At 39.4% G+C, this 57,905-nt stretch overlaps 3 protein-coding genes and 2 long non-coding RNA genes across 9 annotated transcripts; 2 read left to right on the top strand and 3 right to left on the bottom strand.

The window, feature by feature from the left end:
- Positions 1-22,090: 22,090 nt before the first annotated feature.
- On the bottom strand, positions 22,091-31,864 carry LOC112169553 (probable DNA helicase MCM9). Of its 5 annotated transcripts, XM_024306592.2 has the most exons (20): positions 31,676-31,864; positions 31,490-31,592; positions 31,276-31,375; positions 31,028-31,166; positions 30,609-30,675; positions 30,042-30,213; positions 28,900-28,999; positions 28,355-28,452; positions 28,134-28,199; positions 27,713-27,805; positions 27,291-27,407; positions 26,889-26,961; positions 24,950-25,016; positions 24,012-24,093; positions 23,711-23,832; positions 23,549-23,616; positions 22,897-23,006; positions 22,752-22,799; positions 22,522-22,674; positions 22,091-22,356 (listed from the first exon to the last, which is right to left on the bottom strand). In XM_024306592.2, the coding sequence occupies exons 1-20, from the start codon at positions 31,804-31,806 to the stop codon at positions 22,298-22,300; spliced, it is 1,968 nt and encodes a 655-aa protein (XP_024162360.1). In that variant the 5' UTR covers positions 31,807-31,864; the 3' UTR covers positions 22,091-22,297. The 5 variants fall into 5 exon arrangements, with proteins under 5 accessions (XP_024162360.1, XP_024162361.1, XP_024162363.1 ...); XM_024306593.2 differs by lacking the exon at positions 27,713-27,805; XM_024306595.2 differs by lacking the exon at positions 22,091-22,356 and having other exon boundaries at positions 22,533-22,674; positions 22,901-23,006.
- Positions 31,865-32,918: 1,054 nt separating this feature from the next.
- On the bottom strand, positions 32,919-34,390 carry LOC121049983. The gene is made up of 2 exons (XM_040508491.1): positions 34,166-34,390; positions 32,919-33,558 (listed from the first exon to the last, which is right to left on the bottom strand). The coding sequence occupies exons 1-2, from the start codon at positions 34,255-34,257 to the stop codon at positions 32,919-32,921; spliced, it is 732 nt and encodes a 243-aa protein (XP_040364425.1). The 5' UTR covers positions 34,258-34,390.
- A 10,087-nt stretch (positions 34,391-44,477) lies between these two features.
- Positions 44,478-47,325, top strand: LOC112172933. Its single transcript, XR_002925407.2, has 5 exons — positions 44,478-44,737; positions 44,948-44,984; positions 45,974-46,028; positions 46,137-46,880; positions 46,989-47,325. It is a non-coding gene; the product is annotated as an uncharacterized LOC112172933 (long non-coding RNA).
- On the bottom strand, positions 45,526-46,997 carry LOC121050078. Its single transcript, XR_005801681.1, has 2 exons — positions 46,840-46,997; positions 45,526-46,762 (listed from the first exon to the last, which is right to left on the bottom strand). It is a non-coding gene; the product is annotated as an uncharacterized LOC121050078 (long non-coding RNA).
- Positions 47,326-48,057: 732 nt separating the features above from the next.
- LOC112172932 (protein DETOXIFICATION 46, chloroplastic) lies at positions 48,058-53,660 on the top strand. The gene is made up of 14 exons (XM_024310443.2): positions 48,058-48,736; positions 48,837-48,931; positions 49,574-49,682; positions 49,844-49,899; positions 50,016-50,071; positions 50,619-50,757; positions 50,902-51,039; positions 51,125-51,193; positions 51,283-51,393; positions 51,620-51,748; positions 52,040-52,117; positions 52,704-52,775; positions 52,868-52,930; positions 53,252-53,660. Exons 1-14 carry the CDS (start codon positions 48,325-48,327, stop codon positions 53,351-53,353), a joined length of 1,629 nt encoding a protein of 542 aa, XP_024166211.1. The 5' UTR covers positions 48,058-48,324; the 3' UTR covers positions 53,354-53,660.
- Positions 53,661-57,905: the final 4,245 nt, after the last annotated feature.

Raw genomic sequence — 57,905 nt, 5'->3', positions numbered from 1 at the left:
CAAGGAACGACTTCGTTTTGCCAAGTTTCTGGATAGTTCTTGATTCCTACGTGTTCTATGACATCACATATTCTACGTGTTCTATGACATCACATATTCTAGATTGATCAACAACCTTTTGGAAAAACTCCAAGAAAATCGCCGGAAAAGATCTCCCAAAAAGCTTCGTGAAAAGCTGACAGTTTCTGCCTTATCGGGAAGCCTAGTTTGTGCTTGGTTTCCTACTGCCTTGTTGATGATTCTTCCCATTTATTTAACTTTAGTTGAAGTATAACATCATGTATTCAAGGATCGCAGGCCCTTTATGCAAAGGTGCATCTGGAAGAATGCAAGAATTGCTCCTCAATACCGTTCCCAGAAAGCTGATTCTAAAACTGCAGTTTTCTGCTTTGCAGCAACTGTTTTGCACACCTCTTTCCGTGGACTTCCCTTGATATTTCTGGCCAAATGGTTGATCAAAATTGGTCCTCTGCATCAGTACTTCATGATCCATGGCTTAGTTTCTCCCTTTAAGCTCTTATTTCTCTTGAACTACTTCACGAACTACCTAAAAAGAAAACAAAGTTAAAACTGATTTTTACAAGGAATTAACTAAGAAAAGTGTAAGGGATTTCACACTATATTTGTCGCATTTATGCTCCTATCAATGCCTTCGTGGCAACCCCGAGCTTTATGCTCACGCCTTCACGGCACCCCGAGCTTCCGCTCACGCCTTCACGGCACCCCGAGCTTCAGCTCACGCCTTCGCGGCACCCCCGAGCTTTACGCTCACTCCTTCACGGCACCCCGAGCTTCCGCTCATGCCTTCGCGGTACCCCCGATCTTTCTGCTCATGCCTTCGCGGCACCCCCGAGCTTCCTGCTCAAGAGCTTTCCCTCACGGCTTCACAGTACCCCCTGAGCTTCCGCTCACGCCTTCGCGACACCCCTGAACTTTCCGCTCACCCTTCGCGGCACCCCCCCCAGCTTCCGCTCACGCCTTCGCAGCACCCCCTAGCTTTCCGCTCAAGCATTCGCGGCACCCCTGAGCTTCCGCTCACCCCTTCGCTGTACCCCCAAGCTTTCCGCTCATGCCTTCCTGGAAACCCTTGAGCTTCCCACTCATGCCTTCTAGACAACCCTCAAGCTTCCCGCTCGTGCCTTCCTGGCAACCCTCGAGCTTCCCGCTCCTGCCTTCCCGGCAACCCCGAGTTTTCCGCTCACGCTTTCTCGGCACCCCCGAGCTTTCACTTTCTTGCCTTTCGGCATTCCCAAGCTTATGTCTCCTCAACACACTACACGTTAATGGAACATTGAATTTTTCTACCATTTTTCTTTTACCGATTGCGACAGATTGAATTCTTTTCGCGTTCTATTAATACGAGAGAAAAACCAAACAAACACAACAGTACATGCGTTCATTATTCATGACTTACGAATGTAGACCTTCGCGGCACTCGTGCAACTTACATCTCACGAGCGTAACCCCGTCAAACTCGACCTCGTTTGTTTCCTTACGCCTGTCAACATTTATCATATGCAATCCATATGCTCACACAAACATATGCGCCCTCGAGTCTGTACGACATAACCGATCATACTCGGCATCATTTACATGTATACATCAACATATATCACGCACCTGATACATTCGTATGTGCCACGCATATCAGTGCAACTCACATTTGTTGCCCAATGCAACGAGCATTCTGCATATGCGTGTTTTTGTCTTTGTTGTGCAGGTTAATGAGTCCGTTCTTGCTTACGGAGTTCAGGGACTTGTAGGGACTCCGTGCCGCCCGGTTACTTATGCTTGCTCACTTCATGATTATAACTCCCTAACCAAGAAGCTCCTCTTACTTGGGGACTTCGAGGACTTGTAGATACCTCTACTAGCAAGACTATTTGCTATATCACCAAGCATAAGTAACACCCTCTTTGAGACACCCACAAGCCATGGTGGGGCCCAACCGAGACATGCATCTTATAGCCCTATGTTCAAGCTACGCCATGGTATCCGGAAGAGGCAAATACGTCACCGGGAAGCCACCTTCCCGGCCTTGCCAACATGCCCTCACAACTAGGCTTTTCTATACTAGAATAGTGGGTTCTTGTCCCACATCTAAGAAAATGTAAAGGAGATGGCTTCCTTCACCTATAAAAGGAATGCTTCCTCCCACAACTTAATCCACTCCATTACACACTTTGTAATCCCAAGCACACATACTACAATATTCAAGTGGACATAGCGGGAAACGAACCACTATACTTCTCGTGTGTGCCTCTCTCTCTCTCTCTCTAAGGCTAACTAGAGACCCCCGCAGACTCTAACGTTAACACGAGACAAAATTCATACTATATCATTTCCGTCAGGAGTTTTCCAAAATTTTCATTCATTTCCGCAAAATTCTTAATTTCCAAAATATCTACACATAAATAGCATAAATAAAAAATTCACACCGAAATTTTGTATGTCACCGAAAATAAGTTTTAATTCATAAAAAAAAATATTGCCTTTTGATTTCATCTGGAATCAAGGTAGAATACTCCCAAAAACATCAATATCAAAATTCTTTTTATTTGGGAGTAGTATTGTATGTTACTAAATGGAAACAATCCAACATGCTAGATCGAACCACATCGTAATAGAGCTTATTATTAGTACTTTATAGTGATTTTTTATATTGCTAGTTAGGGACTTTGGGTTGTCGTCTTCCCAATCGAAATTGCAAATTAAGGGACGGTAGCTGGTGTTAATTAATTATTAGGAGAAGGAGAGGGAGAAGAATACAGTCGGGGTCAGGTGTTTGAGGCGCTGATTTGGGGTTTTATATACCCTGATCAGGTGTGGTTGATTGTATGATAGTATACTAAGTCTGCCCCCAATCCGCCAATATCAAATGAGAAGTAGACACTTGTCATTGACAGGGCTTTTTGGTTTTTTGCAACTGTCTTTTTTTTTTTGGGGGTGGGAGGGGGGGGGGCGCAACCCAATGTACAAGAACATTAGACCCAGAACATGACTTTTCTTGTTCATTTAACACAAGGCCTGATTCAAGAGATGTAATAGGCAATTACCATATCCTTTGTAGTAAATGCCATTGATTTAGTTTTTCTTCACATAGGCTCATCCAAAATGAGTATGATGTCTAGGTAGGTTTTGAGATAAGTGGTACTTAAGCGAGGTTTGCTCCACCGACATCTCTCTACTCACCTAGTCATATTTATTTTGGAGTTACCAAAAGAAGTCAAACGACTACCTTTGTTTTGCATTAGCTAGCATTTGGATTAGGTTCTCTTAATGGTTAAGAGACAATAATGTACACCATTTGCTTATGAATAAAATTTCTAGTTCTTTTCATTATGACTCCATTTTGATTCTAAGCATATTACTTTGTGACTACGATGGCTGGGCCATCGGTATTAATTCAAGGACATGGAATATCCCAAGTTCCCCTTGCCAAATGGCACCTTGATTACTGTCACATAAACTCTCTACGCTCCTGGGCAAATCGCACCTATGGATAGCCAACAGATTTTATGCGAAAACACATGTAGAGAACGGAAATGAGTTCATTTGCAATACCTCTATTGCGAACAAAGGCGCATCTTAGAGAAGTTTATGTGTCTCTCTAGTGGACTCTATGTCACTATTTGAGCTATTAAATCCAATAAAGTCATGAGAGAAGATCTCTCGGATTTAGACACATATTGGCTTTGTCACGACAGGATAGGTCATCCTAGTCATGATATGATGATCCGTCTACTAAAGACTTCACATGGACGTCCTTTCTTTCGAGCGAAACAAAGCATGAATCAAAAGTTGATTCTTGGACTCAGTGTGACCGCCGCCGCTGTCCACCACCAGCTTAGGGCTTGCATAGTCTCTATCCATGAAGTCATGGATGGTGTCCATCATGGTGATGGCGCCCCAGGTGATGTTGCAATCACCAAGTTTGCTTCAAAGAGCGTTTCAGACACTCAAACCCAACCAAAATCCTCATTGGTTGCTTCTAAAGCTTCTCGCTCGTTTCACAAAACCTGTTCCTTAGGGAAGTTAGGACTGAGACCATCCTATGCAAAGGATATAACAATACTCATTCTGTTCTTACATAGAATATGTGGGGATTCTGTAGACTGATTCAACCAACTTGCGGACGTTTAAATATTTCATGATGTTGGTTGACATGCAAACACATTGGTCACGTGTTGAGCCATTGTCCACCTGTAAATGTTGCATATACTACACTCCTAGCACATATCATATGACAACCGGCTCACTCCCCGGATCATCCTATTCCGCCAATTGAACTTGACAATGCTAGAGAGTTTACATCAAAGACTTTCCATGGTTATTGCATATCACTGGAACTGATGTTGGACATCATATTCCCATGCACACACTCAAATGGTCTGGGGGAAACGACTACGATGGTGGCCCAGATATTGGTAATGTGCACCAATCTCCTTATATTCCTTTGGGGTGATGCAATATCACATGCAGCTATGCTAATTCGTCTACGACCTACCGCCGCTCAATATATCTCTGCGTTACAGTTAGTGACTGGGTACAAGTATTTTGTGCTTACGCACATTTGAGTGAGCCATTTATGTGACAATTGCGTCGCCACAGCACACTATGATAGGTCCTTACATACGAATGGGCCACTTAGTTGGATTTGAGACTTCAACAATCGTTCTCCACTTAATGCCCTTGCAAGGCGATCTCCTTACCTCTAGATTTGTAGGTTGTCACTTTGATGAGACAGTCTTCCAGTTGTTAGGGGGAGATAAGAACACGAATGTTCAGCAGGAACGACATGAATTGTGATGGCCTATCCCCACTATGTCTCATCTCGATCCCCGTTAAAGTGACAAGATCACACAAATATGCTGCAAACATGCCTGCAAGGATGGACGTCCCTAGGAGAAGATGTAGCGCCACCCTACATGGAGGTAGGCATAGCGCCAACTCCAAAGAGAGTGGCACTCTGGCGTTATAGGCCATAGCCCCAGCTAGGATGCGTGGGAGGCTCGTGGATTTGAAGGATACTTTGGCACATTCCAATCCTTTGATCATCAAGACTCAAAATCCGTCTCATAAGAATCTTCTGAATTATGGTTATTATGGTTATCGTTGGGGGACACCTCAACGTCAGAACCTATTCCTGAGAATATAGAACTCTATGAAAATTACACTAGTCTACATCAGACGTGGGATAAAAACTCTATCATAATTGATGATGTAGTTGCATTTCGTTGCACATGAGTTTGTTGTGTCTGATGATATCGAACCACACTCCGTTAATGAATGAATGCCAACATAGAGAAATTTGGTCTAAATGGAAAGATGCTATCTAGGTTAAGTTGGATTCTCTAACGAAGATGAAGGTTTTCGAGCCAGTGATGCCAACACATCCTAACATAAAATTACCTATTGACTAATGGGTCTTCGTTAGAAAGCGTGATGAGAAAAAGAGATGGTAATCTCGCCTTATGGCTCAAGGCTTCTCACAAAACGCCCTGGAATCGACTACGATGAGACATATTCTCTCGTAATGGATGTCATTACACTCCACTACCCTGTCAGTTTGGTAGTTTCCGAATAACTGATAATGCAGCTTACGAATGTGGTCACTACGTACCTCTATGGGGATCTAAATAAGGAATATACATGAAGGTTCATGGTGGACTTCATTTATCCAAGTCAAGAGGCTCTAGATCACGGATCGTGTTTGCAATAAGGTTGAAACGCTCACTAAAGTGACTACTTGTGTGATGCCCCGGAAATTCGTAATTATTTTCCGAGGAATTTCCGGAATCTAATTTATGGTTGTTGGACAGTTTCGTGGCTCGTGGATAGAGCAGAAGTGTTTCGGGCGAATAATTAATTGAAGAATATGGTTTTAGGGGGTTGCCAAAGGTTGACTTTTTATTCGTTGGGATTCTCCGAAAACTTCCTTCACGAAAGTTGTAGAGCGCGTCGATACGAGTTCGTGGACATGTGGAACGTGAGAATCGGAGTTTGTATGAGAAAGTTATGGCCATTGGAAGGAATTTCCATTTTGGTATAAATAGAAGTTTCCCGAAGGAGAAACTTACTATTTTCATTTGTTTCCTTTTCCGGAAATCCGTTCTCTCTCTCTTCTCTCTCGTTCGCACCTTCAGAATCGAAATAATCCGGCTGACCCGACCCGGACCCGGTCGATCCGACCCGACTTTTCCGGCGAACTGCGGCGGTCTCCGGCGACGAAACTTTCCAGATAGGATCGTCTCCTCCGTCTGGTCGTCCCTCTGGTGTCTTCTAGCACCGATTCTCCTCCACGGCGGCGCTGCAAGGCGGTGCAGGTTGGTGTTTTCGGACCCGGTCGGAAATCCTTATTCCGACGTCGGCAAGGCTTCGAGTTTCCTTGGTTGGGCTCAGAGCAGCCTCGCCGATCGATCCTTGGTGGTTGTTTGGATCGATTCACGTGAAACTTCGATCAACTCAGTTGGGATCACTGTTCACGGCTTGTGAGGTAGTTTTCGATCCCTTAGGCTTGTTTTCTGACTTCGATCCAGTTATGAGAATTCACAAGCATGCTTAGATGAAGCTTTTTGATGTTGGGAGTTTTGTGAAATAATGTGTTTTTGGCCGGCGGCGGTGCACCACCGTCTGTGGTGGCGTTCCGGCGGTGTTCCGGCCACTTAAGGAACTGTTTCTGTTATTATATATGTTCTACTCGTTGATGCGAGCGTTTCGATATATAATATGCAAGTTTTGGAGTTCGAATGGATTTGTTATGATTTTTGCCGTTTCATATCGGTGAATTTATTCGATCCGTGAGGATTCGAGCGTTCGATCGACTTGTGGTTTGGTCACATCGATCGTGGACGTATTCCGGAGACTTTGGGAGGTCTCGGATGTGGTTTTGCCTCGATTGGCGCCACTTTGGGGATTTTAGTTCAAAACAAGGGTTTCGGACTTAAATCATTTGTGAATCGTTACTAATTTGAGATCATTGGTGATTAGGTGCTTCTAAAGGTGGATTGGACGAGTTGTTGGTGATAGTGTTAGTTCGGTTCTGTATTGAAGACGCAGCGGGATTCTGAGGTGAGTAATCTCACGAAGTTCATATCACGAACGGGTTCACCATACTGTTTTGAAAGTTATTTAGTTAACTGCAAACTATAGATGGTATTAGTGACATTTATGAGTAGGTGACTATGTGTGTACATATATATATTATGGGATGTATATATATACATACGTATTCATGTATTAGTTGTGGATTTGTGAAACAATATGCATGAACGATGCTTTTTATTGTTTTGGGTTGTGGCTTTTGGAAAACAATTGGTGGGAAATGGTATTTCTATTGTTTTGAAAAGTGTTTGAGGATTTGAGAGTCACAGGTTGTGATTTCTCCTTTTGAATTGATTTAACGTTTTGATCTGACGACCGGTGGTCTGAGGATTTGAGAGTCACAAGTTGTGATTTCTCCTTTTGGGTTGATTTAACGTTTTGATCTGAGGGTCAGGTTGACCTAAGGATCCGGGGTTGCAGGTTGCATCCTCAGGCAGCATATATCGTAAGGTTGAACCTTGGCCGAGGTGACAGGTTACGATATATTCAGTTAGAGCTCTAGTCTGTCTGCCATCGTACTTTAGGGATCTAAGTAGGTTACTTAAGACTCCTGGGTACATGTTTTGTCCAGGTTGGACCGATTTGATGTTTTGTCCAGGTTGGACCGATTTGATGTTTTGTCCAGGTTGGACCGATTTGATGTTTTGTCCAGGTTGGACCGATTTGATGTTTTGTCCAGGTTGGACCGATTTGTTGTTTTGTCCAGGTTGGACCGATTTGTTGTTTTATCCAGGTTGGATCGATTTATCATATTCTACTTGTTAGGTTAACAATGGGTATGATTTATTTGTGTTGATGCTTTGTCCAGGTTGGACCTATTTGCTGTTTTGTCCAGGTTGGACCTAATTGCTGTTTTGTCCAGGTTGGACCCAATTATTGTTTTATCCAGGTTGGATCGATTTATCATATTTGAATTGTTAGGTTAACGATTTATATGATTTTGTCACGGTGTGACTTTCGTTGTTTCTTTTGGGAAAAGAGTATTGTTTTTGGAAGCATGGTATGTTTTCCTTATTCGCGAGTTGAAAGGTTTTCCTCGTTTTTGGCGTGAGTTGTGCATGTGTGATTTGAGTTACTCATACGGGCTTGCAAAAGCTTACCGGGTTTGTTGTGTGGCAACCCGGTGCACCATTCCAACGGTGTAGGGGTTAATCCTGCAGGTTAGGATAATCGCGCTGAAGCTGAGGTAGCGCCTTTGCAGCTTTACGGTAGGAAGCCAATTTTGTGACTTTACCGTTATAAGGACTTCCGTTGTATAGTTACTCTGAGTAGCCTTTACGTTTTATTTTGTTGTTGACAATTTAATTCGTAAGCTTGTGTAATATATAACTCTTTGGAGCGAGTGTATATTAACTTTGGGGGTTCAGGGCATCAATATGTGTGTAAGTTAAGGGAAAAAGATTTCAGGTATTTCGTATTGATGACTGGACGTTCACGCATATATAATTATGGGGTTATATATATCGATTTTCATGTGTGTAAAATCAGGGGCGTGACAACTTGATTGGGAAGGGATATGCCCACGCGTTTCCATAACAAGTTTCAGATTCTATCGCTGTTCATATTGGACATGATCTTCATTGGAAGCCCTTAAAGAGTTAAGGGAAATCGTTGAACACTTGAAATCTGAGTTTGAGATGAAGGATTTTGGGAGAACACGATTATGTCTCGGTTTGGAACTTGAGAACTGTGTTGATAAATGTTTCGGCATTTTGACAAGGTCAAGCCTTCAAGCACCGTCTGTAGTCTTGATCCTGAAAATGATCATTTTCGTCTGAAAGATGATGACAAAGACGTGCTAGTGGTAGAACTAGAGGCAGAAGTCCCTTACTTGAGTACAACAGGCGTATCATTGTACTTAACTTAATGCACAAGACCGGACATCTCATTTGCCCTGAACTTGTTAGCTAGATATAACTCTGCGCCAACACGACGCCATTGGATTAGTGTAAAAGAATTCTTTCGGTACTTGAGATGTACGATTGATATGGGCTTGTTCTATCTCTACAGAGAGATGATGGATTTGGACCCATCACACACCAGGAACGCCGCCAACACTGGCCTGCGTCCACTATCCCTATCCCAAAACGACATGTGTTTTGAAAGGTTTTGCTGATGTTTGGTATCTCTCTGACCCACACAAAGTTCATTCCCAAATTGGTTAAGTGTTCACCATGGGTAAGACCGCAATATCTTGAAGGTTTACAGAATAGACCCTAGTCGCTATATCTTCAAACAATGCAGAGATTATTGCTTTTAACGAAGTGGTTCTTGAATATATATGGATTGGATCCACAGTTATGCATGTTCAAACAATTGTGGTTTGAAGTCTACCACAGATGAGACTACGAGCATATAGGATAATGTTGTTTGTTTTGAACAAATGAAGCAAGGCTACATCAAAAGAGACAACACCAAGTATAATCAGTAACAACAGACTCTCCTTAAGATCAAAGTGAACCAGGTTCAATTTGAGGACAGTGCGGCAGGCTTGCTGTAACGTCCCGTATCTCAATTACCCGTTTACTAGTCATTTGGACGGTAAACGACCCTTATTTTCACTTTTACTATCGTTTCAGTACGTTTAGTGGCCCTAAAAGTCGACTTTTTGTTCGGGTCAAAATTTGAGAAAATTTCCTTCATGAAAGTTGTAGAAGACGTTAAACCGAGCGCATGCATATGTGATACGTAAAAATCGGAGTTCGTGTGCGAAAGTTATGAGTGATTTAAGAAAGTTACTGTTCATGGTAAGAAAATTATATATATAAGGAAAATTACTGTGGTAGGTTTCCAAAACCGGAAACCCACCTTTCTCTCTCCTCTCCCCCGATTTTCCCCTATTTCTTCTTCGGGAAATCCTTCTTCCCTTCGATTGGCTGCCGTCCGGCCATCACCCGGCAGAAAGCCGGCCACCACAGGGTTGCCTCCTCCCCCTGGTCACGCTGGTGCCCTTAGTTTTCGACGACTTGGCCGGAAAAGCTCGATTTCACGCTGGGAAGGTAACGGTTGCAGTTTTGGGGTTTTGCCGATTTCCGGCCATTCCGGCCACCTCCGGCCACCATATTCACATCGAAGGTTCGGTTTTTGCAGGAGATTATTTTGCCTAAGGTCTTGCTTCTCAATTTGCAGTGTAGAGGTCGAATCGATCGAACCCGATTCTAGGGTTCTTGAGCTTTTCTGGAAAATTTTCACCGGCTTGATTCGACCACTTCGAGGTAAAATTGGGTTGTGTTGTAGTTGAGAGAATCGATCAGTGTGTTGAGTAGGTGCTACTGTCAAAATATGGTGGCCATCGGAGGTAGTGGCCGCCGGCGCGTGGGGCCCACGCGCTGCCACTGTGGCGGCGCGTGGAGGCGTGTGTGGACAGTGTTTTAATTTCAGTTTTAGCCCTTTAAATTGTATAATTGTTGTAGAGGTTAATTATGTGATTTTGGTTAAGTTTGGGAGAAGTTTGACATGGATTATGAATTTCCGAAGTTTGGGAGTTTCGGTTGTTGAATTGTGGGAATCCGACCTTCGGATTTCCCTTGTTCCGATATGGAATACATTAATCGACGGATGGATATTAATGGTGAAGTTTGGTAAGGATTGGTGAAGTTTGATTGGGTGTGGAAGAGGATTGGAGAAGTTGAGGTTATGGGTTTTGAGATTAATTATTGATTATCGTAAATAGTTATCAAATTGTTGTTTACGGATTATAATTGTGTACAGGACGTGATACCGACCTATCGCTCGACGAGGATCCTTACGCTTGGATACCACGTTAGCCGTATATCGTGAGTGGACTTTTATTTTTAAAGATTGATGCATGCATATATATTTATTTGCTTCCGAGTTGATTATTTTATTTATCCATTTGCCTTCTTGAGCATACGGTTATTTTCGGAAACGGTTTTGGTTAATTAATTTACTTAGAGATTTTATGGCGTGCGGGGTCACGTCATTGGATTACGCTTATCCTCTTTTATTTATTTATTTCCGATGTGATTTCCGGATTTATACTATTTATACTTTATTTATAATCGGTGAATTGTGATTTTAATGATATTTTGAGGAAGTTAATCCTTATACTTATTTATATCCTATTTAATTTTGTTGATGAGATTATCTTGGCGTGTGGGACATGTCATGGGAAATTCTTTTACGAGTTGGGGAAGTTTTATGGATTTATGAGGTTTTCGGATTTTCTTTTGCCATACTTTGGGTGACTTATCATTGCTAGCATTGATCTTCCGCCTTCGTGGCGAGGTGATGGGATCACCGAAGCCCTTTGCCTTTGTGGCGCTGGTTACTGTCTCTGTGACAGTAATTCTGAAGCCCAGTATCCTATCGCTACACTTAGTGGCGTAAGGGTATATTACGGGAGTAATGGGAGTACTTTAGCCTGGGAGGCTATCACCCGAGTCTGGGAGGCTCACTCATATGGCTATCGCCTTCCCCTACTCACTTTACTACTTAGCTAGCGGGGCTAGCTCGATTTTTGTTTAACCAGCGGGGCTGGTCTTATTTTCCGTAAGTATCGGAGTTCCAACTTTTTCTTTTAAATCGTATGTGACTAGCGGGGCTAGTCGGTTTTCATGAGTGGAACTCCTCTTGTTTATTTGTCATTAATCATTGCATGCATCGGAAGTCTTTTAGAGAAATAAATGTGGGAAAGTATAAAATCCCTTTTATTTGAAATTGTTTATTTTTGTCCACTCACGCTAACGATTTTATGTACTTTCCCCTGGGCCCTTCGGTTTCAAATGCCCAGTTCGCAGTGTAGCTGTTCGGCTTTAGGAGTTGAGGCTTAGCACCACCGCTGTCATCTATCCCTCGTAGGTTACTTGCTAACCTACTTTGTGTATCGTTATTTCTTTTGGTTCTAGATTGCTCTGATAACCTTGAGTATTTTGTACTAATATTGTAACCTATGACTTGGTTGTAATTTGAGTTATTTGGATAATTTGGTACTCTAAATTGTGAAGTTGTGCGGTTTTGGGAGCAGGGTGGCTCCAGGAGTTTTTGGGAGGGTTGTTTAGAAGTAAAATTGAAATTCTACAGGTTTTGGGTTACCCATTTTTAAGGGAGGTTATGCCGAAATTTTTGGTAAACCTTCTTTAAAGGTGGGTCCCGCGGGGCCACTTCGGATTCCACCCTGGAATCCGGGGCGGACCCTGTCACTTGCTCACTAAGTCATTGCCTAAATTCCACTTTCGAGAAACATGTTGGTAGCATCACTTACGGAAGTTATCCAAACTCCCATGACCACAGTCATCAGTGGGAGACGCAGATATCAGGGGGAGATGTCTATTTATGGTCTCGAAACGTGAAGAGTGTGTTGTGCTCTTTTTCCCCTTCGACCGAAGTTTTTTTGTCCCACAGGGTTTTTGTTACTCGGGAAGGTTTTTAATGAGGCAACGAGAGGAGCACCACATTTGGGTGACACAAGGGGGAGTGTTCAAGTAAATCCAGAATATGTGTCTAGCCAAACTCTAGGTTACTTGACGTAGTTGTAATAGGGTTATAAGTTAGAGATATTCATAGATATCTGATTAATTGTACGATTATCTTTCCTTGTACAACTCTGATTCTATGTCTTGTAATCCTCTATATAAAGAGACCCCTATTATTAATGAAAGCATGACTCAATTCTCTCCCAATTTTGGTTTTCCTTAAACAAAAAAAATATTTTAAGTGCCATGTCTACCTAAGTCCTTTATATAACTACCAAATAGTCTAATACATTTTTTTTCTAAGCAAGTCCTTTACTTGCTTAGATCGGGCAGGGTTTTTAGCGAGACCACTTTTAGCCCCTAGGATGTAATATCCTAAAGCATTAATAATAGTTATATTTTCCGCACAAAAAAAAAACATTTCAAACGTGCAATTACTAAATATTCAGCTAAGTTTTTCTTGCATCTAATTGTTTTAAAGTAGTGCTAGATATACCTTTTCAAAAAAAAAAAAAAAAGTAGTGCTAGATACACCCAAAAAAACTCTGACCTACCTGCTCTTTGCTAGGGTTTCCTTTCTAGCCTACCAGTGTGTTGATTACGCTTACCATGGATATACTAACTTGGAATTGCATAGGGATTTGCAATCCTTTGACAACTAGGCTTTAAAGGATTTGATATCCCAAAATTTTCCTCATATCGTGTTTCTCTATGAAACCAACACTTACGGGACTTTGAAAAGCTCCATTGTGATCTTGGCTTTTCTAAGTCGAATGAGGTGCTCAGTCAGGGGCAATCTGCTGGTTTGTGCTGCTTTGAAATGAGGATGTTGGTATGATCGTTCACACCTTTTCCCAGCATCACATTGATATGGATTTATGTGACAGGCTTGGTGAATAGTGGTGGAGTTTGATATGTTTTTATGGCTATGCTCGAATAAGTGAACTTGATGATCTCAACTCATTGCCATGAGTGATTAGTGAAGACTTCAATAAGATTTTGAATAACAGTGAGAAAAGGAATGGTCCTCTGCGCCCTGAAAGGCAGATAAGAGGCTTCATGGAAGCACTAGGGTATAGTGATCTGGTGGACTTAGGGTTTCACGAATTGAAGACAACTTGGTGAACTTTTGAGATTCAGTTGCGTCTGGATAGAGCAGTTGGGTCTTTGTCATGGAGTGATATCTTTGGTTTTGCAAGAGTAAAGCATCTGCTTTCCAGTGATTATGATCATACACCTATTCGATCTGCCCCAAGTTATAGCTCGATTCCTCTCCCAAAAGACATCGGTTTCACACGTTGAAGTTTAAAGCATTCTGGCTCCTACACAAGAGTGTGAGCTTCGTATTTTGGAAAATTGGCAAACTGAATATAATGGTGTTCCAATGTATTGCCTTACAAGGAAGATAACCGAGACCAGATTAGCTTTGGAACAATTTCCCAGCTCGGCAACAGCAGATGATGGGAGCAGTGGCGGATCCAGGATCTAAGAGTCGTCTAGGCTAATTAGAAGTACAGTAAATTTTATTTTTTTGAGGTTTGAACCCAATGGGAGGCTCATCCTCACGCCTTTATTATTTTCATAAAAACTGATATTCGAAAACAATAATTCTCATAATATTTTTCCGAATCAGTCACTCCCCGAAAATCATTTCCCAACTCAATAACTCATGAATGACTATCTCAAAAATCTACTAAAAGCCCTCGGGAAGGAATTTCAATACTAATCTCGTAATCCATAAATAAATCTCGATAAACTAAATCTCAAATATTCAAAACATAATTAAATCTCAATTGGAAGAAAATAATAATAATACTGCATGCGGAATTAATTTAAAAACAAATGTCCACTCACAGTACTATTTAGGCGACCACACAAACGGTTTCCTTCGTCGAGCAGTAGCTCGGTACGTCGCCCTGTACACAATTATATTCCGTAAATAGTTATTCGACAAATTAATACGATTCCTAAAATCAATTCCTCATAAATACATCTCCACTTCTCCTTGGATGCAACCCAAATTATACCACTAATACCAATTCGTTAATTTAAAGGTTCCAAGGCAGAACCGAGAGATATCCGACGGTCGGATTCTCGTAATTCGATAATCGAAACCCTAAACTTCAAAAATTCATAATTAATTCCAAGCTTCTCCAAAATTCACCAAACTTCACATACAAGCTCTATGATAATTATAGAATTTAACTAGCCAGAAATTGAAATTAAAAAGCTACCCTAGCCACCGCTACCTCCGCCCACAGTGGCGGCGTCGCCGCCACCGCCACCATCTCCGCTGGCCACCAAAATTTGGCAGTAGCACCTTCACAACACACCCATTAATTCTATCAACTGTGACCAAGTTAGAAAATCAGCGGAAGTACCTCAACAATTAAAGAGAAGTTTGGACCCGAATCATGAATAATAACTCAGAATTTCAAACCTTCGATTCGACCTCCACACTGCAAATCGTGGCTCAAGGCTAGGGGCAACATGATCCTTGGGAAAAACCGCTCCTTCGACGCCGGTTTGGTGGCCGGAGATGGCCGGAATCTGGAAAATTTTCCAGAAAACCCGAGCTGCTACAGTGAACTTGTTGGCTTCGATTCGTCGTCTATGGTGAATGATAGGGTGCAAGGCATATATAGATAGAAACCTTGTTTCAAGACGAAGAGATGGACACCAATTTCATGGTCATAGGTGGCCGGACGAGGCGGCAGTGACGTCGGAAAGTTACGTCGGCAAGAGGAAGAAAACTAGAAATTTTCGGGGCTTTCCCGAAATGGAAAGTCCAGATTTCTATTTATAGACATGAATTCCACAAATTACAAAACTGCCACTAACTTAAAACCCTTATAACTTCTTCGTTACTACTCCGATTTTTACGTACCACATATGCACGCGCTCGGTTTAACGTCCTCTACAACTTTCATGAAGGAAATTTTCTCAAATTTTGACCCGAACAAAAAGTCAACTTTTAGGGTCCCCTAAAAGCATTGAAACAACAGTAAAAGTGAAAGTAAAAGTTGTTTACCGTCCAAATGACTAGTAAACCGGTGAATTCGGGTTCGGGACGTCACATTTCTATTTTCAGGTCCTTGGAATAAATAAGCTGAAATGAGCTCATAAATGGAAAGAGGAGCTAGCCAACGTTGGAGGGAGTAAAGACAAGGCACAAAGGGCTGCATAAATGAGCAGAAATGAAGAAAAGAAGTTTTCCTGTTTCAACCAGGAAATCCTGTCCAGAAGAGGAAACCCTGCCAAAACAAGACGTTTGAGTCAACCAAGAAGGGAAATCAGAAAAGTGAAGTGTCATGGCGTGAGAGAAGCTTCTTGAAGACCTTAGAAGATGACATGGCAAGGAGGTGACGCAAGATGGCCCAAGAACTCTCAAGAGACTTTGGAGTTTTGACAAAATGGATCAAGGCCCATGGAATTAGTTGTGATGCATAAGAGAAGAATGATATGTGTTTGCCGTGATATGCTAAGAGAGAAACAAGGAGAAGGCGTGAAAATAAAGAGGAGAATAAAAGATTATGCCAAGAGATTTTCTAGGGAGAGTTTTAAGGAAGGAAATATTCTTGGAGGAGTTAAATGTGTTGATTGCCGTGAAAAGGGAGAGAGAATGTGTGATGCCAACGTGAAAATCAGAAAATATCAAGGAGATTGACGTTAGAGACTTTCAAGGGAGATTTTTAAGGAAAGAAGATATGTGTGCACCAAGAAAAGGGTCAAAACGTGTCTAGGTGCATCCCTAAATTCCCTAAAGGAATTTTGGCCAAAATAAAAGAGAAAAATCAGAAAATCTTCATGGAATTTCGGCAACCATATATTAGGGAATTAATTTGGAGTTTTGTGATTGGCTGAACAACAAAGAAGGGCTTACTTGGCATCATACCATTGGTTGAAGTGATGTGAAAATTTCTGATTGCTTGGAGAGCCTTAGCCATCCCCTATATATACCCTCCTATTCTTGACGTTGAGAGGGTTACCCACACTTTACAATTCAGAAAATTACTCTCTCATAAACGTCTAGCCTCTCCTCCTCTCTCCATCCTCTAGTGCGTCCCACGGATTTCAAGCAAGGCCAAAGAAGAGAAGAAGGAGCCGTGAGCATTCACCATCCATCACCACCCTTGAAGCTTGCTTTCGAGATTCAAGGAACCAACAACCTCAATCATCCATCCTCATATTGTAATTCGACCTCTTCTTTGTAACCTTGTTTTGATTTTTGTTGGTTATGTTCTAGTTGACATTGATGTTTGAACAAAGTTGTTAATTCTGAAATTTATATAATTGAATAGGATTTTCGATTCCTATATTGTGATTCTTAGTTGCTTTTGTGAGATTGTTTAATTAAATTTGTTTAATCGAAATCCTTTATGTGTTAATCTTGTGTGGTTCGAAACATATAGGGTTAATATATACTTGTTGCTAGATTTAAGAACATGATTCAACTTATTGTTTTGTGAACTTGAATCAAAAGTAGTAAATGTTTTGGACAAAAACCGAATTTAATTGAAAAGGATTGCAATTAGATGGACTTTTTCATACTAAGTTATACACTCGAGTTGATAGCCTTTCTATGTGTTCTTCATGCGTCTAACATGTTATGATTGCCTAGCTTTCTAGAACTTGATTACATATTTGACATGATTAATCTTTGTGCTTTCACTTAGGTTAATTAGCATTGGAAAGTAAAATATGGGAAATTATTTGCTTTGAATATTTCACATGATCAACTTCTTTCTCAGGACTTAGATGAACAATTAGGGTTGAATCGAATTTGATTATGAATTTGGTTTTGATCTTTGTTTCATATGTTTCATTCTTGTACTTGTGTTTGTATAGTTTTATTTGTTTTAATTCTTTTAATTTTCGGAAACCAAATCTTAAAAACCCCCCTTATTTTGTAAATTTGTATATACTTTATTTTATTTTTGTAAATAATATACTTTGTTTTATTTTAACTCTTTATTTGTCTTACAATGACAGGTGTACCCTCAATCCCTGGTTGCAACGATCCCTATTTACCATATACTAACGATGACTTTTTTAGGGTTAAATTATGCGTTTGCTTTGAGCGTATCAATACTCTGATATTTCCGTCTTCCGATGAGTGAAAAATAGGCGACGACTGAGGTCTGAGGAGGAGATAGCAAGGAGATAACTCAAAGCAGTCGATGTCTCGAAGCTGTGGCTGGGGGAGAACGCGGGTTTACCTGCCTATACTTTTTTTTATTTTCTTTGGGTATGGGCTGAATAGATATATATATATATATACACACACACACACACACACACTTGGTCGTTTTTTGGGCAAAAAACTGTCTAGGCTTGAGCCCATATAGCCCACCGTTTAGATCCGCCCCTGGATGGGAGTAAGAGGAGGCTTGGAGGAATTGATGGATGTCCCTTCAATTGTGGAAATTCATGATGAGAAGAACATTCTGATGGAAACTTTGCATGCGTTATTGTCACATGAGAAGTCTTTTGGAAACAATTTTCAAAGATCACTTTTTTTTTTTTTTAATTTCTTTTTTAAAAAGAGGATCAAAGGATTTCACTCCTACCCCAATGGTGACTCAAACCCATGACTTCTTCATTAGATAGTGGGTGCTCCAACCACTGAGCTAACGCCACTTCGTCATTTTCAAAGATCACTTGGTTATAAGAAGGAGAAAGGAATTTAGCTTTCTTTCATCGGAAGACATGTAATCGTAAAATAAAGAACACGATTCATGGTCTGTTTGATTCTAAAGGATATTGGTGTGATGATGACGAGAGAATAGAAAGGTTGTGACATCTTATTTTATTAAAATGTTCACTACCGGTTCGGCCATTGATGTTGAACCTATGAAACTAACCCTAGCTGCTATATATTCAACCATGTGTGACAACTAAGATGAATTTGAAGCTTTGTGAATTGTATTTTGAAAAGGAAGTACGTACTGTTCTATTCCAGATGTATCCCACTAAATATCATGGACCAAATGGAATACCACCATTAATTTTTCAACACTATTGGTTCTAACATTACTTTGGCAGTGCAAAGCTTCTTACATACAGGAACTTAAGCAGATAAACTTCACTCATGTTTGCCTTATTCAAAAGTAAAAAAAACCTTGGGAATATGGCTGGTTTAAAACCTATTGCTTTGTGTAACGTGATTTGTAAATTATGCTCCAAGGTGACTGCAAACAAATTGAAGATATTCTACCTTATGTAATCTCTCCATTCCAGAGTGCTTTTGTTCATGGTAGAGTGATGATAACTAATCACATTTTGGTGAAAAATGAGGTAGCACATTTTGTTCATAATAAGAGAAAAGGTGAGGGTGGTTGTATGGCTTTAAAATTGAGTTTGAGTAAAAGCTAAAGCACACCATCAGATGGAATGGATCTTTTTACGAAAGGTGATAAAAAGATTTGGTTTTGCAGGGTCTTGGGTTGATGTGGTTATGCAGTGTGTAAGTTCTGTATGATATTCTTTTCCGGTTAGGGGCAAACTTAGAGGTTATGTAATGCCAACGAGAGGCTTAAGGCAAGGGGGTCTTTTGTCTCCATATCTTTTCTTAGAGCAAAAGGTTTTTTAGCTTTATTGCAATAAAAACAACGGTTGGAGTTGTTGGCTGGTATTTCAGATTGTCGTAATGCTTCTCTTGTTAATCACTAGTTATTTGTTGATGACAATATATTGTATACTCTTATTCAAGATGTTATTAAGACATTGATTGAATTGAGATTCGGTATTTACCAAAACCAAACCAACTTTTTTGGTAAATTTCCAGACCTAGCCGTCTCTGCTAGGGTTTCTCGGTGTAGGCTTCTACACTGATAAAAATTTCAAATCTCACTTCTCTACTTTAGATCTTATCTTTTTCGATGGCTGACATCCGTTTTGAGACTGAGGAGGTAGGGCTACAGATGGACTCGAGCCTCGTGGTGTTGGGGGCTGCAGGGGCGGCAGCGTTTCAGGATGGGAACTGGTGCATGGTGGGCCGCTTGTTGGCGCCGAAAGCAAGGTTGCCCGGCTTCAAGGGTACTATTTCCACGATCTGGAATATTAGATCAGGACTGACCATTCAGGACGCAGGGGAGCGTTTTGTGTTCCAATTTGAGAATGAAGGTGTGCGCAACCGGATCTTGCGTGGAGGTCCCTGGTTTTATCGGAATACTATGCTGGTGGTGGGAGAATATGATGGCCTCAGTCCTGTGGAGGAGGTGCCTCTAAATCTGGTGGAGGCCTGGGTGGCTGTGAAGGGGCTTCCTTTTGCTCTGAGGAACAAGACGGCGCTGGCCATTGTGGGTGCCTCTTTGGGGATGATGGTTCGAGTGGATCAAAATGCTTTGAAGAGGAAGGAAGAAGAACAGCGCATCAAGGTGGTGTTTGATGTTCGGCGTCGGATCCGAGTTTGGAAGGTGTTTGAGTTCTCACCGGTGGTGAAACCGGAGTTAACTTTTATCTTCGAGAAGGTTAAGGGTTTTTGTCGGGACTGTGGGCATTTTGTTCATGAGGCCACTGGTTGTGACAAGCTCTTAATCCGAGAGAAGGAGGAAATCCAAGCTGGGCCGTCGGCAAGAGCCATGGCTGGGTTATCGTTGACCTCGGGGCTAGAGACTGGTTTTTTCTTGAAGGACAAGTCTCTGAGTTTGAGCAACGTCGATCTGGAAGTTGGGTCGGGGTCTGTTGGACAAGGTGCCGTGGTGGTAGCTGGTGAGAAGGGTGACCACGTAATGTCGAAATCTGTCGAGTTCATGCCTTCCATGTTGTCTGGAATACCTAGGGTTTTGGAACCAGTGATTCACACCATGGGGAACTTGAAGCTGAGGGTTCCAATGCTAGTTGCTACGCAGGAGATCGCCTCGAAGTCCGCTACTTTGATCCCTAGGTTATCTGCGACAGGTACCGAGGGTTCAAGAATGGAGTTTTCCTCCATGCAGTTGGTCCCGACAGGGAGAAAGAGAAAGGCTGCATTGTCTGTGGATCGCCTTAGGAAGAAGTACTTAACTTTCCCAGAGTCGAAGCTGGAGGTTGGGGAGAGTGTCTCTTTGATTGTCCAACACAAGAATGGCAAGCTTCTGGGCTCACCAAAGAAGAAGAAAGGTGGACGTCCTAAGGGAAGCAAAAATAAGATTAAGAATGCAGATGAACAAGAAGTGAAGAAGCTACGTAAGTATAAGCGTAGAGGAAAAATTTTGAATTTTGATTCCTCAAGTGAAGCGTTGGCTCCTGCCGCTGTGGAGGAGCTGGGGACCATGCAGATAAGGGAAGAGGAGGTTGTGAAGGAGCTCCCTGTTATGGAGGGAGGGATGGAGGGTGACGTGTCACCTTCTAGGACTAGTTTAGTTTAATTTTGTTATGGGTCGCAAAAACCAGAGCCTTAGTTGAAACCATTTTATGTCTGCTTCGAGGTTTCTAGGTTTTTGTAAGAATAAAGGTGCGTGGACTTCCTAAAAGGTGAGTGTACTCGGGATTTGTTGGGGTTTTATTTTTCTAGAATAGGATTTCAGGAGGTTCTAAGGAACGATTCTTTCTGTCGACCCCGTAGGGGTGTTTTGTTTTTGTACTGCTTGTTGAATATTAATGAAATGGCTGACCTATTACCGAGCAAAAAAAAAGATGTTATTAAGACATATGGTAGAGCTTCTGTGCAGTTTGTGAATTTTCATATAAGGGAAATTTTTACAAACAATACAAGAAGTTTTCGCCACTGACAATTAAGCTTTTTACAATTCAGAAATAACAAATTAGTACCTAGACTAATAAACCCGGCACACTTTTCGTATATATCGTCATTAGCCCAGTTAACTTTATGCCATTATTCATTTTTAGGGGGTAGTTTGGTATTTTCATACTTCCTCTCTCTCTCTCTCACTAATGCTCGCCGGATTTCATTTTCCGGCGAAGTCTTTCTAGTTTGGACCAGTCTAAATGCAGTCATCAGCCTCGGATCGACGTTGGTGGATAACAGAAGCGCCTGGGGAGCTGAGGCGGGCCAAGGTGGTGAAGACTAGGAGGAAGAAGAGGATCACTATGCCGAAGAAGGCCGCCGAGACCAAGTCCAAGAGGCGCCATTACCTAGGGATTCGCTTCGATGCTGGCAGGTTCAGGTGACCCATTTCAGATTTCAGTTCCGATCAAATTGTCATGAAGGGTTGCAAATTGGAGGGGATTTGGTTCCTAGGTCATGGAAAAGATTGGATTTTGAGGTGTAGATGGGGGAAATTGGGTGGGTTTATGGGTTGGAGGTGAAGAAGCTCTTAGCTATTGTCATTTCCATCGCCATCTCTCTCTAATTTTTGGAAAATGAATGAGACAGAACTGATCGTGTGTAGAGAGAAGAGAAGCGACAAGTTTACGGTGTTTACCTTTGAAAAGATGCCAGGTGGCATGCCAACAAATAGAGTCGGTAATGATAGGATCCATAATTGGGTTGGGTTTGTTAGTTCATGTACTAATTTGCTATTTGTGAAATTCAAGGAAGCTTAATTATCAATGACGAAAACTTCATGTGCTGTTTCTGAATTTTTCCCTTCATATAATCTCAGATGCTTTTTCTAAAAATGTACTGTTACTTTGAGTTTCTGTAATGTTAGTTGTTTCTATAAAGGGTAAATCATTGTGTAATGTTTTTGAATATTAATGTATTGACAGAGAAAACTAGGATAATACAACAAAAATGAAAATATTGATTCCATACGTAGTAAACAAAGCATACAATGGTCTTCTCTACGTTAGGCTTCCCAAACATCACATCTTCAGGGGAACTCATCGAATGATCTGAGCTTTTCGAGGATCAGTTTTTCTTGCTTGGCATCTATTTGATGTGTAGTCAAGAGATCAACGTATGAATAGGATACATTTTTTGCATGACACCCAAAATACGATTTGTGTGCTTTATAAGTTTTAGCATGCAAAATAGATATGCAAGGACAGAACGTAACAAAAGACAAATATATCCACCTTCGGCTGAAAAGGATACATTCCATATCAGGGTTCTCGGTGAAATTTGAATGCAGAGCATTTCCGACACTGTCCACGATGGCTGAAGTAGTCATGGATGATTCAATACATAAAATGGCTGTAATGGCATCTAACCTAGTCACCTCATTTCTGAACATCAGTCTTGCATGTGCTGCAATATTAGACTAAACATCTTAGAAGTATTAGACATTGACTCAAGACATTCACTCCATAAATAGGACAGTGTACCTTGTGCTAGGCGTATCAAACTTTCAAGCATACGCACAGTTGTCCTCGCTGAATCACAAAAAAAAAAAAAAAAAAAAAGAGGATCAATTACATGGATTAAACAATGGTAGAAAGATTTAACAAACGAAATATTTTTAGGTGGAACCTGCATTGTCTGTTGCAGATTTTCTTTGGAGTTGATAATAGCTGGAGATAACTATCTCAGCCTCCTTCGTAAGGACTGGTTTGAAGAACCCTTTAACAAAGTGAATATATCTGCAACATTTTCCACAATATGTTGGAACTTGGACTCTCACAAACATATATATATATATATATATATATATATATATATATATATATATATATATATATATATATGTAGAATGTTGAGGGAACTCTGAGGTTCTCACATAAATGTCTATTAAAATAAATCTGTCTAACAGAGGGAACACCTCGTCTGTTATTGCCTAGAGTTATGAGGTCAATTTAGCTCAGAAAATTTTACAATAGAATGTGGAGGTTTCATGATCACTAAACTAGGAAGCTTTTAAAGTTTCAATGATCTCTAAGTCCTACAAAAACTCATTGATTGTTTTAATGTAAGGTTGTTAACTACATTCTGAGAAGTTGCCACTTGTTACATGTTGTGATTCTCAAATCTCAATAAGATAAACAAGAAGAGAGAATTTTCCTATAAACAACTCTAACAAAAAAAAAAATAATAATAATAATAATAATATAAAAAAGTAATATATATATATTTATTTATTTTTTATATAAACCTTTGCTATCTTCAAGTACAGAAAACATTTTACCTACGCAGCATAGGAAACGGCCAGATGTCTGCTAAATTTTCGTCCTGCTTGCCTTTGTCTGGTTCTCCCTGAAAATGATTCAATTAAAAACGGAAAGTCATGATTAGATAAATCTGCATGAGACGACAGCGAGCCATTTACACAATCGTATGAGCACGATACCTCAGAAAGGATGTGAGATGACACAACTCCATCCCATTCAGGATTCTTTGTATCCAAGAGTACAAGGACTATATCAAATCGGCTCAGTAAGGGACCCGAGAGTGCCGTATTAACAGACAGAGCTATAAAGCAGGTTAAAAAGACGAAATCAGGCTAAAAATGATTGTTGTCACATATACTCTTAAGTGATTCATACAATAAAAAGTTTAGTCTTCTCTACAGAGTCCAACAACTTTCACAATTAAGTAACCGAAATCCAGGTAGCAAACAACATACACTATCTTCCGAATAAAAGTATTACATTGATCAGGATCATACTGGCCCTTTGGATTTGTTGCTCCAAAAACAATCGTTTTAGTACTCAGAGTTGTCACAAGACCAGCCTAGAAGAGAGATATGAGATAGACAAGATTAACAGTCAGCTGCGAGTATACAATAGAGCATTAGACAAAATTGAATCAACAATAGTATGGGATATGGAATTCTGCAAATGGTTTTGAACAAACAGAATAGGTTTATAAACATGGATAGAAATTGAAATACAATAGCATACATAATTTAAATATCTGGAAAGTTAGAAGCACCAGGGGAATTCCAATTTCAGTAATGCATATAACAACTATCTTAGCAATTTGAAATTAACTGCATCCTAATTTCTTATCTCATTATTGTATTAATTCTCAGATGTATGTTGATAAAAGAAAAGAAAATAGGTGACACCTATACGACAAATGGAATTCATCTCCATTGACGTGCTTGTTGTAGGACATCTAAGGATACTGGGACCTGTCGTGGTTTTTAATATTTGAAAACGATGCAGAGAATTCAAGACAAACAGGTAAAAACAAGATGTAGATAGAGATAAACAAGCTCTATGTGATGTCCTGAGAATAAAATAGCGTAATTTAATCATTTGTTGCCTCAAATAGCAGCCTTTACCAATATAAGGCTAATCTTATGCTTAATCAAGAGTTCATTAACAGGTGAATAGTAAAGACCACCAGAAGGTCAAGGCCTATGGAGGTCTGCTAAGATTTAGTTTATGAAACTTACTGATTGCCTAAGAGTAACCCTATGCTCAACCCAAGTCTGCATGTCTGCATTTCTTATCTTTGGAAAAAATTTGCTGAGCACCGTCTAAGTTTAGTTTCAAATTTTGAGCTATTTAACATAATAAAGTTGCATGCAGGCATTTAGATATACTGGGAGGACCACATTCCATATAATAAAAGTTGTTACCTTGGCGACACTTATTGTCTGCTGCTCCATTGCTTCATGTATGGTTGCCCTATCGTGTTCTCTCATGCTGTCCAAGTTATATCAGCTTGATATAATACACCAAGAAGCAAGGAAAAAATTCAACGGCAACAACCAATTAAAATATATTTTATGCAATTATCTGGACCAGTGTCTTGATTTTGGCAATGAGAAGAAAAATTACAATTTCCTCTCCCTTATATTTTTCTTTCAAAATTAAACCCAGTAGCTGAAAAGAGCTTCGTACAGATGCATAGGTCCATTTCCACTCATAAGCATCAAGGGAATGAAGGAGAAAGAAATAAGGTGTCAAACGGTTGAAATTTTCTTTCCCTCCATTGAAAAGTTATCACTAGCTTCCTGAACATAGGTTGTTTTTGTTAGCTTGATATCCATTATGGTTTATTCCCTTAAAGCTCAAGCTTTTGGAGTGTTCTCTAACAAGATATTAAAACATTGCATGCAAGAGGTTCTTACTTTGAAACCTCCAATGCCGATTCCCCACTTCTTTGTTAATATGCATGCTGTAGGGGTGAGGCTGCATCAACCTGTCTCTGCCTATGTGCATTTCTTTGTTTACCTCAGGAAAGAGGGGGCTCTATGTGAGGAAGGGTTTTAGCTTGATAAAAGTTCTCGGGCCTTTCGCTAACAGAGTAAGCTTTTGGAGCTAGTGGTGTTGTCTGACATGCAGTTACTCTCATCAATACTGAGACAAAATAAAATCTAAAAGGTAACTTCTCATCGATAACCTTATATCCTGCATACTAATGAGCTTCACTCACATCCTAGTATAGTTACTTCCTGAAGTTTTTTCAAATAGACAACTACGGATAACAAGCTGTTCTGCCATCATAAAAGAGCTTCATCAACAACTAAAAACTAGACCTTTCTGTTTCAACAATACCAAAGGAACAAAAGACAGGAAACTTTTCATTCCTTGTTTCTGGCTTGACAGCTCGTGAGAGTATAGCCTCTATGAAAATTTATTGGATCGGACTAAACAACCACACAATGGATGAAACATTTCCTTGAACACACACACAATACAAACAAAACCAATTAAAAAAAAAAAAACAAATGGAGATACCTAGAAATATAGCTAGTTTCAAACCCCAGTAGAAACTACAGAATTAGAAAGTAAAAACCACTACAGCCAATTAAAAGAAAATGACAATGAAAAGGCCAATGAAAGAAAAACTCTCATATAAATTCTGATAAAGACCACTCATTCTTCTGTTAGGATTATATTTTCTTTTAGAATACGCGACTTGAATCAGAATAATTTTAGTTGCTTGTCTAATCGAATCATTATCTGAAACTAATTTAAATCAGCCAAATAAATCCTCATTCATCATGACCTCCCTCTATCATTCAGTTCTCGTAGAAACCTAAGCCACCTGAAGTATTGTAAAAAATGTCTACTGTATGATAATAATTCCAACAATAAGATCAGCTCTCTCTCTCTCTCTCTCTCTCTCTCTCTCTCTCTCTCTCTCTCTCTCTCTCTCTCTCTCTCTCTCTCTCTCTCTCTCTCTCTCTCTCTCGGGTTTGTTATTCTAAAATGGGGGGACCTATCAGAAATAACCTCTCTCTCTCTCTGTGAGACCAATGCTTAAAAGATGTGCATTTGAATATTTTTGGGAGAGGTATAGTCAAACTGTTTTAAATGAATCTTGCTGCATGCCTCTGCGACATATTCACATAGCCGTGAGATGATGTGGATAGAGATGATAATAGTGAGTTAGTGACTATGAAGTTCTAATGACAAGAATAATCATAGTATAGATAAGGTCATAGTACATACATCTGTATATCATACACAAAATTGAATGCATGAGGAAAAAAGATAGAAAGGAACTTTCTATAAAGCAAAAGGAAAAAGCTAGAACCAAATATTCTATAACGCAATTGAAGGGCATACCTATCAAACTCATCTATACAACAAAGCCCTCCATCTGCCAAAACAAGGGCTCCAGCTTCCAACATCCACTCACCTGAATTTGGCACAAACACAGTTTACTTTTAAAGAAGGGCTCCAGCAATACTTGACTATATGATATGCAGATCTATATGTTATATCCAGCATTGATGCTTCGCATCCTATAGATTTCTAAACAAGTCACAAAAGGATGAAAGACGCTTATATACATACCTAATGCAAAAGAAATAAAAATAACAATAATAATATAATTATAATTATAATAATAATTATTATTATTAAATAAATGAATCACATAGACAAAGTAATTATGGAAGAACAATCCTAATAGAACCATTTCCATAGCAGCAACTTAATGGTTCAGCTGGAAGAATAAATACCTACCACCATCCTTGACTGCAGTAACGGTTAATCCAGCACTTGTGCTTCCTAATCCAGTTGTAATAACAGATCGGTTGCTCAACTTTGCAGCAAACTTCAAGAACTGAGATTTTCCAGTGCCTGAGAGTTTCAATAGTAATGATTACATATATATAGGCGTATAGCCCAAAATTGTAATTGAAGATCTCAAAGTTGGTGATGATCCTGGAACATCTCTGTAATTAGACGGTTTCAGGGAGCTTGAGGTCCAGTTGTGTGTACATTATGAGTTATGACTGATATCTATTAAAGCTAGCGTGTATGAGATTCAGTTATTTCGTCAACCAAAGAGTAAGTTATCTGTAATGTGAAGAAAATAGGATTGAGAAGTCAATATTGAACTTACACTGACGTGTGAAAGAAATAAATCAACAATAGAAAAGAACCTGGATCACCAACCAAAAGCAAATGAGACTCTCCTCGAACCTTTGTCCCAGAAGCATCAACATGTTGCACGCCTCCAATAAGTGTTAATGCAACTAATTTGAACAAAGAAAATGTATATGTAATTTTGAAAAGGACACAATTGAAAAAAGAGGGAGCAGAAATTGAAATATATTAGGAAAAGGGAATACACAAACAGTCAGAGATACATCGGGTTAATTTTTTTGCTGTATAGTCAAAAGATTCAAAACCCATAGTACCTTTTAATTTTTTTTAGACATAATAGTCAACAACATGAGACACAATATGTATTTCACTTTAGACATATCACTACTTGTATTCTTTTTTTCCATTTCTTTAATAAAAAATTTCTTTGAATCCAAACAAAATAAATAAATAACAAAATAGAGTTGTGGGGAATACCTGCAAGCTTTACAGTAAACAGTCCAAAGATTTGTGGGCATATTCCTTGTAGGATGGCATTTCTCCCTGTTCAATTCTCAAGAGAATACAAAATGGAGTTATATCGGAAAGAATACTCAGGCTCAGAACATCATATTCCATAATTCCACAAAAGAAAAGATGATAGCTAAATTCTATACATCCTTCAATGCTACAGCCAACACAAGGACCATTATTTTCACCTTTCAAAGGTGTATCTTTGAAGTCTGACCAGAACTGCTTGAATTTTGCGATAACATCATCGGGTATATCAATTTCCGACTTCAGCTCATTAGTTCTCCTAAATATGAAATAAGAAAGGAATCAACTCTTTAAACAATCAAACGAGAACTTGTATAAAATAAGGCACAAAAAATTGCGTTTCCAAACAAGAATATGTAAATCTAAGGCAGAAAAGGAAAAAAAAAATTATTTGTTTCTGCTTCCACTTGTTTATAATTTCAAACATTGAATTACTTTCACTAGCAATACAACAGCATTTGAATTATAAGATCTGCTTAATATGATTCTCATATTAAGCAGCACAAAGCATTGTTTAATACGCTACTTGTATCGGTTTCTTTTCTATTTTTCTGCTACTTACTGATATCTTTTCAACTATACAAATACACAACTCAATATTAAGCGTTATACGCCTTGAATATAAAGAAAGATATACATACATTCCATTCAGTACTATTAAATCTGTAAATGATATAAGTTCAATAAAGACATGCATTAAACTTACCTAATGCAGTTAGCAACCAATACAGGATCAAGGTCGCATCGCACATCTTTCAAGTCTGGAGACCACTTTGCAGTTAATATCCCAGTAACGATTATGTCATCTGCATTGACATTTAGTTACAGTAATTTTGACCACCACAATGAAAAATTGGTGATATTAAGAGTTACTTATATCAGGAAAAAGAATTTGACTTATGCATCCATAACAGTACTAAGAATGATAGTTGAGAAAATACAATAAAATAATAACATACAACAGAAAAGTGCACAGCCACAATTAACATATTATCATGTTGCAAGGACTGGTAGAAGGACTCTAAACCGCCATAAAAGCAGAATTACTGATAGCAACTGGCATTAAGGTTGAAAGCACTTGGAGCAACTAACTACAATCTCAACGAGAGCTCTCGAAATTATTGACATTTTTGTTCGACTGGATCAGTTTAGTAGTTCTCACTGCGAAATACCAATCAGAGTTTCCTAGTTTTACCCAACCGATATCTATCACATGAACAGCAACTTTAATTGTGAACTGGAAGTTTAAGAACTTTTGTGCCTCTGTGTCCAACTCTCCACTATGATTAATGATAATTATTAACAACAACAAAAAACAAACAAAAAACAGATGCCTTTAAAGGGTGAGATTTTATGACATTAACATCCCAAAAAACAGAGTAAAGTAGAACTACCCTACAAATTTCCTAAGACTCGAAAGAAAATATATTGTTTAAAATAGCACTTCTTTTTTCTTGTCCTCTAGCACAATTTTGAGAATTTCCTCCAACTCATAGTTAATGATGCTGTGCTTGTATTAACTTCATATATAAGTAAAATTGAACCTTATTGTATTACTTTAATGGATCAATCAATCTATGGTAATCTCATTTGGTTTACCCTGAAAAAAATAATAATAATAAAAAAGTTTAAGCAGATGTTTCTACTATTCAAAAGTGTAATAATTACTTCTTCTTCTTTTTTGGTTACAGTAATAATTACTTCTTTGCAATTGGTAAAGCTGGCACAATTTTTGGGCTGAAATTAAGTTTCCCTCTCAAAGTAACCATCAACAAGATTCTGAAATTTAGCACCATCTGGTGATGAATTTAAGGAAAACAAAACTCTACAATTCCAGAATGTGGGTACCTCCAGCTTTAACAATATCAACAAGATCATCTTTTAGAATGACAGGAATTGAGCGCGGAATGGCTCCAACACCCAAGACATGGGTACTCTCCTGGATTTTGATTTCCTGGTAATCATGGCATGATATAGAACCTTCCAAATGCGCAAACTTTGTGCCTTCACAGGCTTTAGTCTGTCATATACATCAGATCAGACACCAAACTCTGAAAGCACACTTTTATCAAAAGATACATGATTATTAAAGAAAACCATAGTGAGACTAAGATACAAAGAGTCTCCACTCTAAACTAATAAATATCCAAGCACAATGCGACAAAGAAGATGTCACACTTTGAAACTGAGGTGCAATGTCCCCTCTACACCATATCCAATCAACGGTGTAGATAACCATTTTACTATTTTGAAGAAACAGATATAGTGAGTACTGACTTCTTCATGTTTTACATGTACACAGGTGACCTAACATGATAGTTGATTAGCTAACTACTTTTTCATTTTTGTCATGGGACTTTTGAAAATCAGAAATAGCAATAATTTTAGATTATCAGGGGTGGAATGGGTAATAACCTGAGAGGGGCAATATGATGGTAGTCTTATGGAGTTTCTCGATTCCAGCTCAGGATAAACAAGGAATCTGCAGACAAGCATAGTTATTCATCAACAAAAAGAGGAAGTTATTCCAATATAAACTGACATAATGCACATGTCGTTTCATACATATATATACACATCATTCCACTAAATCAGATGATAACTTCTCCTCAAAGTAAAAAAGATTCAATGTACCACAGAATGTAACAATCGTTGATAATAGCATTGAGTTGCTGCTCTCCATGCCCAAAATTATTTATGTAAACAGCATTTAGTATTATGGATGCACCAATTTATGAACATCTCATCTTTCAAGCACAAATATCTAAATATATGAAAATCAAGAAAAATTTCTTTCATCCCACAAACACGGTATTTGAGTAAAAGTTACCCACTCGTGCTTGCATTTCTGGCACATATACTTCCTCTCCCCTTCATACATCTTAATTGCCCCGGACCGAATCACCGTCCCTTTGAGGGTTAGCAGAATCCCACGATGCTTCACCCTCACACGTCCAATGCTCGGAAAAGTCTCTGCAATACACACATCACACAACAACAACTTATAAACAAAATCCAACAACACCCAGTTGCGAAAAACTGAACAAATTTGTTAAGCACTGAAACAGAAATAGAAGCCAACCAGGGCATTCAAGTGGTGATCCGCTGACATCAATGCGAACATGAATGAATTCCTTCTTCACCCCTTTACCCAAACCTTGCAAATCCTCCAATACAACTTTCTGTACAAATTAACCCCACGTCGAAAAATTAACCAGTTGTGTTCGATCAAGACTATAAAAGCAGAAGTACTAGATAGAGCAAAGGAAATTGAAATTGAAATTTGCATTACGGACATGAGCCCAAAGGGCGGCCTCATCGAGAAAGCGCAAGTACTCGGTGGGTTGGGAGAAGACGAGCTGTGCCAGGGGAGGATCGTCATCCAGGAGCTCTGCAAAACTAAGATTCAAGAAGAATGAGTGAGAATTGGTTGGGATTAGAGTGTGAGAAAGAACGAAAGAGAAAATGGGATTGAAAATTACTTGACGTAGAGGGGGTAGTGAAGCTTGGGGTCTGGGGAGAGAGCGATGGAGCGAAGTTGGTGAGAGTGGTGGCGTATCAGAAACGCCGCCAAGTCTTGGACGTGAGAGGGTTTCTTTGCCGCCGAAGCCATAGATGGCCCCTTCGCTGGGCGGGAACAGCCTTAAATATCCAGCTTTGCATTTTTTTTTTTTTAAGCGAAATATTGGTTTTTTAAAATTTATTTTTGTCTATTCTGTATGTACATGTTGGTGTCTTAGATAAACACTTAATAATCACGGTATGACATACTGGGTATGACATACTCTTCCAGTTCTCAGTCAGTGGCGGAGTTTACTAGACACAAAAATAAAATAATAATATCAAAACATAAAAATTTTAGAAAATAACAAGAAATTTATTATTAAGTTAAGAGGCGATACATGTTGCAAATATGTTTTTTTTTATTTTACAAGAGTTTTCCAATTCACTAAAAAATAACGAGTGACGGAGCTAAAACTTCATCCTAGGTAAGGACTTTTAGAAATTGAAAAGAAAAAACTTAGGACTTTATATATCAAAACTTTAATGAAAATTCCGATAAACAAAATTTGATACAAATATTTATAATCTAGAAATAAGATTAATATAAGATAAGAATATTGTTAAAATTATGTCAAGTTTATAAAATAAAGCCACATGAAAAAAATAGTAATATTAATAATTTGCAGCACTGATGTTAACAAGCTAGAATTGAACCCTAGACCTCAATAGAGCAAAAATATGCCAGACCCACTGCCCTATGCTAGTTGTTTGTGATTCTGGTAGCTTATTATTTATATAAAAATTGACTGGGTTACGGGACCCAGTGTGCCCCGATGTGGCTCCGCCACTGTTCTCAATGACATTTGTTGTGACAGCACCAATGCAGATAAGGATAGTTGTGACAACGTTATTATGTATAATTTCGACAATTAATGAATGAGTTGACATTATTCAAAAAAATAAATGTGAATGAGAACATTAATACTCTTTTTTTTTTAGAAGATATGAAATTTCATTAATCTATCAAAAGATTACAGGGATGACTCTGTAATATCCTAACTACTCCAACTAAAAAAGAAAACCTACTCATATCCCTAAAGTAGAACGAACAGTTAAAGATACCATGAGCTAAAAGGGGCTCAACTTCAACCATATGAATCACCATTTTTTCCAGGCTACAAACAAACCACTTACCCCAGGAGTCTTGATACCTCCTTCCAGTCAACCACAAGAAGAGACAATCCCCTTCCAACACCATATACCAAAACTGTCAGTATATGTGTAGGGGCATCTCCCCATTACATTGACAACTTTCAAAACACCTAGTCCCCAGAGATGACACCATAACAATGGCACACCCTCGAAACCAAAACAACCTAACCCTCGCTCAATTGAGGAGGGACTTATTATACCTAAACAAAAACCAAGACCTAAGAAACCTAACCAAAAACCACTAACTAAAAACCTAATAGAAAAGAGAATTCGGCCACTGCAACACGCTTCCAATTTCCTCAATATCATACCCCAACCACCAGTAAACCACCGCCTTAAGCCCAGCCGCACAATCTCACCCCATTGTAGCCACCTAAGCCTGCCGTGTAGCCTTCCACCTCCACTCTCTACATAGTCTCCAACCAGATCTAGGACCAAAACTGGACCATTGACAAAGAAGAACACTGAAAACCATGAAAGGGGGAGCAATCTGCACCGCCACCATAGGCCTGAATCTGCTGACCACCACCAACCTTTGACACTCCACCTTTCTATCCTCTTCCACCTCAGAGTGAAACCATCCCAGCAGCTCATACCCATCAGATCCATAACCAGGATCCTCCACCCCTGTCGTGACCCAGTTAAAGGCCTGAGAAAGTAAAACGTCGTCATTCGATGCTGTAGTCGCCGAAACTCACTCACCCCAAAAGAAACTAATAAGTCCACCACCTGTCCGGCAACGCTCACCACACGCCGACGTAGCCAGAAGCTGCCATCGACTCGAGAATGCTGTCGGACAAGCCACGACAACAAAACTCTGTTTTCCAACCCTAGGTTTTCCTCCGGATATCGCGGAGTCTAGGTGAGTTTGACAACATTAATACTCAACTACTCCTAAACATAAAATCTCATTTTCCCAATAATCTCCTTTTCTTCAGCCCTAATAGAAAATTAATTTCAAGATACTTTGCCCAGAGAAAAATTCACCACTTGTTTCTCACCGTCTTTCAAAACCGTTACGCCATGTTTAAGGGCAGCTTATTCTTATTAATACAAACATGAACAATATACCAAAAATAAAACAATCAATCCCTAGGAATAACATTATGTCAATGATAGCACAATAAGATCAAACCTTTGGTAAAAAAAAAATAATTAAAAAAAAAATTATTAGACTGAACCAAAAACAATTTACTAAAAGCTAAATAAAATAACCAAAAACAATTTACTAACGATTCATTGGCATTGCGGCTTACCCAGGATCCTCCAACACAACCCCTTTGCTGCATCCAGAAGGAATCAACCAAAATTCATCAGCCGCCATCACCCCCATCCATCCACCTAACATCCTCCCACCTCGTCACAAGTCACAACCCTCTCTAACCCAACCAAAACCCATAAGCCCTCCACCATTGTTTTAGCATGATATTCCTGACCAAAACCCTTCCGACCCACCACTCTCACTATAGCCATTTTATTCTAAACCAACATCCATCCATCCATCTTATAATACTATCATGCGCCCACCCGAGTCCCGGTAAAATTCTCAACCCTATCGTCTAGAACTACAAATCTGGTCACAGTACGTAAATCACCAGTCATTAGCTGATCGAAAGCTAGCTAACTAGTTGTGGAAGTCAATAAGCTAAGTAAATGTAAATCATCATTAATAGTCAGCAACATCAAGCACCATGCAAACTAGAGGAAGAGGAAGAGGAAGTCGTCCAGCCGTGCTCATTATTTTATGTCGGTGAGGCTAAAGGTTAGGACGTGCCGATGCGGAGACGCAGCTGGACAAAAACAAACAAAACTACCAAATAGATTTGGTTAGAGGTCTTTCTAAAAAACTGCTTGGGGAATACCCCTTTTCCTCTCTCGCTGGGTTTTCTCTCAAACCCATTGAGAGTCGGTGGCTTCACTCCTTGCCCTTCATGGGCAATTTTCCCTGGGTTCTATCCCAGATCTGAGGCTTCGTGCCTCTATTTTCGGCAATTTTCTCTTCTGTTTCCCTCCTTTGTTTGCTCTGTTTTTTACTTCCTAGTCTTTGGTTTCCTTTTGGGTTTGTTTTCAGACCTGATTGATTTCACCCCAGTTCCTTCCAGTCCAAATTTCAACTTCTTTCTCCTCTCAAATCTTTGGCCACCTTTGATTGATGCTACCTCTAGAGCTTTTCCTTCTGCCATGGATTGTATATATGCTCCTCGGAGTACTGTTTTAAACGGGGCTTACCCGTTATGGCGCGTAAATCCGGTGAATACGGTCGTGCCTCAAGGGGGACTGCACACTCTTTGTTTGTCTGTCCCTTTGATCCCTGTGTGGATCTCCTGTCTCTTTCTCTTGTTCTGGTTTCTTTGTCGGCAGAGGGCGATCTCCTCCTTGGAGATGATTTGGGTTTTGTGCCTCTATTTCTTGATTTTGGCTGGAATTTTGCTGGGTTTATCTCGATCGGCTCCGCCATCGGTGTGATGCTGTCCACATGTGTTGTGGGTATGAGTTGCTGGGTTGCATTTCAGGTGGTGGTGTGTGTGGGCTCGCCTGGTTTGGGCCTTGGTTGTTTCCGTTTTCAGTGTGTGCTTCTTGCTCTTCTCTACGGGGCGGTGCAGATCTTTGCGGCGGCGCTGCTCTTCGCGACGGTGTTGCGTTGGATCTTCTACCGTTTCTCGGGTTGTAGTATAGTTTGTGGGCTCGTTTGTTGGGCCTTTGTTTCTCATATACAGTTAAATTAATAGTCTTCAAATTAAGAAAATCTTATTCTCTATTTTTAAAAAAAATATTGTTGTACTTTGTTTAATGTGTTATGTTGACTAACGATCAAATAATTGAGAGCATCATGGGAAACGTTGTTCAATATGATGAAGTTGAAGATGATAGTTCTACTATGGAGCTAGTTTCGCGAAAGGAAGCTGTCAAAACAGTGATGACATAGAATAATTTTTTGTTGTAGCATGAGAAAACCACATCAGAACTTCTTATCATGTTAAGAAAAATCAAAGATAAGATCTAAAGTGACAACAATTTCAAGAAGAAAAAAAACAACTATTGACTCGTCTTTTATGAATACCTCATAGTCGAATAATATGTATCAAATAATTATTAATTTATATATTACATGGGGAATTTAGTAAAGGGCAAAATACTGTTTAGTCCCTGAAGTATGGTTTCGTCCTCGTTTCAGTCTCTGCCTTTCTAATTTAATCCCAAATGTCCCTGAACTCAGAATTTTCAGTCCAATTGGTCCATTCCCTCCATTTCCTCCGGTTGCTTGATGACGTGTCAGTTATTGGTTTGCCAGTTCAGCGCCACGTAAGACACTGATTTTGTAAAGTGACGAGAATACCCCTGCTACAGTTCTTCCAAAATTTCCTCTCTTCTTTCTCATCTGCTTTCTCCCTCTATCCAGGTCATCGATACAAGGAAAGGGGTTGAAACTCTTTATCTCATTCTGAATCATCTAAATTCGATTGAAACCCTTTGTATGCATTTCTCGAAATTCAATTCAAATTTTTGAAAATCAGTCAAAGTAAACGACGATGGCTAACGTTCCGGTAGGTTTCTGGTTCCACCCGACTGACGACGAGCTCATCCGATACTACCTGTATATGAAGAACAAGGTGAGCGAGGGAGTAGATGACCTTGAAGCGGCAGCAAAGGTGGTGCCGGAGTTTGACCTCTACGGCGAGACCGAGCCCTGGAACATTTGGGTAGCTCACGGCTGAGCGGATCTGTACGACCATGATTTGTTCTTCTTCAAAAAGCTGAAGAAGGTGAATCCCCATGGCGCGCCAATCAATCGAAAGATTGGGACGGGGACTTGGAGCGAAGACGAACCGTCCAAGCCCATTTTCGTTGGGGAGAAGAACAAGAAGAACAAAACCCAAATCGGCTGAAAGAGGAAGTTCCGATACAAAAACAAGTTCTCCGACCAGTGCAGCTGCTAGTACATGGAAGAGTTTAGTCTCGATGGCATCAAATCCGCAAATTACGTCATTTGCCGACTCTGGGAGAACAACAGATCTGGAGGTGGGATCAGAGGGAATAGGGATTTGCTGGCCATATCGGTGACGGCCTCCATGGAAGCTTCTGGATCAATTCCGGTGGGGTTCAGGTTCCACCCTACAGATCAAGAGCGGATCTATTACTAATTCAACAAACCTGACGATCCACCGGTAGCCTCTCCGTCGTCCGGTGATGCCCGAAAGTAGCCCATGCGCTGTCACTGTGAACACCCAGAAATTTTCTCTGGGCACCCACGACCTCTGCCTCCTTCATCGGCCATCACTACAAGACCCCACTTTCCATCCCCTCTCCTCCGACTAACACCGGTCATCCCACCACCGTAACATCACCTCTCCTTGTATCGATGACCTGGATAGAGGGAGAAAGCAGATGAGAAAGAAGAGAGGAAATTTTGGAAGAACTGGAGCAGGGGTATTCTCGTCACTTTACAAAATCAGTGTCTTACATGGCGTTGAGCTGGCAAACCAATAATTGACACGTCATCAAGCAACCGGATGAAATGGAGGGACTGGACCAATTGGACTGAAAATTCTAAGTTCAGGGACATTTGAGATTAAATTAGAAAGGCAGGGACTGAAACGAGGACGAAGTCATACTACAGGGACTAAACAGTATTTTGCCCTTTAGTAAATTATTAATTTAGCACATTATTCCTAAGTTGATATAGACCAAAAATATTATTTAATCAAGATTATTAATTTATCGAGGTTCTATTGTATTATAAAATCAAAGTGTCAAACAAAAGTTCTTTGCAAACATTCAAAAACTTAAGATTTGCCCATCCTAAACTATATTAGCCAAATAATAAACTTAAATATATTAAGAGCAAAACCGTAAAATAATATAATAAAAATAATAAAATAATATAAGGGCCTTCCACCAACTCGCCCATATCTTTAATATTTTTTTCCCAAATTTTTATTAGAAATTACATAGTAGCACATGACCAAAGATGTAAATACAGAAAACCCACATTCAATAAGATTTATACAAATAAGAACATGAGCCCAAGTCCAAAAGTCAAATGATGCAAGCCTGACTCCCAATTTTAATGGAAAATGACTAAAATGCCCGAGTTTCATCACAATTTACAGATATTGCCACTGACCCAATGAAAACCTAAACCAAACGATGGAGCCAAGCCAAAACAGAAAACCCAACGCCAAATAGTAGCAGCTACAACTAAATCCGTGCTCAGCTCAAATTTGGCTTCAATGGAGGTCGATAAGGTAAGCCCTTACTCCAATTTTGCTGCCTTCGTTCATGTTTCTTCGAATTAGCAGTAACAGCGAAAATGCTTGTCTGATTGTTTGTGTCGTGATTTTGCTGCATTTCTGTTCTTGTACTTCTATTGATTTATGGGTGCTAGTGTTGCTTTCTTGCTGCTGGTGCTTTGTTCTTGCTGCATTTCAATCGAGAGCTCTGTAGTTTCTTTTTGGTTTTTCTCTCAGCTTAATATGTTGTGCACCAAAGTGTGCACACCAAGTGTTTGTGAAAATGCTTGTATGAACATTTTACTGCTTTTGATTCTTATTTGACCGGTGTGATTCTTATTCGACCTCTCCTTTTGAAAGTAGCAATACTAAACTGCTTGAAATTTGCCAAGAGGCATAGCACTATAGTGTATAACTCCAAAAGGGACTAATCTGACATGACTGTATGAGCATTTTAACTTATCTAATCTGGTAGAGATGACACATCTTGGATTGTTGTCTTCCATATATTGTAGAAGAAAGCTCTTCTTCGTGATGCTTGAATTCTGCACTTTTGATTAGTATTTTTAAATTGTATATATATGGGAAATTAAGCAATACATGGTATATATATATACCATGGTATATATAGCACCTTCGGATTCTATATACTTTGCCATGCTATGACAGCCTTTTGTTGATAGAATAGTTCAAATTATTTTAAATAGAAATACTTGCAGGTCCTCAATGGTACATACAGAATATATGGGACCTGAAAGTTGAACAATAAGAGCCTTTCATTGATAGAACCTTTTGTTGATAGAATGTAAAATTATTTAAAGGAAAAATTTTGCAAACAGTATACCAAGTAAATGCCACTAATAATTCTTATACATAAAGTTCCAAACCAATCATTTCGGTACACGAAATCTAAAGTTATACCCACTATCCGTACACGCCGTCAATGACGCCGTTAACTCTTATGTAATAATTCATTTTTCAAAGAGTACTAAATTACCCTCTCACTCTGCCTTTTTTTTTTTGGTTAAAAAAAAAAAAAAAAACCGGATCTCCTCTCTCTCTCTCTCCACATACCCAGAAAGCTCTCTATGACCCCGGCGACCACCGCATCTCCTCCACCTTCTAAATCCGCACCCACTAAACTCGCCCGCATCTCCTCCACCTTGCAGTTATGAAATTCTCTAAAACCTTGCTTCGGCGACGAGAAATTGGGAAGGTCGTCTTCTTGACGAACGACCTTATTGGCCTCGGGAATGTAATTGAGTAATTGGTTCTTCTCGGCCGGGTTAGAAATTAGGGTTAGGGCGAGGCGGAAGAGAGGGAGTGTAGTGGGTCTTCAAGACGGTGGCGACGTCTCTCTGCAATTCGTCTAGTCTTTGCTTCAGGTACTGTTCATCTTTGAAATCCATCGTGTTTGAGTTGGACTGATTTTTGTGTGCGAATGATTGGTTTTGATGATGAAGAAGAAGAAAGGTTCATTTGGAATTGAAATTGGTTTTGGATGATGAGCTACGAGATGGATTACGATCTAGCAGTCGATTAAAGCGCATAGAGGCCGGGAGGTAGTGACTAAGCGATTGGCGAGGTGGCGGTCGAGGTCTTGGGCGGCTTGGTGGCAGAGCAAGTCGGGTTCGGGTCGAGGAAGACCGGAAGAGGCGGTGAGAACCTGGAGTTGTTGTTGAACACTGGGATTGGGATTAGAGGGTTCAGTTGGAGATTCCAGAAGGGTGGCTCCAATTTTGGACCTTTTTTTTGGATCTGAGCTTCAATTGGATCAGGATTGGGAGAATTATGGTAATGGTTATTGATTCAGCAGAGGTGAAAAACTGTGGATTGATGGTAATGGTTGGAATTGCAGAGGTGATCGAGATTGGGAGGGGGGAAGAGAGATGGGTGCCCATAGTGAGTGAGAGAGAGAGAGAGAGAGAGAGAGAGAGAGAGAGAGAGAGAGAGAGAGAGAGAGAGAGAGAGAGAGAGAGAGAGAGAGAGAGAGAGAGAGAGAGAGAGAATTGGGTGCCCAGAGAGAGATAGCCGGGTGCTCAGAGTGAAAATCTGAAGAGACCATATTACCCCTCAAATTAACGACGTCATTGACGGCGTGTATTAATAGTGGGTAGGACTTTAGATTTCGTGAACCGAAATGCTCGGTTTGGAACTTTATGTATAAAAATTATTAGTGGCATTTACTTGGTGTACTGTTTGCAAAATTTTCTCTTATTTAAAATAGAATTGTAGTACTTGCAAGTTTTCAATGGTATCTACAGATTATAAGGGACCTTAAAGTTGAACAATGGGATCTTTTAACTAGTTCATGTTTTGGTTACTAATTCCCTTTCTAAGTAAAAGTTTCTCAACAAAATTGAGTGGAATTCAGGACTTGAATTATTTAATGTTTCATCCCCTTCTTAGATATGCTACCCCTGCGGCCCTTCCCTAGATAAACAAGCACATAAATGATCAAGATTTTCTATATATGAAGTGTGCATTGATATATAGTTCAGGGTTTCACTATAGTTATAATGTGCAAATTCCACTCGAATCTAGTCCATAATATAGTTTTTAGATCTTCCACTTCTGACAAGGTTTATATCATTAGGTTTGCATTAGTATTGTATTATTATTACCTTAAGTATGAAGTTAAATGCTTAATACTACTGTACGTGTCTACAATTACCCAAGTGAAAAATGCATTTAGATTTGTTAAGAGCAAATCCACTCTATGAAAGTTTCCTCAGTTAGGAAGGATTTTTGAAAGGCCAATTATAGTTTATGTCAATGATATGCTACTGTTGTGCTACTGTTAAGTGATATGATCTGCAAAATTGGATTGATATGCTACTATATAGTTTATAGTTTATGTCAATGATATGCTCTGCTACTGTTCAGTGATATGATCTGCAATTTATTCAATGATATGATCGACTAATGTCAATGATATGATCTGCTAGTGTTCAATGATATGATATGCAATTTGTTCAATGATATGATCAACTACTGTCAATGATATGATCTGCTAGTGTTCAGTGATATGATATGCAATTTGTTCAATGATATGATCGACTACTGTCAATGATATGATCTGCTAGTGTTCAAATTGAATTGATTTGTCATTCATGGATTGATATATCTAATTGCTCCTGCTACTCCTATTGTGATTATTGCTCCTGCTACTGCTAGTGGTTCTGCTACTGCTCCTGCTCCTGCTCCTGCTCCCACTTCTGCTACTACTACTGATCCTGCTACTACTACTGCTCCTGATACTGCTATTGCTAGTGCTCCTGCTCCTGCTACTGCTACTACTTCTGCTACTACTACTGCTCCTGATACTGCTACTGTTACTACTACTGCTACTGAACCAAGGACACGTTTAGCAATAAAGAAGAAAAAGAAATTTGACAGAGCTTTGAGATTCTCTCTCTTAGCAACGTGTAAAAAGAAGATTTTTTTTTTTATAATTTTTTTTTTTGCTTTTGAGAAGTAACATAAAAGGATTATTCTCAGGAAAAAAAGAAAAGGGAAATTGGTCCAAATGGTATCTGAACTATCTCGCCTCATAAACTTCGGTACATCAAGTTTCAGAAATGTCAGAAAGGTACCTGAGATTCGTATCCTGACCGAATATATGTACCTGGGGCCGTTAGCTCCATTACGGAGCTTTCCAGCTGGCAATTTTTGAAGGGTATTTTTATCATTTTATGTCTCAATCCGCACTAATCCCAGCCATGTCCTCACTCCACCGATTAACCCATCTTCTCATCTTTTTCCTCCTCAAGCCCATCCACGGCTTGCGGTTAATTCCAACCAGTTTTGAGTCCAAGCCTCCGTTGCCGAACCACTAGTGCCACAACACCCTTAATTCTGTTTCGCCACCCATGTCAAGAAGCAGCAACATCTCTCTCTCTCTCTCTCTCTCTCTCTCACATACACACACATCTTCAAATTCGTAGAATTAGGGATTTGAAATTCGAAGACTTGGATTTCATATTGCTGATGAAGATTTGATACTGAGCTTACTATCTGAGGCTTAACTTCGAGCCGTACCATTGCCAAGTGTGAGCTCTAAATCATCCAATCCCACCTCGTGAATCCTCTCCCCAGCCCAAGGCTTCACTTGCCCCTCGAGAAATTCAAACTCTGATCCTCTCCCCATCTCTGCCATTCCATTAACCGGCAAGTTTTGTTGAGTAGTGACGGGTTTCATAAGATTGATGGTCGGGGAGGTTGGCCTTCCGGACAAGGCTGTTGCAAATTTCTGAAAGTTTATCCATTGGCCAGATTCAACAGTCGAAGTATCAGACTCATCACATTCAAAAATGGTGGGAGGAGTATGGAGTTACTGTTGGTGACAAGTTGGACTAGTTGGAAGAGCAGACACCGCGTAAAATGGGTAATTGAAAGAGGTCATGGATTGTTTGGCAATAGAGTCCCAATTGGGAATTGGTTAGCACTTTCTCGAGTTGGGGGATGAGGGTGGAGGCATCACGGGCACTATTAGAAATCCGGAGAAGAGGAAGAGAAGAAGGTATAGCAGATTGCAGATTGGGAATGAGATTTGATGAATGGTTGGCATAAAAACAACGAGAGGGGCTTGGAAAAGAAGAGGATGAGGGATTGTCTTGGTAGGAAGGAATTGGACTTGGAAGGAAGAAGATAGTGACCCGGCAAGAAAATCCAAAATCAGAGAGAAGACGAGAAGAGAGCAAAGGCTGGGAAGCCAAGTGAGCAAAAAGAAGAGTGAAGAAGAAGATAAGAAAGAACAGAGAGAAAACAGAGAGAGACGAGGAAAAAATGCTTAGGAAAAATAAATAATTAAAATACGAAAGGACGAAAGTGCCCTTCAAAAATTGCCAGTTGGCTCCGTAATGGAGCTAACGGCCCCAGGTACATATATTCGGTCAGGATACGAATCTCAGGTATCGTTCTGACATTTCTGAAACTTGATGTATCGAAGTTTATAAGGCGAGATAGTTCAGGTACCATTTGGACAAATTTCCCAAAAAAATAACATAAAAGGATTATTCTCAGCAAAAAAAAAAAAGTAACACAAAAAAAGAGTCAAAAGAAGCAGTTAAAGGTAAAAAAGTAAATTAATTGATGACATGTGACAAGTGGAGAGCAGATTGTCTTTATTTGTAAGATTTAGTCCTTATAAAGGAATTAAAAGTCAAAAGAAGTAGTCAAGGGTAACAAAATAAATTAACTTATGACATTGTTGAGCAAAAATAGTGAATAAATATACTCAACACAATCTCACTCTATTTCATTAACTGAAATAGAGTTTTATTATGTTAAGTTCGGACCCATTCGAGATAGATAATATCCCTTAATTACAATCCCTTGCTTCAAGGGAAGACCCTTTGATTCCAAATACGAAGATAAGAATTCCATGGAGAGGAGTGTGTTTGTTTGATTTTGTGGCTGTACCCAGAGTGTTTATCAGGCTGCCTACGTACCCCAAAAGGGATCAAGCCACTCGTAGTTCATAGTTTTGGGAAGGTTTGGATGCTTCGATGAGTAAATGACCCACCAAAGAATTTTGGTTAAGTGTTTGGGTGAAAAGAAATTTGGATCACTTCTGTGGTCACTAGGATTTGGTGAATTTGGTTTAGGGAAAACCAGGGATTCGGTTAAGGTCGCTGTTGCATCCAGATTTAAATCCAGACTGCCTACATACCCCGTGAAGGGATCAAACCACTGTAGTTCAACATTTGAGGTTTAGATGGGTAGGTGACCCATTTATTTGGGATTTGTGTTTGGGAGAGGATTTAAAGCCCTTGAATTTGGTTCGGACTTTACTTGTGTGATTTGGAATGGATTTGATTTTTGTGCTATTGGGAGAATTTGACTGGTGGAGTCAGGGATTCTGTTTGGAGTTGTGGTTGCATCTAGTGGGTCGCTAGACTGCCTACATACCCTGTGAAGGGATCAAACCACTGTAGTTCATCAAATTTGTATTTTCGGTTTTGTACCAATTTTTACTCAACGGGTGTACATTTTGAACTCGTCGAGAAAACATATTTTGGTGAACACCCAATTTTAGTTGAATGTCCACTGATTTAAATTGGGCACCCGAATGTGCCGAGCTTCATAATAGGCCCTGAAATTTTAAATGGGCTTTTTGCTTGTCGATGAATAATTCAACCGAGCCCGAATTTCTGACTTGAAGTGGGCCTTGTAGAGCTTCGAAACTTGTGGACAAGTGATCTAAGAGAGCCCAAAAGAAAAATCTACGGCACATAGATTGGTTCAGCCCATTTGATTTACTTTTGCACCCCATAGAGCCCAACAAGCCTCCACATCGTGGGCACTGATCTGAACACCCATGATCATTGGCATTCAACTTGGAACAGTTGGTGACTTGGTGTCTTCTCCCATCTAAAACTCCAGAAACCAGACGTTAGACGTCATCCCTCCTCCCTTGGCCGACTTGATAAGTTTTGAATCCTTCGGATAACATCAGCTTGTGATAAAGATGACATTTAGGATGAAGCTTGGTTCCTCTATTTCACTTTGGAGAAGGAGTCTGGACTCCGAGTTCTGTATAAATAGGAGTACCCATTACTTGTTTCTGCATTCTCCATCAAGAACGTACATTGGGTAAGGCTTCTTTGACTCAAAGAGATAATTTTCTAGTAGTAAATCTCTTCAATTTATCAACTCTCTATCTCGCAAATTTGGGGCCTCCTTGTTCTTCCCCCCTTTGTCTCTGCTGTGATTTTTACTGGGTAACTAGTGATTGCATTTGTCTTGTAGCTACCAGCTCACATATGAACCCCAATATCAAACTGAGGTTTTTATTTTATGCAGGCCTCTCGAGTTGAACTGGATGTGGCTTCTCCTCGAGGTAATAGCTGCCATCCCAGGGAATTTTAATCTAACTCTTTATGATTTGCTGACAACAGCACCGACTGGCCGGCTTTTGTTGTTGGCTTTGCATCGACAAATTTGCTGCATATTTGCTTAATTGCACATGATACATTTTTTTTGTCTTGATGTGTACGAATCGGTTTGCCACCGCTTCAATTGCTTTGTCTGTCAATCATTAATTCTTTGCATGATTTTCTTTTGATTGACAAGGAAACGTGCAGCTGAACTTTGCTAATTAAGAGAGACTTGCTGCTCATTTGTTTAATTGCAAAGCTTTTGCCTTTAGTTAATGGTTTGACAATCATGCTTAATTGCATAGGAATTGTTTTTGTCTTTGATGTTTGGTGATCGGTGCCCACATGATCATGGCCTTTCTTTGATTTTCTTTATTCATTGTTCCACCATGACTCAATTGCTTTGTGCTTCATTGTGCAGAGGTTGTTCCCTTTGTCTTTAGCTCTCATTTATAGACAAGGCTGCAGCATAATGAGTCATGATCAGCTTTCCACCGTCAAACAAAAGAAAAGAATATGGCCACTATTTTGTCTTCTTTGTTTCAAGCTTGCAGCACATCTAACAAACCATTACTTATGTTGCTCTGACTTGCAGCAAATGTGTTTAATTGCATATTTTTGAAAGCTATGACTTTGACAGACATGTGTGAAGTAATTATCTACAGGTTTTTGACATTTCTCCACCGCAAAGCTTCGTAGCTTCTTGAGAAGTGACCTCTGCTTCTTTAATTAGATGCAGTTGCTTGCTTCCTGATCTTTTATTTTTGGCTCCTTCTGAAAAAGGACTTGCAGCATAGCTGCCTCGATTATGCATATTCCGAAGCTTTTGCTCTGCTGCAAATGAGTGGAATTAAGCTTCCATTTTTCTTTGTGTAGCCGTGACCATGAAATCAAAACCGAGGACTTCATTCTTCTTCCTTGCTGATTATGAGATTGTTTTTCCATTTTGCAGACATAATTTTGAAGCAGAGCATTGCAGGCGGTGTTCGAACCATTGCTTTACAGAGGTGAGTTTCAACTCCATCAAATGTTGCAGCTTGGCCACAGAATGCCTTTCCGTAACATATAGCAATTTTTCCTTCTATGATACCACTCTGATGATGACTTTGCTGCAGGTGGAGTAATTTATTCCTTTGGTGCTGCATAAAGATTCCTCCAGAGCAGTTTCTTCACTTTGTGAGCCCAAGAACTTTGCAGATTTGTCCTTGGCGTGAACCAACAGCCCGAGGCTTTCACTTGACACTCATCTTTGCCACCCATATGCAGGACGCACCGCAATACAGGCATCAAAGACAAGTGTAGCGAAACTCGGGAACTTCGTAGAGCCGTACTTGGTGTGAACTGGCAGCCCCCCGGGCATTCACTTGACACTCATCTTTGCCACCCATATGCAGGACGCACCGCGATACAGGCATCAAAAACAAGTGTAGTGAACCCCTCTGTTTCTCTTCTTTTGCCATCAGAAAGTTGTCGAAATCCCTTCTCTTTGCACGTGCTTCTTTCATTCTCTGAACCTGCACTTGTCGTCAACATAGAAGGTATTTCGAAAATGTTTTCTGGTTGTTGTTTTATGTCTTTCTGATTTCTGGTGGGCAGCAGTAGAGTTTTGGGGTTTTGTGGCTTTTTGGTTGGTGTATTTGGCTTTGGGGATTTCAAGGCTTCTTAGCACGGAGGATTTGTTATCGGTGCTATTTTGGAAGGGTTATAAAACCCCTGTGGAAATAAACAGAGGAAGGACTTTCTGCACTCATGAACCCATCAGCAACAATACAGGAAAAGTACCAATAAAAGACCATGGAGAAATGACCAGCAGGATACCTGAACTTGATGCTCTCCTGTCGTCGGGTTGTAGTCTCCAGGTAACTAAGCACTGTGCACTATTTCTTTCTCTTGAATGCAGCCTCACTCTGATGCACCAATATAACTCACCCTTCTCTCTATTTCTCTCCGTCCCCTTTCTTATGCAGCCTTGTGTTTCTTATATAGGGGGCAGTGAAGATTCTAGAGGGCGGGATAAACATTTGTTTGAAATTTGAATCTCCCGAAGATCACGAAGATAAGCTGTTGATCGGAGACTTCGTCTTTGACTTTGAGATTGAACTTGGACGCCCTCTGCCACTTTGTTCTTATCACAATTTGAATGCTTTCTTCTGTTTCTTTTTTTTCGTAGCTTATCCCCACCCAAGCTTGGTCAACCTTTGAATTTGAGAAACAGATAATTTGTAAATAAATATTTGTTTAACTGCTGTCATTATCCTCTTCTCCTTTTTTTTTTGAATAATTGTGACAGCTACATGCTTTGTATATTGTGGGTATTTTTTTTATTATTCAACAGACATGTGACAAGTGGAGAACATATTGTCCTTATTTGTAAGATTTAGTCCTTATATGTTTGATTTAATCTTTAAAAGATATATTTGTTAAGTCAACTTTTGTGAATAACTTATATGTAATTTGTTAAATTTTTATCTCTAATTTTATTTATTATTTATTTTCAAAATTAGTATAATAAAACTGAGGAGGAAGTAGAAAAATTATTTTATGATCCCAGGTTATGGTACACGTAGCGGTTCAGGTTAATATTATTGGTCCATATGATATGTATTTGTTGCTGATTGGTTCCCGTAATTTAATTTAATTTTTTTTAAATCTTTTGTAATGATCTCCACTAAATTCAAATGATATTACTAACTTGAACCATCACAAGATTGAGCCATGTGATAGTTTTTTTATTTTGTCTGAATCACGTGGTGGTCTAGAATTATAGAATAATTACTTGAGGAAGTAATTGCGAAAAATAGACAACACGAATGCCATCCACAAAGCGAGCCGAGTTGTATGTGCCTTTTGTTCAAAAAAGTTCACATTTATTTACCAAAAAGGAAAAGAAAAAATTTGATGGTTTATAAAAAGTTAGAGCCCTACTTGTTGGTCGAAGTTGGAACGAAATGACAGTGACAGAAATAAATGGAGCAGAGAAAGACGGTTACGAAACGAAATGACGTTTATACATACATACATACATACATATAATAAACCTGGCAGATATCCCACCTGCAACACCCGAGATTCTGGTGGCGGCAATTTGCTTAATCCCCACCAAATTCCTCAAAACGACACCGCCCCACAACTCAAAACGACACAACCACACGATAGCGCTGCATTATTGTTTGAAAAGTTGTTATGGAATTGCCGCTGGTCCTCAACACTCTCCTCCTCTTCTTCTTCTTCTTCAATCCTCCTCCATCGTTGATCCATTCGTACCCGTAATTCCATTCCGGAGCACACACCAAAAGAAAAAAAATGAATCTGAAAACCATGGCGCTCCATTCCCACACTACTCACCTCCAAACCCGTAAGCGCTTATCTCACCCTTCAATCTTGTACAACCCATTTCACCGCAGCTCTGTTCGTTACGCCGTTAAGCCGCGAAGTTTTGGTGCTTTGGTGGCGAAAAGCGAGCGTGGCAATGGACGGCTGATAACGGCGTGCATTGCTGGCGGTAATGCTGACGCATTTGAAGAGGAGCAAGTGGTGGTGGAGGTCGTGGGTTCGAAGAAGGAGGAGTTGGTGGAGCAAAGCCTATGGAAGCAGGTGAAGGACATTGTCATGTTTTCGGGTCCGGCCACCGGGTTGTGGATTTGTGGGCCGTTGATGAGTCTCATCTCCACCGCTGTTATCGGCCAGGCTAGCTCTACTGAGCTTGCTGCTTTGGGTAAGTACATACTGTTATATTTACCGGAATTGAGTTTGAATTGCTGAATTGAGTAATGATTTTGATATGATTTTTGGGTTTTGGGGTTTTGGATGGGCAGGACCGGGAACTGTCTTCTGTGATAACATGAATCTTTTGTTCATGTTCCTTTCGATTGCGACTTCTAATATGGTTGCCACTGCGCTTGCCAAAAGGGTTAGTTTCCTCAGCTCATCATTGATGCATTACATATTCGCCCCATTTATGTTCTTGGATGTGCTGACGCTGTTATATTGTTTGACCTTCGACACACTTTATTGGCTTTTTCATACACGTGAAACATGTTTACTTATAATTCAACCCGATAAAAGAAACAAAGGGGTGTCGAAAATAAGAGAACAGGCTCTAAAATCAACTTTAGGGGTCAATTACAGATTGTATGGCTTTTGGAATGCTGCTAGTTTAGGAGAAACTGGAGGTTAACGTTTTGGCATAGTTGAAAGTTCAATGAAGTTCAAATAACATAACCCCCTATTGAAATATCGCAAAAGCAGTATATGCAGATGGAAGTTGCTTCTCAATAGCAACTTGTGGAAAGTAATCAGACAAGATGATAGGTGCTTCGAGAGACTGAAGTACTCCTTCCCTAAAAAGATTTTACTACACTAGCCTTTAACCTATCCTAGCTAGCTAAGATCAAAATATACTGCATGTTTGCAATTACATAGTGAGTTACTGATTATTTTTACACTTTGTTTACATGTTCAGAGAAAATGTTTGCACCCTACTCTGCACTTTTGTAACACTACTGGATTGTTCAATCATTCTTATTTTATTGACAACATACTCTTCATGCAGGATAAAAAGGAACTGCAGCATCAGATATCTATATTGCTCTTCGTTGGATTGACTTGTGGAGTTCTGATGCTCTTGTTTACACAATTCCTTGGTTCATGGGCGCTAACAGGTAGTGAAGACTGGCTTTTCCTATGGTCAGATGCATAGACGTACTAAATCAATTTGGAATGTCAAATCGCATTTAGTTTTACCACTTTGGAGTAGCATTGAATGCAGCAAACATAACATAGACCATTAAATGTGATGAATTTTCTGGTCTTGGTTTTACAGCTTTTGCTGGGCCCAAGAATGTGCATATTATACCTGCAGCAAGCAAATATGTTCAGGTTCTTTTTTCCTTGTGGTTGAATCTTTTCCCCTTATTTTTTAGTACTTCTTAGCTTTGGTATTTTGTATAGCAAATTTTTATCTTGTCAACTGAACATTTCTTTGCTGTCAGTAGATTCGGGGGTTAGCATGGCCTGCGATTCTTTTTGGATTGGTTGCTCAAAGCGCAAGGTGTGGTGACCTTTTCTTCTCTTCTGCATCATGGATCAACTTATCAGTTGGCATAATCTTTATGTAGCTATTCCAAATTTACTCCATTGTTCAGTTTATGTACTTGCAAGAACTCCCATATCAATCTTGTTAAGCAGCATCTAGTCGTGCCAAAAATTAAGGAGGCATGGAGGGAGATCCCTTTATTTATTGGATAATGTTTGCATTATGTTACAGTATTACTAGCCTTGCAAAGCTATATAGTTCATCAGATTTATTTCCTGAAGTATATTTCATCTTACTCCACATTTCTGGTCTTGTAGGTTGCAAGTCACAAGTTTTGTTAGAAATTTAGGTTTACTTTTGTATTTGATTGAATCTTATATAGATATTCGACTAATTAATGTCCCCCGTACACCTCCAACTTTGATAATGCATGAAGCCTACTTTCTATACACATTTTACATTGTCTTTTCTCCATTTGAAAAAAATATTTGAAGCTCTTATTGCTTCATGAATAAACCTTTATTATCTGTAAAGTGAAAGGTGCTTTGTCTTCTGATTTCAGTCTTGGCATGAAAGATTCATTGGGACCTTTAAAAGCTCTGGTGGTTGCCAGTGTTGTGAATGGCCTTGGTCATGTAGTCCTATGCAACATGTTACACTATGGTATTACTGGTGCAGCATGGGCAACAATGGCATCGCAGGTATCTATGACTAGCATTTCAACAGTTACCATATCTAATCTCATTTATTCATCCTCTTGTATTGCCAAAATTTTCATATTAGACCCAATATTTTACACATACACACTATCCTGCCACTGAGTTATTGATCGTCATTTGTTTCAGATTGTTGCTGCTTGTATGATGATTGAAGCTCTGAACAAGAAAGGATTTAGTGCATTTTCCATCACTGTTCCATCGCCTCGTGAATGTTTGCTAATATTTGGGATTGCAGGTCCAGTGTTTGTAACAATGTTCTCAAAGGTTTGCAGCATCTATTTTATAATTTATAGCTGAATCTGCAAGCATGTGAACATATATAAGAATCTGACACCTTTTGATGTTTTAGGTGGCCTTCTACTCACTGATGACATACTTTGCTACTGCTATGGGTACAAATATAGTTGCTGCTCATCAGGTTAGCTTTATTTGCCCTCGTAGGTAGCTATAGTGTTCATCTGCAAGGAACAAACAACAATTATCTTGACAATCTGCAATTAAATATAGGTCATGATCCAAATGTACGGGATGTGCGTGGTATGGGGTGAGCCTCTTTCTCAAACTGCACAATCGTTTATGCCCGAGTTATTGTACGGAGTTAACCGAAGTTTGGAGAAGGTTCGTTATGTTCAAGTTCCATTGATGCTTCAACCATTATTCTTGTGTATTTGTTTGATATTTTTCTACCAAGATTTTCATGTGTTGATAATGTGCGGATAATGCAGATTTCCTTTCTTCAAATGAAGTTAATGTAAAAGCTTTCTAGTTGAAAATGCACTTCCCATGGTGTTTTTTCTGCAAAAAGGGTTCTAATTTATTTATTTTTTTAATGAATACTGAACAGGCCCGAATGCTGCTAAAGTCACTCGTAATTATTGGAGCTATTCTTGGATTGGCAATAGGGGTTATTGGGATGTCCGTTCCTTGGTTGTTCCCCAATATCTTTACATTTGACCTGAAAGTCATACAAGAGGTTGGTTTTTATTTCAGGAGTATAAACTTCATTTCTTTTCCTATGATTTTTAATCTGACAGGACTGTAGACTTGTGTAGTACAGAAGTTTCCGTGAGTAAGTACGTGATAATTTGTCTGGTTAACATGATAACTAATTAGGTTGGACAGAAATGAACATTGCATTATGCAGTAACTCTATGTATGTCAGTATATGTGTATATGCGAACGGAATATATTTGTAGTTAAACAACAGTGAACTTGGGATATCTGAATGTTTCTCATATATTTGGTTTTTACCTGTGTCAAGCAGATGCACAAAGTATTGTTTCTGTTCTTCCTGTCGTTATCTATTACGCCCTGTACTCACAGCCTTGAGGGCACATTGCTGGTACGCTTGATAACTCTAATCAGACCTGTGTGTTCTTTTATTCTTCTCTTTCTTCTTTAGAATCACATACTTGATACTTGTGCTATGGAACAAGATAATACTTGATATGAGTCGTATTCTTTTAATCATGATATTTATCTCTAGTTTTAATAAGTTCAAAGACATCTGCTATTTTCTGTATTAATATATAGAGCTCATTACCAAACTTTGTAATTTCAATCCTCCGACAGAAACTCTTAATGCTAACCTCTAATCTCTAATTAATAACATGTTTTGTCCAATTGTTGGATAAACGCATGCATTATTAACACAGAAAATTTAAGCAGACAATGTTCTATCCAAGTTTACAAACATCATTCTCATACAACTAAAATAACCATTCCTCACTCTTCCCAAGACTTCTGAGACTCAGTTATATGTTACTCTTTGTAAACTTCTATTGTATTCAGGTGCAAATGAAAATGACATTATGTTTGTTCAATAAGTAATTATTAAATGCAAGAGGTAGCAAGTAGTGAAGGATTATTGCTCACTCTATTTATAACCCTTGTGTTTTAGAATCAAACTGTTTTGTTTTCTGTTTCAGGCTGGACGTGATCTTACCTTCATCAGCTTGTCAATGAGTAGTTGTTTTTCCTTGGGTGCTCTTCTACTGTTGGTATAGATCTGTTTCTTTTTAGTTCTGTCAAATTTTCTGGTGCCATTTTCTTTAGTCATTTTTATAATTCCTCTAATTCTTGTGGGCACCAGCTTGTGAACAGCAGAGGATTTGGTTTGCCAGGCTGCTGGTTTGCGCTTGTTGGCTTTCAATGGGTAAGAAAAAAATCCTCATCACTTTTAATGTTGCTGATACTAGACCCCCATTATTTCGTTGGGCTAAGTGCCTGATATTAAAGCAATAAACACCAACTAGATCTCTCTACGACTCTACCTAATACTCTAGTCTTTTAGACAATAGGCATACAATATGTTAAGGGCCACCAAATGCAGTTTACCCTTATCAGTGACCAAGCACAAGAGCTCTTGTTCATACCTATCGATTCTCTCTGCCTAATAGAATGAGTACTCAATACATGCAAGTGATGCAACATTTGATTTTATTCGTGCATTTTACTGAATACATGTTCCATACAGGCTCGATTTTTCCTTGCTCTCCGACGGCTTCTTTCTCCCAATGGCATGCTCCATTCAGAAGATCTGGGCTCGTATAAAGTGGGGAAGTTGAAAGCTACTTAATATTTGGTTCATTTCTACACACATGTTAATGAAAGAAGGGACTACTGAGGAAGCCACTTCCATGGATTTTGTCGATGGTTCTCGAATTATGGAATTTAGCAAATGCGCCTAGCCTGGCTGCCAAAGATCGGTTTTGCCATCATTCTTTAATGTTTTCACACTATCAGATAGATCAATGATTAGCATATGTAAGAAAGTGATTGAAGATAAGCAGTTATCTGCAATTAAAAGATTTTTTTTTCCTGAAATTTGCTATTTCTGTGATAATTAATTAGTAATATTAATATTGGAGAGGGATTTGAACTTAGAAGTTGGTGTAAAGGTTATGATTGTTGCTGTTTTTCGGTTTAATCAAAGTTTAAAATTTTAAATCACTTCCAGAAAAGGCAATAGTAGTAACTACTAGACGGGCAATGGTAGTAATTACCCTGTCTAGTAGTTACTACTAGACAATTATCTTAGACTAGTAGCTATTCGTTCAATTTGGAAAAGAATATGGTCATTATTGTCCGTCCCAATGATTTTAGATATAATCCTAGATAACTTTTGCACACTACTAGCAAAATAACAATACACACGGATTTACTGTAGTTAAAAGCCACAAATATCCGTGCAAAATATAAATACTAACAGAAATCCGTGTGAAATGAGCATAATTGGGCCTACAATAATTTATACAATAACAATATCAATGGAAATCCGTGTGTATAAACAACAGTAACAGATATCTGTGTAAACACTAAAACATGTTCACACGGATATCTGTGTAAAAATCAATTCACACTTATTTCTGTATGTATTATAAATTAGTTTATTTCGAAATCATTAAGTTTTTATGTTATGTGAATTTTGGAGGGACAGATTTCCGTTACAATAAGTATTTGATACAGATTTCTGTGTGAAATAAGGAACACACAAATATCTGTGTGAAATTTTGACACAGATATCCGTGTGAAAAGAGCATAATTTGACCCCTCAGTAATTTACACAATATCAACGGAAATCCGTGTGTATAAACAACAGTAACAGATATCTGTGTAAAAACTAAAACATGTTCACATGGTTATCTGTGTGAAAATCAATTCATGCTGATTTTTGTATGTATTATAAATTAGTTTATTTCGAAATCATTAAGTTTTTATGTTATGTGAATTATGGAGGGACGGATTTCCGTTACAATAAATATTTGATACAGATTTCTGTGTGAAATAAGGAACACACAAATATCTGTGTGAAATGTTGACACAGATATCCGTGTGAAAAGAGCATAATTGGGCGTCTCAGTAATTTACACAATAACAATATCAACGGAAATCCGTGTGTATAAACAATAGTAACAGATATCTGTGTAAAAACTAAAATATTTTCACACGGATATCTATGTGAAAATCAATTCACACTGATGTCTGTATGTATTATAAATTAGTTTATTTCGAAATCATTAAATTTTTATGTTATGTGAATTATGGAGGGACGGATTTCCGTTACAATAAGTATTTGATACAGATTTCTGTGTGAAATGAGTAACACACAAATATCTGTTTGAAATATTGACACAGATATCCGTGTGAAATGATTGGGAAATATCGATGGAAATCTGTGTGAATAAACAGCAGTAACAGATGTCTGTGTAAACGCTAAAATATTTTTACACGGATATCTGTGTGAAAATAAATTCACACTGATTTATGTACATATTACAAATTAGTTTATTTCGAAATCATTAATTTTTTTTTGTTATGTGAATTACAGAGGGACAGATTTCTGTTACAATAAGTATTTGATACAGATTTCTGTGCGCAATAACGTTTATATTTCTGGATTTCCGAATAAGCACATAATTTTTAGAGTAAATGAGCCACTGTTGTAGAGAAACTGAATTTGAGAGGAATTTTCTGTTTGTTTTCATTGATAATAATGGCCTCTTCATATAGAGGATTACAATGCATAGAATCTCAATCATACAAGGAAAGTAATCGTACATTGAATAGGAATGTAGATCCTTCTAATTTAACCCTGTTACCACTAGAGCAAGTAACCTAGAGTTTGGGCTAAACACAAATTAGGGTTTACTTGAACACTCCCCCTAGTGTTGCCCAAACGCGGTGCTTCTCTCGTTGCCTCGTTAAAAACCTTGCCAAGTAACAAAAACCCAGTGGGACAAAAATAACCTCGATCGAAGGGGAAAAGAGCACAACAGACCCTTCACGATTCGAGACGAACATGTAGACATCCCCCCCTGATGTCTGCGCCTCCCCCTGATGACTGCAATCATGGGAGTTCAGATAATTTCCGCAAGCCAATTCTTACCACATGTTTCTCAAACGTGGATTTGGGCAATGACTTAGTAAACAAGTCTGCCACATTGTCCTCAGATCGAACCTGGTTCACTTTGATCTTGAGGAGCTTTTGTTGTTACTGATTGTAGAAGAATTTAGGCGATATGTGCTTGGTGTTGTCACCTTTGATGTAGCCTTGCTTCATTTGTTCAATGGAAGCAGCATTATCCTCATAAATGCTTGTTGACTCATCTGTGGTAGACTTCAGACCACAATTGCTTCGAACATGCGTAACTATGGACCTAAGCCATAGACATTCACGAACTGCTTCATGAAGAGCAATAATCTCTGCATGATTCGAAGAGGTAGCGACTAAGGTTTGCTTTGTAGACCTCCAAGATATCGCGGTCTTTCCCATGGTGAAAACATAACCAGTTTGGGAGCGACCTTTGTGTGGGTCAGAGAGATACCCAGCATCAGCAAAACCTTCCAAAACACTTATATCGTTTTGGGATGGGGAGAGGGAACGCAGTCCACCATATGTGGCGTCCCTGATACTAGATGCGTCAGAATCCATCTTCTCTCTGTAGGGATAGAACAAGCCCATATCAATCGTACCACTTAGGTATCGAGAGATATCTTTAACACCAGTCCAATGGCGTCGTGTTGGCGCAGAGCTATATCTATCTAGCAAGTTCACAGCGAATGAGATATCTGGTCTTGTGCATTGTGCTAAGTACAATAATGCGCCTATTGCACTTAGGTAGGGCACTTCTGCCTCTAGCACTTCTTCGTCGTCATCTTTTAGACGGAATGGATCCTTCTTTGGATCAAGACTACGGACGACCATTGGGGTGCTTGAAGGCTTAATCTTGTCAGTGTTGAAACGCCTAAGCATCTTTTGGGTATAAGCTGATTGATGAATCAGGATACCATCTCTACGGTGCTCAAGTTCTAAACTGAGGCAAAACCGTGTTTTCCCAAGATCTTTCATCTCAAACTCGGATTTCAAGTGTTTAGCAGTTTCCCTTAACTCTTTAAGGGTGCCAATTATGTTCATGTCATCGACATAAACCGCTACTATTGCAAATCCGGAACTTGTCCTTTTTATGAACACACATGGGCATAGTTCATTGTTGACATGTCCTTTTGCAATCAAGTAGCCACTTAGACGGTTATACCACATCCGTCCGGATTGTTTCAATCCATATAGTGAGCGTTTCAATCTAATCGCAAACGCACTCCGTGGTTTGGACCCACTTGATTTGGGTAATTGAAGTCCATCTGGGACCTTCATGTATATTTTCATATCTAGATCCCCATATAGATACGTTGTAACCACATCCATTATCTGCATGTTCAGTTTTTCGGAAACTACCAAACTGACAAGGTCGCGGAACGTAATGACGTCCATTACGGGAGAATAGGTCTCTTCGCAGTCGATTCCAGGGTGTTGTGAGAAGCCTTGCGCCATAAGGCGAGCTTTGTATCTTACAATCTCATTTCTCTCATTACGCTTTCTAACGAATACCCATTTGTGACCAACTGGTTTGGTGTTGGGCGGTATTGGTACAACATCGCCAAATACCTTTCTTTTCGCTAGAGAATCAAGTTCTGCCTAGATTGCATCTTTCCATTTTGGTGAGTTAGCTCTACGTTGGCATTCATCAACGGAGCATGGTTCGATGTCATCGTTCTCAATAATCTCACGCGCCACTGAATACGCGAATACATCATCAATGATGATGGAGTTTCTTTCCCACGTCCCATATACACTAGTGTAATTAACAGAGATCTCTACGTTCTCAAGGATATGTTCTGACATTGAGGCGTCCCCCCAATGATGTCTCTTAGACATAACCATAATCTGGAACATTCTCATGGGACGGATTTTGAGCATCGATGATCAAAAGATTTGTTTGTGCCTCATTCGCTTTCTTTCTAGGGTGAGTATCCTTTGAACCAATAGGTCTACCGCTCTTCCTTGCGGGACCTGTAGCCATAGATGCCACATCATTGCCATTCTGGGCAATGGAGCCATCTCCTGGTGTCACAGGAGTGGCGTTATGTCTATTATTTGGGACATCAATCCTTGCAGGTATGTGTGATCTTGTCACTTTGGCAACATCAGAAAACGCATTAGGCAGAGAGTCTGCTACGTTCTAGAGCTTGATTATTCTTCGCACTTCAAGTTCAAACTGTGCAGTACAGGGATTGAGATGAGACATAGTGGGGACAGACCACGACAATTCCGGTTGTTCCTGTTGAACATG

This window comes from Rosa chinensis, chromosome 6 (genome assembly GCF_002994745.2).
Source record: "Rosa chinensis cultivar Old Blush chromosome 6, RchiOBHm-V2, whole genome shotgun sequence".
Lineage (NCBI taxonomy): Eukaryota > Viridiplantae > Streptophyta > Magnoliopsida > Rosales > Rosaceae > Rosa > Rosa chinensis.
The sequence above is the reverse complement of the archived record's forward strand: the minus strand, read 5'-3'. Positions and strand labels throughout refer to the sequence as shown.

Bases quoted from the DNA above. Each gene is read 5' to 3' on its own strand.
- LOC112169553 (XM_024306592.2), bottom strand. From the start codon at position 31,806: ATGGCTTCGGCGGCAAAGAAACCCTCTCACGTCCAAGACTTGGCGGCG. The intron at 29,000-30,041 runs GTACCCACATTC...ATGTCAATGCAG, and splicing joins TGATATTGTTAAAGCTGGAG to ATGACATAATCGTTACTGGG. The intron at 27,408-27,712 runs GTTCTTTTCTAT...TGAAACTCTCAG, and splicing joins GCTTTTGGTTGGTGATCCAG to GCACTGGAAAATCTCAGTTC.
- LOC121049983 (XM_040508491.1), bottom strand. From the start codon at position 34,257: ATGTTAGGTGGATGGATGGGGGTGATGGCGGCTGATGAATTTTGGTTG. The intron at 33,559-34,165 runs GTAAGCCGCAAT...TTACTTTCTCAG, and splicing joins GTTGTGTTGGAGGATCCTGG to GCCTTTAACTGGGTCACGAC.
- LOC112172932 (XM_024310443.2), top strand. From the start codon at position 48,325: ATGAATCTGAAAACCATGGCGCTCCATTCCCACACTACTCACCTCCAA. The intron at 50,072-50,618 runs GTGTGGTGACCT...TTCTGATTTCAG, and splicing joins TTGGTTGCTCAAAGCGCAAG to TCTTGGCATGAAAGATTCAT. The intron at 52,118-52,703 runs GTACGCTTGATA...TTTCTGTTTCAG, and splicing joins GCCTTGAGGGCACATTGCTG to GCTGGACGTGATCTTACCTT.